This window comes from Camelus dromedarius, chromosome 22, assembly GCF_036321535.1.
Source record: "Camelus dromedarius isolate mCamDro1 chromosome 22, mCamDro1.pat, whole genome shotgun sequence".
NCBI lineage: Eukaryota > Metazoa > Chordata > Mammalia > Artiodactyla > Camelidae > Camelus > Camelus dromedarius.
Window position 1 is genome coordinate 11017946 of NC_087457.1, and position 70722 is coordinate 11088667.

The 70722-nt window shown below is 50.6% G+C and overlaps 1 protein-coding gene across 1 annotated transcript; it reads left to right on the plus strand.

Annotated features, from left to right (window-relative positions):
- The first annotated feature begins 17787 nt into the window (after window positions 1-17787).
- SFRP1 (secreted frizzled related protein 1) lies at window positions 17788-53251 on the plus strand. Its single transcript, XM_010976928.3, has 3 exons — window positions 17788-18498; window positions 23062-23139; window positions 49699-53251. Exons 1-3 carry the CDS (start codon window positions 17973-17975, stop codon window positions 50019-50021), a joined length of 927 nt encoding a protein of 308 aa, XP_010975230.1. The 5' UTR covers window positions 17788-17972; the 3' UTR covers window positions 50022-53251.
- The last annotated feature ends 17471 nt before the right edge of the window (window positions 53252-70722 follow it).

Sequence of the window (70722 nt, forward strand, 5' to 3'; positions counted from 1 at the left end):
GCAATCCCGCAAAGAAGAAGCATCTCTAATGTTTAGCGGGTGGTGAGGACTGTTTGACCAGCATCGTTCTGCTTCTAAACGCACTATCTCCTTTAAAGGCATGAATACACCCTGATAAGACAGCTACTAGGATCATCGCTGTTTCAGATTGGAGACGCATGCTCAGAAATACATATACATAGTATTAAAAATCAAGCAAAGGAGCGCTGGGAGGCGGGCGGGGTTTGGAGAAGGGCTGGGTGCAGACTTAGCCAGACTCCAGTGTCCACGTTATAACTGCGGGGTTATGAGATGGGAAGGCCATTCGAAAACCCTACCCCAGGAGTGAGGTCAGGACGAGAAAATGCAGTCAGACCCGAGGGCAGAACAAAGCAGATGGGAGTCAGGGAGGACCCTGAGGGTGGGCTAGGGTGGGCTGGGGTGGGCGGCACCCCCAGACCCCGGGCTGCTTGGCGCAGGCGCATCACTCCGTCAGGGCTGGCGGGATTTGCTCTTTTTCTCTCGTCAGTTAATCCACGGAACAGGCCTCAAAGGCGCAAAGGCCGAGGTCTACCAAATTGGTGGGGTTAACTCATCAGACGGAGCCTGGGGTTCCTCCCCCTGGGACCTGCCAGCCCTGGAAGATGCTAGAAGGTCGATCTAATTCCGCCACTCGGACGGCATGGTAAATTCTGCGGCAGCCCAGACACAGCGCTGGGAATACAAGCCTCTCCTGGTGGATTCTGGGAGGATGCGTGCGTGCGTACGTCCGTGCGTGCTCACGCAGTGCGTCCTTGCGTGCTCACGCACGTGCGTGCACTCAACCGAGCTCTCCCAGCCCCTTGCCAAGCCGCCGGGCTCCCCTTCGCTGGAAGTCGTTGACAGCCTCCCATTCACAAGTGAGAGAAAGGGCATTAATCTTCTTGACACGGCGGTGGTGGGGGCGGGGGCTGGGGCCGGAATCCCTCCCAGGGGACATCCCTGAGAGCCGAGAGACCCTTGTCTTCTTGGGCTGTGTGAATCAGCTTTGGTTCGTAAGCCCAGGACACAGAAAAGTCAGGGGTGGGAGTTGGGGGGGCGCTGGAGAAAAATCAAGTAGCCTTGCAAAAAGGGAACATCACCGCTCCCTTTTTCTCTTACTGCTTTTTTGGCGGTTGGGGTGGGGCAGACACGGAGGGGACTCTGCTCCCGTGGAAGCATTTTGAAGTGTTTTCTGGGAACAGATACCCATGGTCTCGGCGGGAGGGACAGCGAGGGCAGGCCTGGTGAAGTCTAAACTTGTGTGCAGAACATAATTCCTATGGCCAACGGCTTTTACAAAATTCTGGCAAGCTGGTGAGGCCTCCGCCTTTCTTGTGTGGAGTCCTCCTTTACCTGGATGTGCCTACCTGCCCTATTCTGTTTCTCCCCAACTCTGCAGCCACAGCAGGGAACCAGGTAGACCCCAGGGGTCCTTCCTCCAGGATGGGGTCCCATTCATCTGGAATGACAAAGGCAGGATGGGGAGAGGGGGAGGTGGTCAGATGCCCGGACCCACTGGTTACAGAGACTCAGGACAAAGAGGCAGTGGCTATCACATACCGAGTCTGTCACCTCCTGACCCATGGCAGGCAGTGTTCTTTCTGTCCTGGGCTCTATCTTCAGTCCTCCCTCACCTGGAACGCCCCGCAACCTTTTCTCCCACTGGCCTTCATGTAACCCAGAGTCGGTTCTGCCTCTTTCTTGAAACCTCCAGCCAAGTCCAGCTAAGTGCCAGTCCCACCCATCATCATGCCTGCTAGGCACTCATTGTTCCACACATGACAGTCCCAGCCCTGAGGACTTTCACTCTTGCTGGGGAGTTAGAACTGCTCTCCAGGGAGACGGCACTTCTTCAGAGAAGCCTTCCTGATCTAAGCCCTTCGGACTGAATCACCCTGTTTGGGTTTTTCCCCATAGCACATCCCACATTCTCAACATCTTGTTCACTTGTGTGTTCTTTTCTCGTCTCGCTGCACTGTGAAGTAAGGCAAGGAGGCTACTGGCTTGCTTTGTTCACTAGGGTGGCCCCAGTGCCTAGAATGGTGATGCCTGTTTGCCAACAGATTAGAAGCGCTCCTTGCAGCCAGGAGCCGTGCAGAACGGGCCAGGGGCAGGACTGCAGCTTGGGTTGCTCACCTCCACACCATGGGTGACTCCAGGCAGATCCATCAGCCTCCCCGGGGTTGGGTGACGGCAGCTTGTCTTCCTGGGACTCCAGAGCTCTGGAGGTGGGAGCGTTTAGGGCTCTCTGGCTTGGCCAACGGACCTGCCTTGGCAGCCGGTGCCCCGCACGCAGGGGAGGTGCTGGGTGCGCCCGGGGGGGCTGCCAGGCTCTTTATGGAGTCATTGGAGCAAGCTTCGTTAGTGAGGAGAGGAAGGAGGAACAAAGAGCAACCTTCCCAATTATTAATAAGGCAGCAACCCCATCCATCTTAATGAGACAGGGCGGAAAATACCGGCAACCAAGCAGCCAGCACACAATGGGACACAATGGAGACCTTGCTTGCTTTTTCAAAAGGAGGAAAGAAAGAGAGACAGAAAGGAAAAAGGCGCACAGACTGGAAAGCCGCTCCAAACGTCCACCTCCGCGCCCCCCGTGGAAGGCGCACCACGACCACAGCTGTGGGAGGAGCGCTGGGGGTGCCCTGGTCCTCTGCTGGGCGGGCCGGGTGGGGTGACTTCTCCGGCAGGTGGGGGTTGGGGCGGCGCCCAGCCTAGCCAGAGCCTTTGATTCCTGAGCGCATGTGGCCCGGCTCGAGCATGAAGACGCCTAACCTAGTGATACAGGACCTCATACCCAAATCAGGGCCCCAAAAGATTTGTCAGCCTTTCCAGTGAGTAGCTCCCCTTCTCCACCCCAATCCCGCCCCAGCCACCACGTTGTCAAAAGATTTTCCCAGCCCTGGAGGTACTTCTACTTGTCAGCTGAGTGACCTGGGGCAAGTTGCTTAACACTGCACCCTCAACATCTTCAGAACTAACTTACCTCCCAGACTTGCTGAGGTTCTGTTACGCTCATCTACAGATAGACGGCTGTCAGAGTATCAGCCACAAAGAGGGCATTCAGCAAATCTTAACAGCATCTGATCTCAGCTGATGAGGTCTCCAGGAGGCTGGACTGCCTTGAGACTGGATCTCCCTCGAGTTTGCCCTGATTGCTCCCCACCCTACCCTCTGGGGGCCCAGCCCAGAATCAGTGACCGAAAGGCCAGATCAAGTGTTGGTCATTCCCTGGAAGGTGGGGAATTGTCCTTCCTTCCGGAGAATGTTCCCCAGAGCACCGGAGGCCCCACCAGCCCTGGGGTTCCTCCCCTCCCCTACAGCAGGTCCCCTACTCTGCTGGCCAGGCTGATGCCCTTCTGGTGAAAATTCTCCATCTGTAGGGAGGAATAAGGGAAAGAGCACACTGGGCTCAGGTCTTCTCATCAGAACCCTGACAGGTGGGCGGCACAGAGACTAGGCTGGAGCCCACAGCACTGGGGGCAGGTGGAAGCGGGGGTCTGGTTCCTCTGGTCCTGGCTCTATACCTGGGAGACATGGAAAGCATTTTGATGTGGGGGAAGTGGAGGGAAGAGAAGAAACTGGTTGGGGAGGCTGGGGACATACTACAGAGTGTCCCAGGTCTGTGCTAGACGTGGGGCCTAGCAGGCGGGGCAGGAAGTTTCTGGGGAGGATGGGTGGGCCCCAGCACTCGCACGCTGCCGGCCTCTGGAGGAGCCAAGGCTGAGTCCCAATTAGAGCAAGAATTCCTGCCAGTGGTTGCTGCCGGCTGCCAGCACCCTCATTAGCTTGGCAGGAAATCCGTGCAGCCTCGCTGGGTCCCGCCACATGCCCAGACACACGCCCTGATGTCCGAACCCCCAGCCCTCCACCTCCCCTCTCTTGTTGGTGACACCTGGCTGGTCCAGCATTTCTGCAGAGCAAACATCCCTGGGCCCCTTTGGGGAAACCCAGGTACCCTCCGTGACTCTCAGGGAAGTATTCTCACCTCTCCCATCCTGGGATGAGGTCCAGTCCAAACGGGAAAGGTGTGTTCTGTGTGGCAAGTTATTACAGGATGAATTCCTGCAGCTTGGGAAGGGCGGCTGCCAAGCGCTCTCCTGCATACAGCCTTCCACAGCTCCCCTCACCGTGGCCATCCCAGGGGTGGGTCACCTCTGGCTGTGCTTGTGCCACACCCAGTAGGGCCAGGAGGTTGGAGGGCCTGGAGGCGAGTCTGCTGGGAGGCTTTTAGAGGCCTGGCATCCCCCAGTGACCACTGTGTGACCTCTGAGCCTGTTTCAAACCCTCCTGGTTTGCAGACTCCGCCCAGAGTCAGAGCAGGTGGAAGAAACTCAGTAGCTTCCTTAGGGGATGCATGACCCGATGCACAGATGCCCAGGCTGAGCCTGGGATGCCCTGGGAGGGCAGGGAGCCCACACAGAGCAGACGGGGTGGTGAGAGGTCAAGGGTGGGGTGGGGAGCGAGGAAGCTGCATGCACAAGGGCAAGTGAGGACGCATAGCAAGTACAGAACCTTGCACATAGTAGGAGCTCATTAAATACTTGTTGACTGATGGCTGGCCCAAGAGTTCTCGCTCCAGACTTTCCTTCTGTGTGGTCTGGAAGACAGATGCAGATAGGATTCTGTACGCATCGTGAACCGGACAATGGGGGCAATTATCCAGAAACTGTGAGCCATCACTCACCCCCTCCCACACGAGGTCTTTTGCAATCATTACCTGACATTTAAAATGAAGCAGGATTTTTAAGAACCTATGTAATTAGGGCTGATACTAAAAACTCAACTTGTTCCTTTTGCTGAGAAAAATAGTTACGCTGTTTTCTTTGCTGATCCTTGTTTCTTTAAAATTAACATTTATACTTTTATCTTTTTTTCCCCTCAGAAGTGATGTATGGTCATTGCAGAAATTTTAGAAAATGCAGAAAAGCCAAAAGAAGATCGTTTAAACCACCTATGGTTTCAACAACTAGAAACAATAAACATTTCAGTGCACTTATTTTCAGTTTTTTAGCTGTCTTTTTTCCTTTTCTCCTTCCTTCATTTTTTTTTTTTAAATTGAAGTATGGTTGATTTCCAATATTGTGTTAATTTCAGGTGTCCAGCAAAGTGATTCTTTTTTTTTTCAGGTTATTACAAAATACTGGGTAGAAGTCCCTGTGCTATACAACAGACTTTTGTTACTTGTCTGTTTTACGTATATAGTTTGTATCATACCCTCCTTTTTCTTCCTTCTATTCTTTCAGCAAACTTTGAATCATGCTACATATATGTCTGTATCCTCTGTTCTCTGTATGACATTCCTTCCTTCCTTCGTTTGTTCATTCAGCAAGCTTTTGTATCTTGAATGTGTCCTAGGGAACATGACTCTATTCTGTGGGTTGAAGTTGTGAACAAAAACGATACAAATCTTTGTCCTTGGGAAGCCTTGGTAGTGATGTAGGGGGAGACAGACAATAAAATAAATGTGGAAAACATGTAGTGTGTTAGATCATTAGAGGTAAGTAGGAAAAAGAAAAGAGAACAGGAAAGGGGGCGGGGTAGCGGTGGAGAGGCGGGGTGCAATTTTAAATAGAAAAATCCTTCTCGCTCAGGTGATATCTAGGCTGAACTGGCTGGACGCTATTCCCTCCTGAGATGCTCTGTCTTCAATACCTAGACTTTGGGTGCTTGAAATGACTTTCTCAGGTGCACAAAATATCTAGACAAAATTCTTGTGTCTGCCCTATTGATCATGCAAGAGCTAAGAAGAAAATTGCAAAGCAAAATGCTAAAAGCTTAGGACTGGGGTGATCGGAGCACGTCCAAGGCAGAGAAGAGAATGACAGGGGAGAAGGCGGGGGCGGGGGTTCAGGGCAACATGGTAGCACCTGCCCCTTATGGCTAAGCCAGTGACATGGCTCCTTCATTTCTCCACTTTGTTACAGGAATTTTTTTAAAAATCACATCAGAACAGCTGTATTTTTGGTGGTGGCTTCGCTTTTTTCACCCTGATCTTTGCCAAAGCTCATAATTATCACTAACACTTGCCCTGGGCTTTTGAGTTTTCCAAGTCCTGGTGTTTTCGGAGTTCCTAACGCAGCGTGAGACGTAAAGAGACATGGCCAGAGTTTCCTTTTCACATAAAATGTCAAGATTGGAAGGGGTCGAGAGCGTAAGGAGCTCAACTTCCTCACACATTAAGGCCCTGAGGCTCAGAGAGGTGAAAAGAGGTGCCACTAGATTTCCTCAGGATGGAAAACTAAACTCTTAACGTCGCACAGTTCGTGTTATTCCAGATCTGTTCCCTTTCAGCAGCCAGGTGGGTCCTTTCTAAGTAAAACTCCAAATCTTAAAGGTTGTTCTGGAGGGAAGCTGGCACCAGGCCTCTCAGGTTAAGGGAGAAATCTGTCTTGCCTGTGTCCGGGGTAGCAGCGTGGTGGCCTGTCTCAGGACCGGCCTGGCTCTGATCGGGATGGGGATGGGCTTGGGTGGCTGGGCTGGGCCTCTGGGCTCTTTCCCGGGCGTCAGGATGCTTTGAGTGCAGGTCCCAGGAAGTAGCCTGTGCTGATGCCTCAGTGCCCATGGGCCTACCCCTCTGCAGCCCTGAATATGGACTTTGTCTGGTTTCTGCTCCGAATGGACTGAAGCCAGTCATTTGGCAAAAATCAGCTCAGTTGCCGCCATTGTTCTTAAAGAGGCAGAGCCAAAAGGGCTGTGGGACTAATGCATTCTATTGTGCCCCTCGGGCTGGCCTCTGAGCCTGGGGAGGGGGCTGCATTCCGCAGACGCTCCCTCCCCCAGCGCTGGATCGCTGGCCCCAGAGGGGAGCTGCTCAGCCAGCCTTTGGGGGGTGATGGGTGCCTCACCCCCCCAGGGAGAGCCCCTGGAAATCAGCGTGGGGAGGCACCCTGTCTGGAACCCCTTGAGGGAGGGAAGGAAGGATCTTGAGAGTGGCCAGGAGCCCAGTAAGAGAGCCAGGAATGGGAGTGGCACCAGGCACATCACCCCGGTGTTCCTGTCCCGCCCCCCCGCTCCCCCCTCCCCCGCAGGGCACATTCAGAAGGGGCAAGCAGCCCCTTCTCCTCTGCAATCCACTTCCCATCAGGAACATTCCATCTCCGAGGACAAGAGAGGTCACAGGATTTGTTCTGAGCAGCCCGCAGATCTCTGTGGCCGGGGTCAGTTATGCCTGGACCGAGAGAAATATGATGTGTGAAAGATAAGAGGAGAGGGGCTTGCAGACCGAGAGCCGGGGCTTACGCATTTATCATAGACACCCTTTTAAGCCCAAAGAAGGGGTTTGTGTGAGTCTTGGGAGACGCCCTCCGGTTCCTTGTGTTTTGTAGGGCTGAGCCTCCATGTAGGACTTCCCCTCACCTTGGGGTGCTGGAGGGGACCCCAGCCAGGGGGGGAAGGAGGGAAGGCAGGGTGTTGTGGCCCACTGGTTGAGATGTCTTTCCTAACAAGACAAAGGTTTGGAAGTTCGATTTCCTTTGGACTTTAGCACTGCCTGGCCCTTCCTCCCTGCCACCCCCTCTAATCTGCTACCAATGTACTTACTCTGATGACAACAACTACCCAAACTTTGGGAGCAGTGTCAGAAGGCTGAGAGCCTACTTGCTCAGGATAGTTCAGGTGGGGTGGGGAGAGGGTGGACAAAATGATGGGGAGAGAGAGCTAGTTGTCTCCCAACCTGCCAGAATGTGGGACCTGAGGAAATGGGGTCTCTGTGTGCCCAACGCCACAGTGGGGGTCAGGGAGGGTCCTAGGGGGCTTATGCTGGGGTCAAGTTCCTAGCATGTTTGTTGGTTTCCCTGAGTTGCTGGACAGTGGGTGGATAGATGCATCTCCAACTGAAGCACGTTGTCCCTACTGACTGACAGCTTGTCACCCACGCTCTTCCCGCCTCCACACTGTCCCCTCGGTCATCTCTGATGTGTGTTTTTCTTTTCCTTCTCTACAGCCTCTAGGGGACTGCAAATACATCTTAGATGTCCTCTCTTCCCCACAGGACCTGGCTTATGTCAGGAGAAGAGTGAGAACGGAATGAAGCCCCGATCTGAAATCCTCACTGATTACGAGAAGGCAGTTTCCTTGCAGTGCAGGTGGAAACAAAACCCCAAATCTGGGGATGTGGGGATTAAAATCATGCATAAAGCAGAGCATTTCATCCTCCAGAAAGAATATTTTATTCTCCTGTCAAAGCCTCAATGATAATGGCAAATGAAAAAAAACCCACAAGTGATGGTAGTAAGGGTTATTTTGTAGCAATTCTGGAAGTGGTCAGTTATATATACATTTTTTTTAACATTTTAATTTCATTTATTCAACAGAACTCCTTTACTCTCAAAACCAATTTATGTGTTATCTTGGCTACTTTTTTTTCCTTCTTCAAGATACTGTATTGAAGTGTAATTGATTTACAATGTTAGTTTCAGGTGTACAGAAAAGCAATTCAGTTATATATACACATACATATATATTTAGATTATTTTCCATTAAATATTGTTATTAGAAATTCAATATAGTTCCTTGTGCTATACAGTAGGTCCTTGAGTGGGCAGTTACATACTGAGGGACTGAAATGGCTGGAAAACTTTTCACGCCGGAGGAGTTCAGGCAGACCTTGGAAAGCACTCCAAGGCTGAGAGGCATTACTGGGGAAGTTGATATTAATGGTGCTTATACTGTGTATTAAGCAATTTGGTTAATAGACTGCAGTTAAAAATAAAGAACAAAAGGGTTGGATGGACAAATGATTCTTTCCTGTGTTTAAGGATTATGGCTTTCTTGTAACACTGTAAACGTTAGAAGGACCCATAAAAGGCAATGCTTGTCTAGTGACATATTAAATATGATAAAACCAAGAACTGCTGGAAGATCCCAGAAGCCTCCAGATACACAGCTGTTTACATTGCAGCATGTGGGTAAGCAAGCATGGTCTGTTTGCCCCTGGCTGCTGCAGTCAGTCTCGGAGGGGCCACGGGGCAGCCCTTCTGTGTTCCCTGCTCTTGGCTTGCTAGCACCCCTGAAGCGCCGTCTCCTTAAGAAAAGAGAGCTGCCTGTCCACCCTCTCAGCCTGTGAACTTGATTTCATGGTCAAAAAAGCATCTGAATGCTCTGTACCTGGGATGGCATATGAACCTCTCAGTGATTTAGCGTCCCCATCTGAAAAGTAGGGATCTGTAAGATTCTCCCAGTGGATTGCTAAAGCGAGGGATACAGAGCAATGTGGGTGCCCATGTATGACAAATCCACTGACACCTAGAAATAGGGTGTTTTGTAGCCAGAGGGACCAAAAAGGAGAAAGACACACAAATTTCCAAGCATGTGAAAGAATTTCTCAGGATGGTGCCTCTCAGCCTGAACTATGCAGGAGATTCACCTACAAATCTTTTTACAATGCAGATTCTGACTGAATATTCTGAATCTCAGGGTGGGGCCTGAGATTCTGCATTTCTGACAAGATCCCAGAAGATACTGATGTTGATGGTCTGGGGACCACACTTTGAATAGTAAAGTCTTAGGGAACAGTAAAAATTAAAACTTTCAGCCTTTGGGTTTCCTGTCTGCTGTGAGAGTCTCTAAACTAGAGACCTGTGTCACTTAGGTTTGTTTCCAGCTGGATTTCAACCCAAGTGGATTTCCACATGTGAGGCAGAGAGACTGCAGGTCCCGCCCGACAAGAATTCCAGGGTCAGCTGCTCAGGTCATTGCTTCTGCCTCAGCCTCTTTCCATCTTTCTGTCCCTCCACTCTAGTGTGTGGTCATTTATCTGCATGTTTGCGGTCTCATGGTTGCAAGATAGCTGCTGAGCCTCCTGGTAACACATCTGAATTCCAGGCAGGCAGAAGCAGGAGAGGGCCAAGGCACATGCCTTCTAAGGCTATCTGTTTCAAAATGCTTTCCAGGTTGCCCCACTTAACCTGCACTTACTTCTCACTGCTCGGGGCTGGGTCTTGGGACTTGTCTCATTCAGTGATCCCATGTTGATTAACCCGGCAGGCTAAGCATTGAAGACACAAGGACAAAAAGGATATAGCGTCTGTCCTCACAAAGCTTCTAGAGAAGCCCCAGACATGTAAACAAGCAAAGAGTATTTGAGGAGGGGTGCTGATATAGCTGTGGTGTCCACGGGCAAACAGGGGACTGTCCTGGCCACTTCTAGCAGGGAGACCCTGGGGAGTGGCCAGTTAAGAGAAGGCAGGGAGCTGAGTCTTGGGTATGGGCTGGGAGGACAGCCAGTCTGCGGGGACAGCATGAGATCAAGAGGAGGCGGGAGGCAGCTTGGTGCATTCTGGGAACAGCACATCCTCTCCCACCTCTGTTGGAACTGCTCCAATGCTGGGATGCCACCGGCACACCTGTAGGGCTGCACAGGTGGTTTTTGTCTGGCATACAATCTGATTGGTTGTGCCATACTGGGTTTTAAGTATTCTTAATATCACCCCTGGGAAGACCAGGGCGCTCTCAAAATGTTCAGGCCCCGGAGAGGACCATAGACCTCCTGCCTTACACCCTGGACCAGTGCAGGGAGCCCTCCCCTCTGCATGGCTCAGTCTTTTCTCCACTGGAGCCCTTCCTCTGGGCATCCACACGATGGCAGGTCGATGACACATGGTTTGGGGGCAGCTGCCTGCACAGAGCACTGTGTTCTCCCTGGCAACCCAGGAAAGGCCAGGTCACCCTTCCTTGCTGCAATCTCAAAGCCCCCTCACTTCAGACCCCCTGCAGGCCCTCGCTACTCCATCCTACTCTTCTTTGGTCCCAGGACCTACAGGAAGACACCTCAGGCACTTGCCCATGTCCAGACCTATCTCTCCATCCCTCCCTCTTTGAAAACCATCTTTTCCTGCTAGCTGGCCTCTTGGAAGGGTCTGATCAATGGACTTGTGATGATGTTGATAACTGCCAAAGGCTCTCTGGGTTTCTGTCAATTAATCCCAATGCAGAGTCAAAAGGATTGGAATCCAAAGCTGGGTGTTCCTGACCCAAGTCTGTCCTGCAGCGGAGCACAGTGGTGGCAAGACTGCTGGTGAGGGTCCCACCACTCAGAGCTTCCGGGTCTTCTGTAAAATGGGAATAATGAACTTCTCTGCCAGCTCAGAGGCTTTTTGTAAGGCCCAAATGCGATACCACGGGGTAGAGTGCAAACTGCGGAAGACCGCAGGGAGGCAGCTCATGACTGGGGAGGAGAGGACAGTGTGCCTGAACCCAGATGGGCAGGGCCTCTCAGACAGGATGCGTTATTCAGGCAGAGGGACTCTGAGGTAGGGGGGTCTCCCCACTGTGGATGGAGACCATGGAGGTGGCCGCCTTCCCAGCACAGGTGTGGTCACCAGACCTGCCGGGCATGCTCCCATCCTTCCCCAGCTCCTCATTTATATCAAACCCATGAGGAGGTGGTGGGGCCATCTGGCTCGCCTGCATCCCTGGGAGGGTTAGGTAAATAAGCACACAGCTCCTTGGGGAACGTGTCCCCTCTGGCTGCACCCCCGCCCCGCCCCTCCCTGTAGGCATCCCCGCAGATTTATGGACCTCCTGTCACCGAAGTATGTGCCACTTCACTTTTACCGCCCAGATCGCCAGAGGGGAGGGCTTCCTAAAGGCCCATTTTCCCTACTCTTTGGTGTCCCAGCGAAGCCTGGAGCTCTGAAGCCGGCCCTGGCACGAGGTCTCACTCTGCAGAGCCCCTTCTAGCTTCTCTAGCCCCTCGTTCCCTCCCCGGTGCTGTCAGAGGCTCCCAGGAACCCCCACCTTCTGGGTACCAGACCGTTTTAAACAAGGTTGCGTTAGCATCTGGGGGTCAGTGTCCACACAGGATTTACAGGAGGTTCTATTTTCCAGGAATCTGCCAGTATCTTCACCAGCTCACCCGCCGCCCATCCGTTGCTGAGCGGCCTACTTGGTGCAGGCCCTGGGGGAGAGGTGATCTGGACCGGTATCTCTCCACGAGGTAGGCTCTGAGAATCAGAGGGATGCGGAGAGAAAGGCTCAACCTGCCATGACTGGCTCTGAAGATGGAGGAGGGGGCCACGAGCCAAGGAATGTGGGTGCCTCCAGAAGCTGGAAAAAGCAGAAAAAAATCCTAGAGCCTCTGGAAGGAACACAGTCTTGCCAACATCTTGATTGTAGCCCAGAGAGAAGTCGGACTTCCCAGACGGTAAGATGATAATACATCTTAACAGAAGTCCCACGCCCCGTTTGCCATTGTTGTATATAAGTAGCTGACCCTCAGTTCCCTTAGGATTCAGATCTAGGAAAGATGATCCTTTCCTACAAAGAGAACTATGTGAGTTATTCATGCGTACTTCTTGCCCTGGTTCTCAGGAAATGCAACGCAAAATCAATGCTCAAGCATTGTACCACTTTTCACCTGGGTTTTTCACAGATCTGCCTCCTTTTACTACATATTTATGCATTTAGTTGGGTGGAGGGTCTTAATGAGCACTTTCTGGATGCCTGGCCCCATGCTTGGTCGTGGGGTTGCAGAGATAACTGAGACAAAATAAGACACGACGTTGGCCCTCCAAGAGCTCCTAGTCATGCAGTAGGCACTCCAAAGCAGCAGTTACAAAACATCAGCACAAGTGTGGTAATGAAGGACGTTCTGGATGCAGGGAAGAGAGAGCGGTTAATCTGACTAGGGGTAGAAGAGAGAGATGATGGGCCAAGAGGGGGTCAGGCAAGGCTGCTGGGAGGAGGCCATGCTTGCAGGATGGGTTTGCCAGGTAGAATACAGGACACCCATTTCGACTTAAATTTCAGATAAACGAGGAACAATGTACAGTATAGGTATCTCCTTTGCGATATTTGGCACATACTTGTACTAAAAAAAAATTTCTTGCTCATCTGAAATTCAAATTTTACCGGGCACCCTCTATTTCCATTTGCTAATCTGGGAACTCTGGGACTTGGAGTTTGTTCAAAGGTGACGGAGGGTGTTACGGAGAAAAAAGCATGTGCAAACAGCACGTGCAAAGGATGGGAAGCAAGAAGCGGGCTGTTGAGTTGGGAAATTGGAGGGTGAGAAGAGGTAGGGGCAGGAGGTGAGGCTGGAGAGACACTGGAGGGCAAGATTTTTTTTCATTTTTTAAAATTGAAGTATGGTTCATTTACAATGTTTCAGGTGTACAGCAAAGTGATTCAGTTATACATATATATACATACATATATATATATTTTTTTCAGATTCTTCCCCATTATAGATTGTTACAAAATATTGAATATAGTTCCCTGTGCTATACAATAGGTCTTTGTTTATTATCTATTTTATATATGGTAATCCCAAACTTCTAATTTATCCCACCTACCCTTTTCCCCTTTGCTAATCATAAGTTTGTTTTCTATGTCTGTAAGACTATTTCTGCTTTGTAAATAAGTTCATTGTATCCTTTTTAAAAAGATGCCACATATAAATGATATCATATGATATTCGTCTTTCTCTGTCTGCCTTACTTCACTTAGTGTGATCATCTCCAAGTCCATCCATGTTGTTGCTGAATGGCATTATTTTATTCTTTTTTATGGCCGAATAACATTCCATTGTATATATGTACCACATCTTCTTTATCCAACAGTCTGTCGATGGGCATTCAGGTTGGTTCCACGTTGGAGGGCAAGGTCCTGATGTTTTCCTGGAGTCTGGACTTTTTCCTGTAGACAGTCTAAAAGTCTGCAAGGATTTTAATCAGAGAAACAGCCCGTTCGTTTGAAATGTTATGTTAAAAGTATGTGTTTTTAGTTCTCTCTTTTCTGGAAGGTGATATAACGATGCTACAATTTATATATTTATAAATATGTTAGTAGTTTCATAAATGAATACAGATTGCCAAGCCCAGTTTGGCAAAGCCTTGTCTGGGGAGTAAGAGGGCAGGTCTATCTGAGCGATGGGACAGGGGCTGTGTGACTGTGGCCTTGAGTTTCAGGGCATGGCTGACAGCACTTCCCCAAGTCCACTGCTGGTGGATTAGGGTGGGCACTGATGCTCGGGTGGCCCAGGGAGGAGAAATTACAGGGAGTAGAGTCTCCCTTCAGGAAAGGAAGAACTTTCCACTGACGTTGCCTGAGCCTGGCGGCTGGGTCCCAAAGACGTGAAAGGGTCCAGTGCTGGTGGCAGGTGCTCAGCCAGCCCCCATCGAGAAAGGGGCAGAAGTTCAACAATCCTGTCTTGTCCACTTAAGAATCTGTGAGGAGGGTGGCTCTCATGGTAAGTGTTCTTAACCCAATTAAAAAAAAAAAAACACAAATAAAAAGATGCAGAGGGGTGCTTGCCCTGGGAGGAGGAGGGGCTGGACTATGCCTTTGACTTCAAATTTTTATGATCCTTCCAGGATATTCCCAAATCCCAGACAGCAAGTCAGGCCAGCACTTGAGTCAGAGGGGCTTGGGAGCCACAGTGTGCCCGTGGTATTAGCACCTCCACAGAAGCGGGGTGTAAGAGAAGTCTGTCCAAGCCAGAACATTACTGTGCCTCGTGGTGTCTTGTACAGATCACCCCTTTAAATGCTTCAGACTACAAGAGCCTAACTGTGTGCCTCACTGACACAGGATGTTGAGAATCCACATATTTTATTTCCTGAGGCAGCGGGACTGGCATTAATAGCTCCGACTTACAGATGAGAACTCAGCCCAGTGAGGCAAGTGGGAGTCACCCAGCCCATAAGGAGCAGAACTGAGACGGTACCCTGTATTTCCTGACTCTGGGTCAGAATGCTTTTTTCCATGTTGCATCAGACCCACCCCCACCCAGCCACAGAAGAAGACCCTCCTGCCCTGCTGTACCGTTCCTGGCTGATGGAGAGGATGCTGGAGTGTCCTGAGAGAGGGTCATAAAAATCACTGATGATCTGATAATGAAATGGAATAGGAGAAACAGACCAGAAAGTTCCCCCCACCCCCGCCTTGTTTTTCTAGAAGAAGGCAGACAGCAGCTCAGGGTGTGGGAAGAGCCACCAGGCAGGCACCGGGGGACCCTGCTTGGCCTAACAGTCAGCTTTGGGTGATGGAGAGACAGAAGAATGCCTCCTTAAGCTGGGGTGATGTAGCAAGAGGAAACACACTTCCAATTTTTATGTATAGGCATCTGGCACAGTGAGAAAATCAGAACTTTTTTGAAATGGAAAACTCAAGTTTAAAGTTGTATTTTGCCCCCATTCATTCAAGGAGGAAAGATGTTTCTCCTGGCTCACAGCTCCCGGGATACCTGGAGATCCCTGGTTTCTGGGAGCTCTGTCATGCCTATAACATGCTTAAAGAAACTTTGTTCGAGAACTTTCTCCTCTACATGCACATTCTTGCCATTAGGGGAAGGGATAGTGGGCTTCAAAGGGCAAAGTTTTGATCATATGGAAAAGAACAAAAGAAGAAATTTACCATTGCATGCACCCCTAAAATACAAAGTCTGCCTGGCTCTGTTCTACAGTACATGGACTGAACAGAGATGGGCAGTCATTCTCCCAAATCCCAGCTGTGGGTTAAAATTGGTCAGTGAGACTGAGACTTGAGCTCTTCCTTTCCAGCGGGGCCTTGGGAGGAGCCAGAAATGCACTGGGTTTAGGATGCTGGGGTCTTCCACCCACACTCCCCTTATGTCCTTGGGACAATCATGTCCCCTGGCATGCCCCAAGGGGCCTCTCACTAAAGCAGTAAGGCCATTTGGGGATGATAATCAATGGGGAATGACCAGCCCTAGGCTAGACCTTCCCATGAACGGATTTGTGAGATTTCCTCCTAACTCGAGACCCCCAGATCTGGTGGAGATGTAGTCAACTGGATTAATTTCCAGAATTTTAACAGTGGGCAGACCCAAGTCCTCCTAGCATTTAGGGAAATTGTGCAAACACGAGCAAGAGGTGGGTTAAGCTTGGATCCAGAGGGGAGAGGATGTTACCTGCTACCGCAACTCTTGGCAATGAGTGAGGAAACAGACACATTTGCCTTGGGATGGAGGGCCTGGCTGGAGGAGAGAAAAGGACCCACACCAAACAGCATTTTTCTCTAACTGCCCCTTGAACTGAGACACAGTTGCCTGGTCTCCTGCGGTCTATTCTGTGTCTGTGAGGAATGTCTTCCCCAGCTTCTCAGGGCTGAGCATTACCAATTGTTTAGGGATTAACCCTTTGCCATCCAAAGTCTTGCTCTCTCTGCATTTCTTTCCCTCCACACTGCCCCTCTGGCTCTAAGGCCCCTTTCATCAGCTTAGAAATGACAGAGAAGCGGGCCATCTGCAGATGGCTCCTGTGTGCCCGGTGGAGCCCCCCTCTCTGTAGAGGCACGAGCGCTTTAAGAAACGAGGCTCACTTCTTTAAAAACTCTAGCCATTTTCCTTGGAATCTGTCCATCAAGAAATTTGGTCTGCAGAGTCGAAAGCAAGCTTCCCCAGAGTTTTACAAACAAGCGGGCCCAGCAAGACAGCACCTCCTCCGGTGTCTGCCTTGAGCTCTGAGCTCTGAGGCCCATTTGCCCCCTGGGGTGATGCCACATTGCGCAGATTCAGTTTTCAGTCTTCCCGGCCTCTCTCCGCCCCACGTGTCAGGACACAAGCAGGGTGGAGACCCCGCGAACCTCAAGAACAGCTTGTGGCTGTCTCCTGTCCCTGGGGTCAGTCTAGCTTTCAGGAACTTGCCCCTCCCTCTCAGGGATCCGTTTGAAACATACAAAGAATCGCCAGGAACTCTGAGGTGGAGGGTGGCAAGAGGACTTCTGTTCCTGGGGGGCTGGACGAAAAGGTGGGGCTGGGTTTCTGCTAATAGTCTCCTCTAGCCTTAACGAGGAGCCTTGGTTGCTGACTTGAGGTTTGTCGGCCAGCTCTGAATGTAGCATGTGTGCCTGAGTAATGGACTTGATATTTACACAAGCCACTCTGATAAGTGCACATGTGTTTTTAATGTTTTGGCTTTCAATACCACAAACATGTCAACGTGCATATGCGTGCACACGCAGACGTGCTGTCGGGCTGGGCCTTGAGTAGAGGTGGTTTTTTTTTTTTCTCTCTTTTCTTTCCTTCTTTTTAAAAACTGCCCCCCCACCCCCACCCCAAAGCTAACACCTTTGTGAACACTCTTTCCCGCCACACTTGCCTCCCGGCTGTCTGTCGGAGGGCCATCATCCGGTTGCCCCACCTGGAAAGGCGTGCATTTTTAAGGCAACAAACAGCCGGACTCCACCTTCCCCTGGTCTTTGCGGGACCCCAGCCCAACGGGCTGGGGATTTAAAAGCGGACCTCCCTCGCCGCAGCCTTTCTGAGCCTGGGTTTGTCTGAAACGGGCCCATCTTCGTACCGTAGCCACAGAAAACAAAACCGAGGAGGTGGGCTGCTGGGCTGCGGCGTAAAGTTAGGGAAAAGTGTTTTTAAAAAAAAACACAACTCTTCATTATCTCCTGGACAGGCAAGGACTGTTAAGGTTCCTTACTTTCCTGCCATCCGAGTCAAGTTAATCGCAGCGTTGAACATCGTCTTTATCCACTGCACACTTCTATCCGTCCCCTCTCTTCTTTCCTCCCCCACCTCTCTTCTTCTCTCCCCGCACCCTTCTTCCTTGCTTTATTTATTTTTTGGGTTTTGTTTTTTAAGGGGTGTTGACCTGCGCTGAGTTCTAGGGGAGCCGACCCCTCCTGCCCGCCCGGCGATTGGCTGGCGGCGCGGGTGACTGACGGGCGGGCCGAGTGCGCTCGCGGCGGCGGCCGCTGATTGGCTGGCGCGGGCTCGGAGGGCTCGGCCGCGGGAGCGCCGGGCACTCGGGTCCCGCCGCCTCGGGAGCCGGGCCGCACTCGGGCCGCGCGCTCGCCTCCCCGCGCGAGCTTCCCCAGGGCCGCCCCCGCCAGCGCCGGGCAGGAGCGCGCGGCCGCCGAGCCGGGCGCGGGTGCGGACGGCGCCTTTTGTCCCGTCCCCCCGGGGGGGTGGAGGGGGATTCCTGGAAGTTCGCGGCGGGACGCGCGCGGGGAGGCGGCCGAGGACGCCCCACGTCGCGGGGGCCGGGGCGCCGAGCATGGGCGGCGGGCGCTGGGCCGCGGCGGGCGTGCTGCTGGCGCTGGCCGCCGGGCTCCTGGCCGCGGGCTCGGCCAGCGAGTACGACTACGTGAGCTTCCAGTCGGACATCGGCGCGTACCAGAGCGGGCGCTTCTACACCAAGCCGCCGCAGTGCGTGGACATCCCGGTGGACCTGCGGCTGTGCCACAACGTGGGCTACAAGAAGATGGTGCTGCCCAACCTGCTGGAGCACGAGACCATGGCCGAGGTGAAGCAGCAGGCCAGCAGCTGGGTGCCCCTGCTCAACAAGAACTGCCACATCGGCACCCAGGTCTTCCTCTGCTCGCTCTTCGCGCCCGTCTGCCTGGACCGGCCCATCTACCCGTGCCGCTGGCTCTGCGAGGCCGTGCGCGACTCGTGCGAGCCGGTCATGCAGTTCTTCGGCTTCTACTGGCCCGAGATGCTCAAGTGTGACAAGTTCCCCGAGGGCGACGTCTGCATCGCCATGACCCCGCCCAACGCCACCGAGGCCTCCAAGCCCCAAGGTGAGGCGGGGGCACCCCCGGGGCTGGCCGCGCCGCGCCGCGCCCTGGAGCGGGGACTTGCTCCGGAGAGGTTGCTCTCAGCCGCGCGGAGCGGCCCCAGGAGCTTCCAGCCGGTCCGGGGCGGTGCGCGCACCCGGTCCCGGTCCTGGAGCCGCTGTCCCGGGGTCCAGTCTCGCTCTGTCGGTACCTGAAACAAAGCCTTAGCTCCGAGTCCGAGGAGAGCGAGCTCTTCTCTCCTCTGGGAGGGAACCCAGTCCCCATCGGAGTTTTCAGCCCTTCAGATGGGATGCCCCGGGGGAGAAACACCCAAACCCCAAATCTGGAAAGCTCAGAAGGGCCAAGAAAATGCTAAGGCGCAGCTTTATTTTCTTAGGTTCGAGGAGGATTTCTTTCTTTCTTTTTTTTTAAAACGCTTTCCTTAGCTAGTCGTTCCGCTAAGTAGATGCAGGACTGGTGCAGAACTGGCCGGAGGAAAAAAAGTTCAGCAACTGTAGGGCTTTCTGTTTCTCCACCCCTTCCAGGTAACAGCTCTAGAGGCTTGGGGGATGGAAAGTCCCTTCTCACTCTTTCCTGCATACCCCCTGCTTCTCTCATTTACACAAATCCGCAGGTAATTAGAAAGATAAAATTGTTATTAGCTCATTGTTCTGGTCTCCTCGGGGAGCGGGGCTCTGCAAATTGGAGACTTTCCTAACAGCCTCCCCGACGGGAGCGAGGTTCCTCTCAGAACCCCCCTCCCACTTAAAGGGCAGTTCTTCAGGGAGAGGGGGAAAATCATCCCGGGGAGGCAACAAAACAAAGTGGAACAAAACAAGTTAACAAGCAAGCAAAACAAAACAAAAAACCCAAAAAACCCAAAACCCAAAACCCAAAACCAAAAACCAAACAAACAAAAACAAGCCAGCACGGTGAATTCCGCCAGGAATTCGGCGGAAGCAGAGTTGAGGCTCAAAGATGTGGAGGTTGTCAGGGACAGGGAGCCGGACTCTGGGTGCGGGGCACAGGTTCCAAGGGCTTTTTTAGGGAAGAGCTTAGGATGGGGGGACCCGCTGCTTGCTGGCTTAGCTTATCTTCAAGTGATGCCAAGGCAAACTGTCCACCGAGGGGTGTGCTCCACGGAGTGAGGGTGGGGTGGTCTGGGGAAAGGGCACCCTCAACTTTGAATGCCCCGGCTTATTCCAGAGAAGGGGGAGATGGGTCCAGAGTGGCCGACGTGGGGTGGCAGGCCACGAGGGTGGGAAAGACAGCAGCCTGCCCGCAGTGGCCAGGTCCGGGCACCGCTGCTGTCCCCTCCTGAGGGTCTGCACAGGGTTAACCTTGGGGAGGTGCAGCCCTCTGAGGAGAGCTGAGCCGAGCCGTTACCTGGAGCAAACAAAGCACTTTGTGTTCTGTCCGTGTGCGACGCACGGGGCTTGCCTTCTCCCCTTCCTTGCCGCTGGCTGCTGGCCGGGAGATTAGCCCAGAGAGGCCGCGGCCAGCTCTGCTGGGGCTGAGTGCATTCCCAACTGTCTGTTTCTGGCGCAGTCAGTGTCAGAAACTTTCCAGGTGGATTGCCTTTCAACAGGAAGGTAGAAGGACTGGCAGGGGTGCCTATACTTTTGAAGGAACAAGAATCCTCCCAAATCCCCCCCCCCCCCGGAACGTCAGGGATCGTGGGACAGAAACCAAAGAACTGCTGTCTTCTTGAAGCCTTTTACTCCTGACCTTTGCACCATCTCCTCCGTCCTTTCCCTCCATCCCAGGAGTGTGCAGATAGTCACCTTCCCGAGCCAAGCTGCAAACAGAACAGCAGTGATGGGACCAGGGACCAGACAGGTGGGGGACTTGGGACCTGGTTTTCTCCCTGCCGTGTTTTTGGTGCGAGGCTCTGCCCTGAGAGGGCACCGCTGCTCCCCAGGACTGGAGCCCCTCGGTGGGAGGGAGCCCCCCAGGACTTGCTCTGGCCACCGGCTGTCAGCACAGAAGTGGGAGGGCTGCGCGCCCAGGTTGAGACAGACACAACTGCTGGTCCTCGTAACCTTGCGGCTGGCGGCTCTGGAGTAAGAACTGGTACTTTTGGCTGAGACTGCGTGCACCTGCACGACTGTCATCCTTTCTTCTTTTTATTCTGTAAGATTAAAACTGAATTTTCCAAGCAGCGGCATATCTCTGCATGCCGTAGGCTGGATTCTGTTCACATACTTGGGCAAGTGCCGTTGGGGATGTTGGGCAGGACTTTATGGCCACATGTTATTAAAGATAAACTTGATCCTGAGAAATGAGTCAAAGGACACTGCCCCACCCCCTGCCACTGCCAAAGGCTGAAGCCCAGGCTCATCAGCGTCTGTTATGGGAGAGGCAGTTTTGTGTGCGTGTGTGTGTTTGAGGGATGTGCCATGTACATACATCTGCGCTGATTTTTTTTTTAATTCACTTAATCCTGATTCCAGTGTTGGACTTTCTACTCTCCTCCCCGTTTTAGTTTTTGGTTCTTTGGTTTTAAATATTATTTGAAATACATCTTAAAATAGCGATTTAGTTCTGCCTCCAATGGATGACTGGGTGAGTTTCTCCTGCTAAGGCCCCAAAGGATGATCCGGAGAGGGCACAGATGAACTTGCCCCACACAGTGTGTAGCTGCTCCAGAGTGGGCTGCGAGAAAAGTTGAGGTAGGGAAAAGCCACGCTAACCCACGGAGCTCACCCCGGCCAGCTCCTGCCCCCCTGGGAGACCCTGAAGGCCAAATGTAGCAGATGGGACTGAGAAAAATGCCCGTGTGGTGGCCAGAGCTGTCGGCCACCAGTCGGATCGGGGACCTCAGGGTGTCCAGGCAAGATGATGTGAGTGAGCGGAGGGCAGGGAGACCCGGTGTTTATATCCTGGTAGTCCTGTCCTGCTACTTGTGGGCGAGGTTATTATATGCATAGAACTTTGCAGCGTGATGACTTCCACTTAAAAAAAAAAAGTAATCCAAACCAGGAAAGCCCCAAAGCACAGTTCACCCTCCTGATGTAGGGACCGTGGTCCTTCCCATATTATGGGACTTCCTTTCCTTGTTTTTCTTCTCACGGAAGCAAGAACCACAATGCTGGGTAAGTTTTTCCCTTTTGTCGGAAACACGACCTCTGGAATCCAGTCTGAAGTTCTGGCTGAAAAGCAATTTTCCAACATCTGAGCCAAAAGATAGCCCCACAGTCTTCTGCTTGGAGCGTGGCTGTGGTTCTTACTGCAGAAAGAATCTGGACTGTGTTTGGCCCCGGGAACAGAGTTAAAGGTGGGAGAGGAATCTGTCCATAAAGAGTAAGGCACGGGCGGTCTCTGCCAGGCCTCGCAGGAACCCTACATGGAAGTGGGGGGTGGTCGCTCGGGACCAGCTGTGTCCCGGGGGCCCACTGGCTGGAGAGAGCTGTGCAGCTCCCTCCTCATCCACCATGGGAGGCTCTGCTCACATGTCTGAACCGTAGGAGGTCTGGAAGCCCAAGAGGATCCTGCCATAGGAGCCATGGGGAGGGAAGGGGAGGAGGGGGACAGAGAGCCTTATGTCAGAGCTGAAGTTGCTCAGCACAGTATCCTCCCCTGGGGTGACTCTCCTGCAGCTCCAGCCTGGCGTGGCCTCCAGTGCTGTGCTGCGGGTGGCGAGCTCTTAGAAGGAAGGTTTTCTTCCTAGACCATGGGTTCAGCTCCAGGTGGTCTGATAGATGATGAGGGTGATGGTGAGATGGTGGCGGCGGCGACAGCTGCCTCACCTTCTGGGGATGCCACTGGGCTGCCTCCTCCCTGTCCTTCCATGGAGCCCCTTTACCTCCTGGGGTTCCCTCCAGCACCAGCAGCATTTGGCTTGGAGGAGCCGCTGGCCCTGGCCTCTGCGAAGCCTCCTCCCCCGGGCGCAGCCGCCTCCAGTGGCCCCCACGCCTGCGGCACACACACCTCTTCTTCAAAGCACTTCACAGTGTGAAAACACCTCCAGAGGGTCTCTCCTGTCTGGTCCCGCAGTGTCCTCCCATTTGGCTGCACGGCTGGTGCCGACCCCAGCCCTCGCCCCGTAGGATCTCCCAGCAATAGGCCTTCTGGAGAGAAGGGCTCAGGGCCTGGGGTTGGAGTTTGTGAGTCCTGCTGAGTTTCTTTCTTGGCTCCCAGAGAGCTGGCTGGATGGATCTGCTGTCTGGTGGGGAGTTTGGGAACCAGCAGGGGGCAGGAATGGGGTGGGTGTATGTCAAGGAAAGGGGAGAAAGAACAGAACACAAACACCGGGTAGACGTGGCTTGGTTACAAGCTAGCTTTTCCTAGAGGCTCACCACACCTGGTCAAGCCATGATTCATAGGACCTGCCCCATTCAGCCCCAGATATGTTGGTCTTAATCACTATCATATTCAGCAGCTTCTAGTCCCCCAATTTTCAAGAAACTCTGTGTCTGTTTATGGCCTCCAGGACTCTTTTTGTCTCAGGCTGCCCTTGAGAAATTCCAGAAGACCTTTAACTCCTTTCAGCCTGGTCCCAGGGCTGATCTCTGCCCCAGGGGTGGTTCCTCCCTGCGGCCCCACGCCTGTAACTCACAGCTCCTGTTCTCCCCTTTCCCTCCCCAGGCACGCCGGTGTGTCCTCCGTGTGACAACGAGTTGAAATCTGAAGCCATAATTGAGCATCTCTGTGCCAGCGAGTTTGGTAAGAAAGCACCCCTGGCTCTTCCCGGTCCGCATCCCTGGTGCACAGAGCCTGTTGGAACATCTTTCTGTATGTTCTCTACCTCCATCTGCCCTTGGGTGTGTGGGATCACTGGACAGGTTTGGGGGGACCTTCTGTAGGCGTGGAGGAAGGCAGGCTTGGGGAGAGTTGGAGAGGAACTGGGGGAAACCAGGAGGTACCGCGGGCGACTCTGGCTGGCCTCTCCACACGGCTCTTTTTCCATCCACCCCTAGGTGTCAGCACCACTCTGCCCAGGACCTGGGAGGGGAGCATCCAGGCTTAGGGCATTCAGAGCTGGGGGCAGCTGTCAGGTCTTTCTAGGCAAGGAAGCTGACAGCCCCACCATGGGGAGATTTCCCTTCCTTCTTCCCAAATCAGTCCGGGTTAAAAAGGAATTTCTGATCAGTGCTTGCAGCCCCAGGAGAAGGCTGGATGTGGCCCCGCAGGGCTGATCTCAGGGGGCCTTGCAGAGACAGTCTGCAGAGTCCCACAGCCCCACACTGCCTGAGTGACATGCTTTTTTTCCACAAACTGGGTTGAGATTCCTTCCCAAAGACACACAAGGGCATCAAGAAAAAAGGATGTAAATAAAATCTCTCAGAAATCCTGGTGAGAAGTCTTTTGCTGCATGGGGGTGGGGGCGAGGGCGGGGCAGGGGTGGGAGAGCAGGAAGAGTCTTCCCCGTTGGGGCTGTGGTCCCGAAGGATCTTGACAGGAGACGACACTCAAGGGCCGCTGTTAGATTTCACTGACCCTCTTCGTATGTCGTAAATCACCACACTCGTGTTGAGAAGTCGGCTCCCTGACATGTCAGCAAATCCCGGGAATCATGTTAGAATAACTCTGAAAGGTAGTATATTAGCTGATGTTTTATGCTCAGATGACTTCTGTCCGGCTCAGCCCCTGTGGGAAGCGTGGTGGGAAACCTGGGACTGAGTGTGTGGGGGCGGGTCCTGCCTTCACTGGGGGATCAAATTCCTGCTGTCCAATCATTCCTTGATCCACATGTCTAGTCATTCAACGTTTCTGGTTTTTTTTTTTTAAACTGGGTCTTTTTTTTTATTGAAGTATAATCAGTTTACAGTGTTGTGTTAATTTCTGGTGTACAACATAGTGATTCATTTATACATATATATTCCTTTTCATATTCTTTTTCATTATCAGCTATTAGAAGGCATTGAATATAGTTCCCTGTGCTATACAGTAGGACCTTGCTGTTTGTCTATTTTATATATAGTAGTGTGTATCTGTAAATCCCAAACTCCCAATTTATCCTTCCCCACCCCCTTTCCCTGCTGGTAACCATAAGTCTGTGAGTCTGTCTTTGTTTTGTAAGTAAGTTCATTTGTGTCTTTTTTTTTTTTTTTCAGATTTCACATATAAATGAAATCATATGATATTTTTTCTTTCTCTGTCTGACTTACTTCACTTAGAATGACAATCTCCACATCCATCCATGTTGCTGTAAATGGCATTATTTTATTCTTTTTTATGGCTGAGTAGTATTCCATTGTATAAATATACCATAACTTCTTTATCCAGTCATCTTCAATGGACATTTAGGTGGCTTCCATGTCTTGGCTGTTGCAAATAGTGCTGCTGTAAACATTGGGGTGCATGTGTCTTTTTTTTTTTTTTTGAGTGCAGAACGCTGTGCTAAATACTGTGTCCAAAAATACTGACCTAGAATAGAATAGATTAAATTTTCATTTCAAAAGTTTCTTAACCCCGACCAAACACGAATCAGTGCTTTCCTAGAGAATCGTGGGGTCATTTTATAAGTCACCGGCTGTGGGACTCAAGGCAAAGTTCATGTTCCGGAGCTGTGAGAAGAGAATCCACGTCTTCATGCTCAGAAGTTTTGTCTGGAACTTACTAACCCGGATTCACTGGGGGTTTTGTGGCAGCTAGTTGAACAAGAGCCATTCCCTAGACACGGGCTGATGAGACAAACCTTGGGAAAGAATTTGAATGTGAAGATTGCCATTTTGGTGAAGGGTAACAGTCTAGAGGGTGCTCAGGTGACCCCCTTGGGGATGGACATCCTCTCCCCACCACAGTGGACGCCTACTCAGTCAGCAAGTCCCCAGCTCCCTGCGTGCGGCGCCAGGAATGTATCTCATTTTAAGCACACAGGGCTTAGCGAATCTGAGTGATTAGCAGTTTGGGCCTGTGTTCCATTCGCTCTGAGATTATCTTCTTGAGTTCCTGGGACTTTTGAGTTCTTCTGGATCCTCCAGGTCATCTTATCAAGTCCACTTATTTCATAAATAAAGCATCTGACTTTCCCCGCTGGAATTCTTTTGCTCTGTCATGCTGCCTTCTCCACTTAAGATGAGCAGCCGCTGGGCTTGGTCCTAGAGGCATGTGTCTCCTCTGCACGGATGTGCTGGACACCAGACGTCTTTTTCTGGGTGCAGGAGAGATTTTTCTGGGTTTTTCGTTTGTCATGTTCTCATCGAGCAATAAATAGGATTTTTTTTTCTATCTCTTTCTCTGCAGAGGCTGAGCTCAGCTCTGCCCTTCTCAGCATCCCAGAGAATGCAGCCTTGTTGAGAAACTTGTTTCCTAGCTCAGTTCACTTCAAGTAAGCGAGGCAGTCAGCCACGCTGATGGGATTCGGTTAGGAAACAAAGAAATTCAGCAATGCCAGCTGACACACAACGGAGAAGAGAAAGAATGTTTTAGTCCCCACTCCAGGGATCAGACTTTGCATTAAGTAGCCCTGACATCCCCGGTGTGATGACATCAGGTTGTCGGAGGGCCCTCTGGGAGCTCCAGGAACAAGGGTGCATTCCTTCTGGGTCAGCACGCACTCGCCCTCTGCCTGTGCAGCCTCAGCGTCCTGCCGCCGCCGCCGAGGAGCTGGACTTGCCCAACCCATTACCGCCTCCCCCAGGCGGCGTGCATTTTGAACTCCCCGGCGGGTCTGCTTGGCCACCAGTCTCTCCACCCCTGCACTGTACCTCCTGAGTTCAGAGCACTTTTTCCCCCCAACAGGGAAAAGCATCAGTAGAAACACCTGCGTGCTGATGTTCAGGAATGCAGCTGGATCAGCCTGGATCAGGCACCAGATGTGTGGAAGCCAGAAGTTAGATGATGCAAAGTCTCTGAATTCAACATGGCAGCCTTCCTGCCCACTGGGCATCAATTAGGAGGCCCAGCCCCGCGTTTTGTTCTCGCTCGGCTTTTCCTGCTGTCTGACAACAGGGGGTTGCTCTTTTCTCTTCGACAGGTCAATATATTATTTGCAAGCTGGCACAGTAATAATCCTGCTGTTCACAGCTCGCTGCCCATGACCGTCTTGCCTTCAGCTTAGCTTATCCCACGGATGGGAAGATCTGATTTAGCGTGGCTGGGAGGTTAGGACCCCGCCTCTGGCCACTCTCTCTAGTTTCTCCAAGATCTGTAAACACCCTTAAGCATTTCTGGTAGAAATGTGCAGGGTAATATTCTCCTAAGATAGTTCAGAGCTTCCGTTTGTATTGGCTTCTGCTTTGCTTTGTTTTGTTTTGTTTTGGAGAGTTCAGGGGACAACTTCCTGAGGTCAGTATTTCCTTGCTGGTGGAAAAAGATTTCTTGGCCCCCAGAAACTTTCCCTGCCTTCTGGAAGCATTTTTCACCCCCTAGTTTATATGTTTCCTCATAAAGGGTAAAACTGTACGTTGCAACACTAAAATGAGTCAAATAGGAGAGAGGAAAAAAAAAATCGGCTCTCGCTATTAGTATTTGGGACTATTTCCTAGAAGAAACATTCTCAGCTTCCTGCACCTTCAGTAATTTGGTCTCACTCTGCCTCACTCTTCCTTCAAGGTGTCTTGGCTGCGCTGCCGTTGGGAGGCCCAGTGTTTTACTTCTGAAGGGGCAGTCTGACTTCTTGCAAAAAGTAGGCTCAGCCTTTCCAAGCTAAACCTTGGGTTTCCTCCCGCAGAGGAGGAGGAGAAGTGGCTGCCAGCGCAGTCATTGCAACGTCTGTCGGGGCTGCCTGAGAGCAGGGGTCTGTCTCTGGTACCGTATTCCACCTAGTGTAAGACACCGCTTTGTGGCGAGATGCGCTGTTCATCACACGGGAGATGCACCGCCGACGAAGGAAGCACACTTCACGGTAAAATGCGCGGAGGGTCTGTGTGCTAGAGTGAACAAAACAAGGCCTGTTTGGGCTTAAATTGTCCTTGGCACGGCGTCTTACGCACGGTCGGCATAAAACAAAAATTGGTCAGACACGTGTACAAAGGACGAGGAAGAGCAGGGAGGTGGTTTGGACTCCTGTTTTGGAAGAAGAGAAAGTGCCTTCCCAAATGAATGTGTAAAACTTGTTGACGTTCCAGGAAAACTACATGCGCTGTTTTGGGTGACTGAGTGTGTATGTAAAAAAAAAAAAAGCCTTAATGTCCAGGAATCTAAGTAAAATTCAGTAGGCACGGAGGAGGGAACCGTAACCCCGAGGTAGGGAGTTGGCAGCTGAAAACAACTGGTTTTTATTGTCACTGAAGATCTCGAGAATGCACATCCCGTGCGCAGATCTGTCAATAGTTGGAAGGAATCGTACGGCACCTGATGTTCGGGGAAACGTGGGGCCGACGCACCCTGCAAGTGCAACTCGCGGCTCGAGGCCCGCAGCCGCTCCTGAGTACCCCTCCCACGATGGGGGCGGCTTCTTCCAGGCAGAAACCACGGCTGGGCCAGGCTTTGGGAGCCTTCGAATTGGCCGGGTGGGTTGTGACGGCCCGGCCACAGTCCCCGAGTGGAGAGTTCCTTAGCAGGCTGGACCTGGGGGTCTGGCAGGAGGAATCAGGTCCTGGGCAGTTCGGGCTGAGGTTCCTCAGGGACCACCTTGCACTGTGAAACTACATCGAGGAACCGTGAGGAAAAGCAGGGTTAAAAGAGCGAGATTTTCCCCTGTGGTGAGCAGGGTGCACCCTCTCTCCACATCAAATTCTCTCCTGAGTGTAACTAGCAGGAAGATACTAAGATAAGGCAAATGTCAACGAAAAACATTTTCTTTGGCCTTTTCGAACCTATGAAAAGTGGACCGAAGCATGGGAAAGGGTACAGAAACCCAGGACCCACAGATGGCGCCATACTGCCGGGAGCTGGGTTCAGGTCTCCCCCTGCCACTCTCTGGACGCCCTGCAGCACAGGGCCACCTCCTGACCTCTCCAGGCCCCAGTTTCTGTATGAAATTGCAGTGAGTATCCAGGACGGGTTTTGATGAGGAGCAGGTGAGCTAGGGTGAGGGGCCCAGCACAGGGGCCAGACTCAGTGTTTGTCCTGGTGGTCTTGTCAGGGGCAGAGTATGAGGTCTCCTTCCATGCTTGTCACCAAAGAAGTGGGGGCGCAGCTCAGAGACTCGGTCCTCGGCTCTGCTCTCAGCGGGTCCGTGGGACTCTCCTGTTTCCAGCCCTGCTCTGTCTCGCATCCTGCTGGAATGATCGCTCTCTTTGACTTGAGACCTTTGGGTGTGGGCACAATGGGTTGGGGACTGGGTGACACATGGCTTCTCCCTCTTGGCGGATGAGTACGCCTCCAACCAGGTGATTCCTTGGGACAGTCAGTGGCCACCTGTGAGGTGTGTGTGTCCTTTGAAGTGCCCTCCAGCCTGCAATTCTGGGACTCTCCCACCCTCCCTATCTTTAAAAAAAAATGTATTGTGGACAAATACAGAGAACCTGAAATTGACCATTTTCATCATGTTTAAGTGTGCAGTTTAGTGGCATTATGTGCGTTCCCACTGTGGTGCTTCCATTGTCACCATCCATCTTTGGCTATTTTTCCATCCCAAGCTGAAAACTCTGTGCCCATCACCAGCTCCCCATCCCCCCACAGTTCCCGGCAGCCACCAGGCCACTTTGTGTCTCTGGGAATCTGACTACTCCAGGGACCGCGTGTAAGTGGAATCCTACAGCATTTGTCCTTTTGTGTCTGGCTTATTTCACTGAGCAAAATGTCCTCCTTATCATTTGATGTATATATAAGCGGTCCCGGGGATGGAGATCACGGGAAGGGTTTACCCTCAAATTCACCCCTGTCCCCTGCAGCTTTTCCAGGGGTGGGCAGAGGAGGAGGGGGCGAGGGATGAGCTGCGATCGGGGCCGGGGTGGGGGTGCTGTCAGCTCCTCAGTACCCCTTTGGCGTTCTCAAGATCTGTTGAGCTGGATGGGAGGGACCTCAAAGATTAGCCAGTTCAGGGCCCTCACCTTACAGACCGAGGAAAACAAAACTCAGGTAAAGGAGTTAGTCATCAGATTGCCCAAGGCCGCTCCCCTGGCATCCCGTCCAGTTTTTGTTCCCAGCATCTCTCCGCTGGGTCGCCAGTCCAGATTCCACACCCTTCCTCCTTCGTGTCCTCTCATGCTCATCACTCTCCCCGCCTGCCAGGAACTGTGCAGGACGCTCTCTGGGAAGGGGCGTTGGGTGCCCTGGCGCTGTTTTCAGTTTGTGGGATATAAACAGACTGCTGTCTGCGCTAACACGGGGGAAGAGCTCGGGGGTCGTTGCTCTCTTTCTCTGTGGGGAGGCAGACGGTGAGTCGAAAGAACGCAGGCTTTGGGCCAGACACACTTGAATTCAATCCCAACCTCATAAGCTGTGTGACCACCGGAAAGTTTCTTAACCTTCCTGAGCCTGTCCCTTCAGTTGCAAAATGTAGATGGTGATTCCTCTGGGACTGTGTTGGGAGGAGAATTGGGTCAATCAAATGTGTTCAGTCCCTGGAACATGCTGGCTGCTCAATCCATAATCATTACTATTTTTAAATTTCCTATTTAAAAATATTTAATTTATTTAGTTTGTTTGGGGGGGGGGCGGAGTAATTAGGTGTATTTATTTATTTATTTATTTATTTATTTATTTATTTATTTAGAGGATCTCGTGCATGCTGAGCACATACGCTACTACACCCTCCACGCTCCCCGTCCCCATAAGCATCATTATTGCTTCTTATTGGAAAAAAATTGTTTCAGGATGGAAATTGGCCTAGGTAGGATGATTTGAGCACTAATGGAGTTAGCTTGCTTGGCAAAAAAATTTTAGGAAATGGAATGGAATGTCCTGATTAATTCTCTGGTTTGCAGGAGGATTGAACTGGAACAACCTCTTAAAAAAAAAAACAAAACCCATTTGAGAAAACTTTAACAGTTTTCTGTGGCTTCAAGGTGTTGGAGTTAACCAAACCAAAACAAACCCAAACCAAACGAAACCAGAAACAACCCTGTAAATACGAGAAGTGAGGCGGTCTGGACTTCCGTTAAATGACGCCCTTAGGTCACTGTAAAAATGGAAGCCGTCAGACAGTTACACCATGTGGAGCTTGGACCAAGTATTTACTGAGTCCAGGGTGCGCCTGCTGAAGGTTGTTCTTCTGAGTGTTTGTGTGATGTTTAGAAATCTTATTCCTGATATGAGCTTTTCTGCTCATAATTGCTTGGGTCTAAGAGAGCCCTGAGAGCCCTGGGATGTTCTCAGCTTTTCTCAAGCACTGTCTCTGGGACGCTGTTCACTTTTTTTCCAACAGCTGCCTTGTAACATTTGTGAGATGCACGCCTGTTAGCCAAAACATAGGCTATATTCAGAAGCACGCGAGCATTTACATATTGGCAGATTTCGTCCAGTTTCGCAGAAACGAGCCAGGAGCTCCAATCCGTATTTATTTTTCAAAGGATAGCAAATGGCCAAAGAGATCAGGGCCTCGCCCTGCCCCAGCCTGCTCGGAGCAGCCAATTAAGCATGCATTAGCTTAGGAAGGCTTCTCAAAGGCCTATAGATTGCACTTGAAATCTTTGTTTAGTCTTTCAGGAACACTGTCACACGGATGATTTATCAAAGAAAGTTGTTTATCTGGCAGTAAAATAAACTCCGGGCCTGTTCAGACTAAGATTTCTTGTGAATTTCTACCAAGGTAAACACTGGTAACTGGCAGGTTGCAGATTCCGTGTGAAAGCCAGACACATACAATAAATATTGGAGCGACAGCTTCGCTATGTCAGAGGCCAGGCCTGTCACCAGCGCTGTCACTCCCGCCCGGCCCCAGGGGACATGGCACTGCCGCCAGGCCGGCGGGGCCACCAGATGCAGGACTGGGCCTGGGCCGGTGGGTACTGGAGCCGCCCCTGCGGTGCAGGGCTCCCTGGGCTCGAGGGCCGCTTAGTGCTGGCACCGGGGACTTCCTGGTTCAGAGGGGGCAGGTCTCAGGGTGGTGTCCGCCAGCTCACCCCGACGGGCCGTGAAGAGTGATGAGGGAAGAGAACCAGAAGCCGCCAGCTTACGTTTCTTTGCCAGTAGACGTGGGCGGAAGCAAATTGGCAGGGGCCTGGGACGTGTGGAAGGATTTGGACCCCGGGGCCGGGTGCGGTGGTGGGTGGGGGTGACATCGCTGGTGGATTCTGCCCAGCATGAAGGGTGGTGGCAGAGGGCGCTCAGATGCTTGCCCGGGGTCTCTGGCTTTGCTTGTTGGGGGCTGGGAGAGTGCCGTTTGGGAACAAAGAGGGCAGATCCAGGCCTGTGAGTGGCACCTGTGAGAAGGAGGGCGGGACTGAGGGAACCAGTGAAGGAGCTGAGCCTCCCAGGTCCTTCCGAGGGAGACATTGAGGCCACTCTCTATTGTGGCTCTTCGGGGAGGGGCTGCTGAGTTATAAACTGCTTCTTCCCAGGCAGAAGCCTCGGGGTCACCCCAGCCCTGATCGGGGTCCTTACAGCAGGACGGAGGTTGAAGGTGTTGGCAGGTACCTCCCGCGACTTAGGCCCCATCCTTGGTCCTTCCCATCCTGACTTCCTCGGCGGGTCAGGGAGGGGAAGTGAGGACCCTGAGAAAAGATGATGTTTGTGTCACCTGTGAGGATTGTGGGGTGGGGGTTTGGGTTGCCGTTTGAGAATGAGCGGGGTCGGTCTCCCATGGTTGGAGGGGCTGGTGTGTGAGGCCAGACAGCTCTTTAGGGATTGCTGTGCGGGTTGTAGATGCTCACCGGCCTGCAGGTATTTGGGGGAATAAAGGAGTATTTCTTAGGGCAGGAATGAAGGGAGAGCTCTCACAGCAAATTCTGAAAGGCTGTCTGTGAGTCGTAAAGAGATGCCAAAAGTGTGCTTTGGCTTCGGGGAACCATTAGGACCCAGCTTCCCTCAACTCTGCTCTCTCTCGTTCAGGCGGGGTTACGAGAGGGGATTTCTATCTTTCTCCTCTCTCTCTCTCTCATTTTCTCTGGACATTTCCTGCTGGGAGCCCCTCAGATGTGTTCTCTGCTCTCTGTGCACCCTTTGAAAATGAGTTCCCTCTGCTGTGTCTTCCACAGCAAATCTGGCCAGCTTCGGATATGGCTTTGTGACTGGGTGAGATCCCTGCCTCCGTGGCTGTGGCAGCGGGGCCAGAAACGGAGCCTGGAATAAACCTGTTGAACCCTCAGCCCGAACGTAGCTCTCACCTGTGCACATCAGTGCAGACAGGGGAGGTCCACGTCCATCCTTTCTCCTGCAGCCTTTCGGGCTGGATTCTCAGTGAGAAGGCCCGCTCTGAGCCACCCTGACGCTCATGCCTGGGTCAGACCGGTCAGCTGGGGAGCGCTGGAGGGGGAGGTGGTGTGTCTCTGGTGAGTTCATAGGAGGACCAGGGCCCCTCCCCCTGCCTGTTCCCAGGGCCAGCTTGAGGCCAAGGGGCTTCTGTCCTGCCTCTCAGGCCTTCGCACCCTACACTTCTGTGCTAGTCCGTGGGGCGTTTTCTGCCCTTGAGGGGGAAGCACTTCAACGAACCAGTCAGGCGCTGGCCTTAGAGTGGTAGCAGGTGCCCCTGAACTGAATGGAGGCTGCGTCACATCGCATGCGGACTCACAGGCTGGTGCACCCAAGGGCGGTGGTGCAGGGCGGCTGGTCGGGGGTGGTTCCTGCCCTCTGACAGCTTACCGTGGAGACGGGATGGAGAGGCGAAAACAGACAAACAGAACCCCGTGTCGTGTCGTCAGACGCCGAAATCTCTGTGGTGGGTCAGCGCTGGGGCTGCGGGAGCGCAGACGAGGGAGCCGTTTTCTGGGGACAGGTCGGGGGAAGCGCCCGAGGGGAGACGCCTGGTGGTGTCCTCCAAGGGGTTGGTTGGAGTTTGTCAGGCTGAAAATGTGGGCGGAGGAAGAGTATTCTCAGCCGAGGAGCCCGCAGAGAACCGGACTCGGAGGCTGACGCCACCTGTGTGTTGGGGACTGGGGACTCTCTTCGTGATTGTCTTCTAAGGCGCACGGGGGGGGGGGGAAAGCAGCTGGAAACGAGATTGACAGAGTCGGCAGAAGTCAGCGCAGGACCTTGAATGCCACGCTGAAGAAAGGGGCATTCGTCTCGTTGGCAATGAGAGGCATCAGGAGAGTATTTTTAAAAATGTTACTGTCACTCACATCTTAAAAGAGGGCCTTGGGTGGGGAGCTGGGGGAGGAGGAGGGAAGGAGGGGAAGATGGGGAGGGGAGGAGGGGGAGGAGGGGAGGAGACCTGGAGAGGTGCTCATTCATCCAAAGTGATGCCACGTACAGCCTGAGGCCTTGGGGTGAGATGTTTGGGACAGGAGAGCCGGCAGGCTCAGGGCAGTGCTGGCCGGGCCCAGACCAGCTATGGGCCACCCACTAGAAGGTGTCCCTGTAGGCTGTTCTGATGAGGCCAGCCCGTGGCCCAGCCACCTGGGGAAGGGCCATCTGCTGTGGTCAGGGACCCTGGGAGACCTTTGCTAGGGATGCACGGAGCAGGAGCCAAAGCCTGTAATCAGCTCACACGCGGGGCACCGCAGAGCTGGGCATTACCGAGGGCGGTGGCCATTAGGAGCTGTCATAAAGTCCCCGACTTCTCTCCAGACCTTGTTAGCAGCCCAGGCAGGTGGCGCACACAGCCAGCCAGCCCCGCGGTCGGTGGTCTGGTGACGGCAGATCTGGGGCCCGAGGAGCTTAGGCAGCCCGGGTGTCTGGGGCCTCCTGGAGAAGGGAGGTGAGAGGAGCTGCAGCCATGGAAGGCCCTAGGGGGAGGCCTGGGATGGGGAGCGGGTGTGGTTTGTGTGTGTGTGTCCACATCTGAGTGTGCGTGGGTGAGTCAGGTGCGGGTGTAGACGCGAGCCATGTGCATGTACATGTGCTGGTCTGCACACAGAGGATCTGCCTGGCCAGTGTGGGTGCCAGTCACCTCTCCGAGATGCCCTGGCCTCTTTCAGGAGCTTAGTCTGCACAGATCAGGTCAGACGCTTTCTTCTCTCCCCGTGGTTTCAGAGAGAGGCCTTCCAGAACATGCCACAGGCTGATTCCTCTGACTCGGGAAGGCTTTAGAACCCCAGACGGACTTCTCCGCAGGGTGCCTCCGTGCGCGCCCAGGGCCACCTTGGCCGGTTGGGGAACCCTCCTGTGACCTCAGTGTCTTGTTTATTCCCCCAAATGCCAGCTGGGCCTGTTCTGTTAGTTTCCAGTGCTTGCGGCAAGTCCCTGTAGAACTGCTGGCTCTCTGGGCTGGAGCCACTTCACAGCGGATTCCAGCGGTCAGCAGGGATTGTCTTAAGTCGCGTGACGTAATCCCTGGGATATAAAAATTGTATCGGGAAGAACAGGCATGGCCTTAGGTGTCACATGGACCTGAGTTCAAGGCCTGGTTCTGCCACCCACAGTGTCAGCTCAGGCAAGCCCCGTGACTCAGTTTACCCGCCTGTCAAACACCAAAAATACAGACTTCTGTGTGAGGAGATAACGTGAGACCTGAGAGACAGTCACACCAATCCTGGAGTCCTGGGATCTGATCCGGCGATACCACAATCAGCTTCGTGACTCGGCCAGTCAGGAAGTCCCTGAGCCCATTTCCTTAAGCAAATTGAAGGGGCCACCCTCCGTGACCTCTAAGGCTCTTTCCAGCCCTGAAATCGCACGGTTTCGTTCCGCGAAGCTCTGTGACTTGGTTTCTCCGTAAACATCTCTGTGGGCTCCTCCCTGCTCCCCAGGAGCGCTCTCTGGGGACATGGGGCTTCATCTCAGGCACACGTGGAAAAGAGCTGCTGTGCAGAGGAGTGCGACACCCCGGGGCCCCCAGCGACACGGGATGCCGCCCTCAAGTCCCCGACCTCATGCCTGGGCCCGCTTCTCGGGAGGGAGGTGCCGGCCCCGGTGGTGCAAAGTAGAACCTCAAAGCCATTCCGAGCTGCGTGTCTTTGCGGCGAAGACCAGGTGGCTTGGAGCTCCTGATTCCTGGGGAGCAGTCCTGTCTTCCAGTTGCCAGAGAGGAGGCCCAGCAGATCTGGAATAAAGCACAGACCCCAGGTGGGCCTCCATCCCCTGCCCTTTCCTGCACGCAGGCAGGGCCATCTGCTCCACCTCTGCTCCTGGCATCAGCTTTCCCGGTGACTTCGCCTTCCCAGTTGTGTAACTGTGTGTGTGTGTGTGTGTGTGTGTATGCGCATGTGTGCATGTGCTGGGGGGGCTGGTGGGAAGGCAGAGTGCAGAGGCGGCTTCTCTGGGAAGGAGGGGCGTCTGTAGCCTGGGTTGATTTCCGGGTGACTGACAGCTCCTCGTCTCCACCCTTCTTCCCTTACAGACTTAATGTGTCTTCTGGCAGGTTTCCTCCCTTTGCATGATTACTTGGAGGAGGAACAGGCAGGCCCAGCAGGGAACAGCGTTCGCCTTTCCTTTGGCTCCTCATCCCAGCCCTGGCCCCCCTTCCCGACACTCTGGGGGCTCTTGGGGAGTCAGGGGGTTGGCGGGTGGGTGGAATCCGGTCTGGACCAGCTGAGAACTCTCTGTGCGCCTGCCTGGCCCCAGGGGCCTTAGAACGAGAAACCCAAGCTGGAGCCAAACCCAAGCTTGTTCCTCTCTGGGAGGCCCCACAAAATAACCTCCAGCACAGGGCGCTGGCACACGGCTACTTGTGAAGCAGCCTGCGGGGTCACTGGCATCACCCTGGCTCTGGTTGTCTCGTGGGGTGAGATTGAACCCTGGCTCTCTGTCACTTACTAGCTGGCGTCTTGTGGAAAATTATCCTCTTGTCTTAAAAGGTGAATATTGGTAGTACCGGCTTCACCAGGTCACAGTAAAGAACGCTAAGGCCCTTAGGACGGCACCTGGCCCTTGACGGTCAGTACCAGGGGTCCCTGAGGCAGACTGGGGAGGAGGCAGCAGAGGCCAGCGGTCGTCAGGGCACAGTGGACTCAAGCAGACACAGAAAGCCAGCTTCCCGCAGCGGGGACTGATGCACGAGTCGTGGAAGGGATTTCCAAGGGGGAAGGTGCTGTCGGTCTGTAGTACCTGGCAAGGCAGAGGACATTCTGGACATGAGGTGGTCACCCCCTAGGGCTGCACGTCACATACCGCAGGGCCTGGCTCCTGGTGGCCACTGGGAGGCAGGGGGCATCTCCCAATAGAGCCAGTGGCTCTGTTGTTTCGCTGCTGGGGATGAGGGTGTTACAGGATCAGTTCCTGACATCACAGGTGTGCCGGTGAACAGAGCGGCAGAAAGCTGGGAGCTGGGAGGGGCACAGTCTACACACCTGGGATGAGAGGGATCTGCCCTCTGCCAAACCAGGAAAAGTCAGATGTAGACACGGAGGAAGGTCAGCTCCCAAAGGCACCCCCAGGAACCAGGTTCTAAAGGGCGGTGAACAGGGACCCCAAGCACTCCGGGGACTCCAGCACATTGATGAATTTCCCTAGCAGCTCGTTTTAAGCTCTTCGGAAAAAGAAGGACCTTTACAAACCTGTTTATTTACTGAACATTAGGCACAAAATGTGCATCCACTGGAGGGAGGTTCTCTGGCGAAATCGAGATCAGGGGAGCGCAGGGCACCAGAACACAGCCAGCAGCATGGCACAGGGGTCCTGGGGCCACATCTTTCCTGACTTGCCCCGTAAATGCAATCCTTCATACATAGGCTGTGTCAGGCCCTCCGGCTACTGCTTACAGTTGGTGACACGTGGACCCATGTCAAGGATGCTTTCATAGCAAATCCTCAATTTACGACAGATCTGCAGGGCGCTGGGGTTTGCACAGCACCTGATGGCTGACATGGTGCCTTCCCACTTCCCAGCTGATCTTCAGTGGCCGCGGGGAGGCCGCGAGCATTTTGTGTCCTGAAGTGGCCGTGCTGGTATCGTAGCTCCAGTCTCAGGCCAGGTGATCCCCGGCTCCTGCCTTCCCCTGCCTGCCACTGTGACATCAGTCCTCTGATGCTGGGAGAGTGAGCCGTCTGTGACCTCCATTCTCTAGCAGATCCTGGAGGGACCCGCCCAGCATCCTGACTTCTCCCGCTTTGTCCTGGTGCGAACTTGCTCGTGAGGCTTGCGTGGTGGGTGTGACCAGTACCCTCTGGCGCGGTACCCGGAGGCCTGGGACAGGAGGTGCAGGAGGAAGACCTCTCTCTTGTGCTCCCTGGGTCAGGCAGGAGCCCATGGACGGGACGGAGCACTCAGCAGGGGGCACGGGAGCCGGGGAAGGGACCTGGGGAGACCAAGTGTGTCTGCCCTGAGGGTCAGCCCTCCAGACCTCTGCTAGTAAAGGGCAAACATGCTGGGGAGCTGGATGCTGCCAGGCCTGAGCCAGAGCCATCGCCCCGAACCCCCGCGATCCTGACCGTCTTCAGTGGGAAGGATGCAACACACATGGAATGTACTGGGCCCATTAAAGGAAATCAGTTGGTTCTGGAGCCAGGAACTTGGTAAACACTCCAAAAGCCCTTGCCTCCTGAATGGTAGGCGTGCATTTGGGAGTTGGGGGCCCTGCCCCAGCACGTGGTCAGACACTTGTTGCCTGGGAGGCTCCATCTCTGTGGGGCCAAGTCCTTGCCCACCCACACAACTTCCGGTGGCGGGTGGGCAGTGGCTCCCATAGCCATGGGGAAGTTTGTTTGTTGATTGATTGATTGATTTAAATTTAATTTTTATTTATCTTTTGCCGGTATTCTCATTTTCTTTTTTTTTAAATCAAAGTATAGTCAGTTTACAATGTTGTGTCTATTTCATATATGTATTTATTTTTGTTTTTATCTCTTTTGAATAAGTGGCTTTCCTGGAGAATCAGAAAGGAGCCCCAAGTGAGGGTGACCCATCCCATAATCTGTCTCCCCCACACCAAGGTTCCCCCAGGCTCCCAGGACCCAGATCCGCCCCGTTACCTGTGTGTGCGGCTCCAGGTGGATGGAGAGAAAGAAAAGAGACTTAGTGACGGTCAGGGGTCAGGACATCCAGCTCAGGGCCGATACCGCTGGCCACCCTGCGTGCCCGCCGCCTGGGCTCAGCAGAAGGGGAAACCCTAGACTGTAGAGAGAAGGCCAGCTTTCAATTTATTTCATTTATTTTTTATATGATTTTGAAAGGTTACTTACCATTTACAGTTATTACACAGTAATGGCTATGTTCCCTGTGTTGTACAGAACATCCTTTCATTTGTACCTCCCACTCCCTCACCCTTGTACTGCCCCTGCCCCCCTCCCTACTAGTAACCACTAGTTTGTTCTCTATATCTGTGAGTCTGCTGCTGCTTTGTTATATTCACTACTTTGTTCTAATTTTTAGATTCCACATATGAGTGATATCACACAGTATTTGTCTTTCTTTATCTGACTTGTTTCATTTAGCCTAATACCCTCCAAGTCCACCCATGTTGCTGGAAATGGCAAAATTCTGTTCTTTTTCATGGCCAAGTAGTATTCCTGTGTGTGTGTGTGTGTGTGTGTGTGTGTGTGTGTGTGTGTACCCTGTCTTCTTTATCTAGTCATCTGTTGATGGACACTTGGGTTGTTTCCATGTCTTGCTATTGTAAATAGTGCTGCTATGAACATTGGGGTGCGTGTATCTTTTTGAATTAGTGTTTTGGAGGGGTTTTTTTTGGATAAATATCTAGGAGTGGAAATGCTGGTAGCTCTATTTTTAGTTTTTTAAGGAACCTCCATACTGTTTTCCACAGTGGCTGCACCAATTTACATTCCCACCAACAGTGTCAGAGGGTTCGCTTTTGGAGAGGAGGCCAGCTCTGAGTGAGGACTGGGTACTGACTCCCATTAACTTTTAGACTCTTGGCTTCATCCAAACCTACCTGAGGCCACGGCAAACTTGACCTTGGGAGACCAGGATTCCTCTCCATCCTGTTGGGTGTATGTTGCAGTTTGTCTCCAGTGGGGCTGCGCCAGGTGGGCGACAGGGGAGCCACACGTGCCTCTGCCCCTCCCTGGGGCTTTGTGGCGAAGCCGGGCGCCGCCCCATCTGATGGATGGGAAGGCGTGCCCAGTGGGCTCAGGCTAGACCTCAGCGCCTACCAGGGTCTTCCAAGCCTCCCTGAACTTTACGCAAAGCCTGGAAAGGCTGGAAAAAAAGAACCAGAAAAATGAAAGTACAGGACGTAGCGCCGGGGGTGGGGTAGGGTGGGCTCAGATCTAGGACCAGCCTTCTGTTTCTGCCTCAGAGCAAATCCCGTGATGGTTAGAAGGAAGGATTCTGGACGTCGGGTTATTTTTTGAGCTTCTTCAGCTCGGGGCTTAAGAGAAATCCGCGACGAATTGGAGATGTGCCCCTCTCTCTGAATCCTTTTATACCCGGAGCTCCCTTGGGAGGGAAAGGGGGACAGTGAGTCCTGAGTGAGGACGTTCTCTGCCCCTGGCACCTAAAAAGTTAGTGCTGGCGTCCCAACCAGAAGCTGGAGTCGGCCGATTCCAGACGTAAAGTCCTTTCCTCTGAAATGTGCGACCTCTTGCTATCAAAGCCTTTGTTTTGCTTTTCCTGACGCTGCAAGATTCCACCTCTGCCCCCCAGACCTCAGCGATTCTGAAAATGGCACTACACCAGCTTACCCAGGGTCAGCTGGGTCTTGGACATGCCCATGTTTGTCTTGCTGACTTCAGCCCGAGCTTTAATGAGTTTGGAGGGCTGCCCTGGGCCTCCAGGAAGTTTAAATGACATCCAAGAGTCCTCAGAAGGCACCACTGTGAATAACCCAGGTGGCAGACCAAATAGCCCACCCCATCCCCGCCCTCAAACCCCGTGAACCAGTGGTTCTCAGGTGTGGTCCCGAGACCAGCAGCCTCAACGGTACCGGGAAACAGGTTAGAAATGCAGATTCCCAGGCCCCATCCCATTGCCACCGAGTCAGAAGCTCTGAGGGCCTAGAAATCTGCATTTTAACAAGCCATCCGGGAGATTCTGAGGACCCCTCTCTGATGCAGCTCTCAGAGCCGGGGGTAGCTCATGGCTTTTCCTATTCATTGGTTTTTGAAACCCACTCCCCATCTTTTTCCTGCCAAAAGACCATTCTTCACTCCGACGTGCCATGTGGGCGAACCCCGGGGGGTGGGACGGAGGGGAATGGAAAACCGGTGACCCCGAGGCAGGAAGACTGTTTGCCTTGGCGGGTTGGCCTGGACTTGGAGCCAAGATTCAGTCAATCCTGGTGATTGACGTTCTGTAAGCGAGTCTCCTATTCTCCTCCGCTGCCTGTTTGGGAACGCGGGGAGGAGGGGTCCAATCCTTACTGGGAAGGAGAGGGGCCAAAACTCCTCTTTGTCCCCCTCTGCGGCCCAAGCCCCCTGCTGCCAGGGCCGCTGGTGCACACGCCTTCCCGAATAAAGCCACTCCAGGCAGCCCTTTGCTCTCAAAGCCGGGTTTCCATTTTGCACCATTAGCTTCAATCAGTGGGGATTGAACACAATCCATGAAATCAAGCAATTAGGCAGCGGGATTCCGGATGGCAGACGGTGGACATCGACGCTGCCATGCTGCGTGTGTGAGTGCTTGTGAGTGTGTTGAGGGCGGGGGCATAAAGTTGCAGATTCCACTCTCCTGCCTGGACCGCCCTGCCCCCCCCCCACCTCCTTGAGATGTCCAGGGCTCAGAAAACAGGACAGTTTCAATTAAATAATTTGCCCCAAATAAGTCATTCAGGAGCATTTTCTGCATCTGCTGGTTTTGGGGGGTTGTTTTGTTTTGCTTTGTAAACGAGAGAAAAAGAAAAGCTGCTTTCAATCTTCTTTCTTTCTTTATTTTTTTGGTTTTGTTTTTGCTTTTTTTTTTTTTTTTGTAGCATCTGTCCTGTAGTCAGTAGATACATGTAAGTATGCGGCATGTGGTTTGTGGTCGGGGAGAGAGTCTGAGTTACTGTGACCAAGTGTGAGCCCCTTTCTTTGCTAAAGGAATTAATGATGCCAACACCGGCCCCTGCTGGGAACGGAAGTCTGTGGAGCTGCCTTGGCAGGGCCTTGGTCAGCGGGACTCATTTGGACCCTAAATGCCTGCAAGCCAGCAGCCTGCGCGGTGCCCAGACCCTCTGTGTTGGAAGGAGGCTGCGGCCTCTCCCAGCCCCGCCCTTACCCAGGGCTGTTACCAAATCTCATTTGCACAGTTGGCTTTGGGGGTGGCGGGCTCTCTGCCTCAGGGTTGCCCACCCAAGAGATTTGTGAAAACGGGGCCAGGAAGGAGGAAATCGGGTCCTCTGTGTCTTACTGCTTAGCGAGGGCTGTGCTATGTGAAACAGGCTTTTTCATGGCGAGGCTCTGAGGGAGCCCAAGGGGCCGATGCTCTCAGGGGCTCGTCTGCAGGCCCCTCCTGGTCCTGGGGACTGGTGACAGGCTCCTCGGTAAAGAGTTTGCCAGACTTGCCCCCCTGCTGCTCCATTTGGGAACTTCAGCCCTCTGTGCAAGAGAAATTTAGGAAAGAAAGCTAGTCACTGGGAGTCAGGCTGTGTGATTGAGCTCTGGTCCCAGGCGGACTTTTCACCACTGCTGTTGGAGACAGTGTCTCTGCCTGCTTGTCCTGTTGTCCCAGAATCTGCAAGGACCCCATGTTTCCAGCTCCTTGCTCCAAGGAACTGTGGCCTAAAGCCCCGAGCTCTGGGCCGACAGGCAGGGAGCTGGTTATCGGCAGAGCTGTGGCCACAGCTGAACTAGGTTTAACGTCCCATCCCGTTCAAAGTAAATAATCTGAAGTCTAACCTAATTGATTTCTATCTAAAAAATGATCAGGTTGACAAGCTCTCTAGGCCACCCCCTCCTCCCAAATAAACGGTTGAAAAAGCAGAAATCTTACTCAAGCAAAACCCTTACTAAGAAGTGCTAATTAACACCACGCTAATTAATTGAATGGGGAGTGGAGAGCCTGGAAATGTAATCTTTGTGTCTTTTAAGAGCTCCCATTTTGTGATTCACTGACATTTCATATATATTTCAGTTCTTTACTAGGCAACTGCTTTTTTAAAAATGAAAGTTTTTTTTTTTGCTCCAGAATAAATGCAATTTAAAAAGTCAAATAATGTTAAAAGGCTGTTAACAAAAGACTTCAGTCCTCTGCCCCACTAATTCCCACAATCCAGAGGTAATGATTTTCAAGTATTTCAGCTATTTCTTATGATAATTAGCAAAATGGAATAAGTAAATAGCATACTTAATTTTAATTTTTAACTTTTAGACATGACTTACTGATTTTTCATTATTGAAGGCAAAGGTTTATCTGCCTTACTTTTACTTCTTAATTTTAATTTTTAGACACTTAATTTTTAATTAAATTCTTAATTTTAACTTTTAGACACTACTGATTGATTTTCTATTATTGATAATAAAGATTTACTCTGTCTCATACTATATCCCCACTTCTCCCCATTCTTTCTAGTATGGTTATATCGCACTTTTGGCTAAATTAATATTCAGTGTTTAAATTATGATAGTTACGTAAATATTATTTGCAGCTGAGCCATGTAGTGTACCGCGTTTATATTTCCTTTCCTGTACTACTATTTCCCTTGAAATAGTAGTTGCCTCATTTTATTTTCCTAGTTCCTTATGTTTGTGTGATGAATGCAGCCCCAAACCTTCCTGCAGGTATATATCCAATCTGCCTGAGCCCTCTTCCCTCCTGTTTCAGTCTGGACTGGTTGAGACTTTAAGCCTGCCACACAGTTGTTGTGGAAAAACCATGTTAAGACTCCCATTGCTCTTATCTAATGTTAGATCTTCAGTTTCCCCATCCTGGGTCTTGTTCTGCATTTTTGTAGAGCACATCATGGAGCAGTTTTCTAAGAAAAAAATACATGGAAGATCATATTTTTTTTAAACCATTGAATATCTGAAGATGTCTTTAATCTCCTCTCACACATTGATTGATAGCTTGGCTCAGTATTGAATTTGGGAATTGTCAAGACATCGATCCATTATCTTTCAGCTTCTAGTGTTGCTGTCGATGAACTCGGGGCCGTTCTGATGCCTGGTCCTTTGCAGTTGATCCATCCTCTCTTTGTCTCTAGTGGATTCTCTTTATCCCTGCTGTTTCCACACGTCATGATTCACCGAGCTGGCCACTGTTTAATCCGAGAACGCATGTTCTCATTTCTGGAAATTTTTCTTGTATTATTTCTTTGGTATTTTTCTCCCGTTTGTTTTCTTGGTTCTCTCGTGTTCAGATATTGAAACTCCTGGGTTGACCCTTTATCTTTCTTTCTCCTGTTTCCCGTCTCTGTCACTTTGTTCAGCTTTCCAGGCAATTTTTTCAGCCTTCTCTTGAAGCACTTGTATTGCATCCTTTACTTCTGTGCTCACCTTTGAAAATTTCACACATTCTTTCTATTCTCTGAACATCCCCGTTAACAGCTTTCCATTCTGGTTTCACGAATACAGTATCTTATATTATCTTTGTAAACAGTTTTGCAGTGCGCTCTACCTTGTCTCTTATCTCCGCTTTCTTTTTTTCTGTGTATTGGGTATGTTTTAGTCTGTTGTTCACAGTTAGAGGCTTTCCTTAAACGCCTGCTGATCCTTGGCTGGCCACTGGAGTTTTAAGAGGCAAGCACTGGACTGGAGCTCTTTGTGTGTCTGTGTGGCCTGTGATTTGTGGGCCTCAGTTTAGAGTTCTTCTGGGGGAAGCTGTAGGTCTTCTCTTTAGGGTCACTTGTTTCTTTAGCTGAAAACCCTGCAATCCTCTGATCGGGGATACAGCTGTAGTGTCCTGAGACCGGAGGGTCTCACTCTTTACTGTGCAGACTTTCATTCAACCCCTTTGATGTCAGTGCAGCTCCTTCCCACCCTGTCCTCCTGTGTGTCCTGTGTCCACAGGCCCAGTCTGTCTGGTTCAAACCTGTACAGAATAAACCTCTCGGCTGCTGCTGGACTTGGTGAGGGGCTGTCATCTGGCTTTATGGCCGGGCTCGTGGACCTGAGTGTGCTTGTGCAGACTTGTCAAGCCCCATATTTAAGACAGTCCCTGTGATTGCATTCAGAAGCACCTGGTGGCCCCAGATCCCGAGCAGTTCTGGGTCCTGCCGGGTGGATCTCGGCAGCTGACTTCCAGCTTTTCTTCTCCATTTGCTTTCTGTCACACTGAATGTGGTGTTCTCGTTTCTCTTCCCGTTTTCTTCCAAGTGTTTGTAATTTTTTTTAAAGTATCATTTTACAGGCGTGGAAATGATTGTGTGCTCAGTCTAGCATGTTGGGCTACACGTGGTCAGTAGTAACGTTTCACGAACATTCTAGACGCTTGGGGGTTGCAGGGAGGGAAAACCTTTTCTCTCCATTCCCGATTGGCTTTTAGCTCTCTGGGATTCACCCTCGCCCCCTCGGGTCCTGGCTCCCGCAGGTCATTAGTGACCCTGCCAGCTAAAAACTGTCACCATCTGCCTCCACAAGGATTAGGTCACTGGCCACTGCACTCGCTGACCTCCAACACACCCTGAAAGGAGGTCAGGGTAGAGACTGGGAATGAGGCGCTCTGTGCTCTGGGAAAAACTGGCAGAACAGGCCTTCAGAGAGTCAGATATTTTCAGAAGATTTTATGAGCCCAAGTTCTTGCATCTCCTCATATCTAGAAAAGCACTGAAATCACTAATGGGGACATCTGCTCCTTGTGACCAGCAGCAGCCTCTGCCAAAACGTGTGCTTGACTGCACGACCCCCCTTCACCAGAATCTCACGTGTACTGACCTCCCCACCTCTTCAGGGCCGCTCCTCAGAGCTGTCCGACAGGCTGCCTCCCTGGCTACAGTCCTCATTTTGCCCCAAAGAAAACTTAACTCACAGCTCTCACGTTGTGCTTTTTTTTTTCAGTCGACACTCCCTATCGCCATGGTGAGCCATCTGGCCTCACACTCAGCCTTAAACTGTGCCGCATTTGGGATTCAGGGACCTCCCTTCCATATGAAGCGCCTCTTGCCGGTGCTCTCGGGGACGGTGGGCCTCCTGGTTTTCCATCTGTGCCTCATGACTCTGCAAGGACCCTTCGTCCTCTCACCCTGGCCACGGTCCCTCATTCGTGCCTTTCCTCTGTACTTGACTCTGTGACCGTTACCTGTAATTGCTTGTCTCACAAAGCTGGTTTCTGACTCAGCCCCCTTCCAGCTTTCCCATCGGACCCTTCCCTCATTCCTGCAGCAAGTCCACAGTGTCGGTTGTATAAATGGCCTTTGGCCAGTGGCTGCCTCAGGTCCCGCACCCTTTCTGGGCCACGGGAAACATGGGGACACCATTAGCATAAGCAGGTCAGAGAAAGAGATGGCTTTGCAGGGCATGTGGGTTTGAGGTGAATGTCTTGAATTTCCTGTTTTCATTTCAGCCTCAGCAGTGTGGCCGGGCCTTGTGGGGAGGTTCCCAAGGAAGTCAAATTTGTGAGCAAAAAATATGGTTTCAGTGACTGAAAACTATGGAAGGGACCTTTAAGGGTCTACCTGAATATAAGGGGTTATTTATTTTAAGGTTGCAGAGAAAGACCCCGACAGCCCCTAACTGCAACCTGACGTTTTGGGTTTTCAAAGGTTCTGAATTCTTGCTGGCAGTGACCAGCAAGGTGAGAGGTGGGAATTATATTTCACTGTTGGAGGATGTTAAGTTGTTGCTAAAAATTAAACCCCCAAAGCAGTGTTTAGTTTGTGTTTTGTTTTGTTTAGCTCGGGGTCCAGTAGTTACAGGTAGTTGAGATCAAGGGCCTGAGACGGTTGTAAAATTATCATGAGTGTGAGACCAGCACGTGGGGAAGGAGGGAAGGATGCAGACAGGGTGGTGGACGGTGCTGGAGGTGAGCTTTGCTGCCTCCCAGGATGGCCCAACACAGCCCTCTGGATGGTCAACCTGCCAGGTTAGCAGGCAGACCGACTGCACTCTGCGTTTTACAGATGGGAAATGCAGACTCTGGGAGCTCAGATCCAGCCTTTGTGGGCACGCAGTTAGAACCCAGGACCTGGTACTCTATCCAGCACACCAGCTGTGGGCCCAGCTGCTGCCTCCTCTTCCCTGCCCACCACGCCCATTTGCACCACAAGCAGTGAACACAGTCCATGGGGCCAAATCCCTGGGGCCTGGGCACTGTCGGCATGGTGGAGGCTGGGTGAGGGGAGAGGAGGTGATGATCAGTGCCCCCCTTACCGTCCCAGCAGCCCCTGGATGTGGCGTGGTGGTGGGGGAGGTCGCACACAGACCCACAAGGCACGGAGAAATCAACCTTGGACGGCTAATCGCCTATCCAAACAGTTGGTAATCTGCAATCCCTAAAATAAACCCTTGAAAGATGGAAAGATGTTAGTAATTTCTGGCCATATGTGCCTCCTCTCCCCACCTCCAAAAAGAAAAGTGAGCCAAATGGCAAGACATAAAGCGTCTAATGCAGAACACATTTTCACCATTGGCTTTCCCCCCTCCCCGCGGTCCCCTCACCCATTTGAACGAAATTCCTTTACACGGTCATGGCAGAGGGACATTAATTTTTGATTTGCGTCGTGATTAAAAGCAACACAATCAAAAGAGGAAAATAGTTTCCACTGAAGCAGTATCATTTGAAACCCCATCCTGGGAGAGTAAGGAACACCGCGTGGTCTTTGGGGTGAGGCGTGGGTTCTAGTCCCACTCCCCTTCTTAGAAACTGTGGCCTCCTGCTGTCATTATTTACCCTGAGTCCAGCCCCTGATTATAATCAGGAATAGAGATGGTGGCTGTGAGCAGTGAGTCAGGAGCCACCCCGGGAGCGCCTGTCCTGTAAGCGGAGCCCGGCCCGCGGTGGGGGCGCGCCCCTCTTGCAGGAGCGAGGGTGCCTCCCTCCCTCCTGGTGATGTAAGCCAGCCTCCTACGGCAGCGGTGGGTCCCCAGTCTCAGACCTTAGGAAGTGGCTCAGGCCTCACCTGACCCATCAGGGCACCTCTTGGACGGCCATGGGAAAGAAGCAGATCTGTCCTTGCCGCCTGCCTCCTTTTGGTCAGTGGTTTCCCGCGGTGCAGAGGGTGGGCGGAGATGGAGCCCTGACTCCCCCCGGGCCTGGCCAGTGAGTGTCCTCTGGCTGGCCCCTCACTCAGCCCCACGGAGAGCTTTCTTGTTCAGCGAGCCACAGACTCACACGGGTGAAATCATTTCTCAAGGGACCCACCAGGTACGAGGATTGTAAACCAAGGGGAGCTGAACCAGGGGTGGGCCTGTTTGGGCAGATCTGGGGGGAGCTCCGGGAGGGGTGGTGCCAGCTGCTTCCTAATCTCTGCTCTCCCACCTGCTGGTCTCCCTGCCTCCATCCACGGGGTGGGGGATGGACACGGGAGGATTCAAGCAAAGTCAGAAGTATTGGGTGGTGGCTGGTTCGGTGTGCGGAGGCCTGGGCCAGCCTGGGAGGTCGGCACTAACCTCAGGGAGCGCCTTCTGCTGCTCGGGCCAGTCCCCAGAACCCCTGCCACCCTCGGGGGCGAGGCCTTTCTTAAGGGCCGCAGGCCTGGGGTGTTACATGGGGCTCAGTGTCTGCAACATTTCGAACTCTCTGTGTAAGAAAGAGAAAGTTGTGGAGACCAGTTTCGTTTCCTGGTTTTGACACACTCACTAAAGGTTTGCTCCTAGGATTCCTCCCTCCTCCTTGTTCTCGGGTTAGCCAGAGTGTGCTTTGTAATCAACTAACTATTAAATAACAAAGCCTTCACAAATGCAGTCTTTTTCTTTGCCAGAGCTGCCCCTTTCGCCCGCCCGGGAGAAACTCTTACCAATTTGTAAGTAAAGTCATTTTGAAATGTGGATGAAACAGGGACAAGAGTCTGAGCCCTTTCCCCTTATTTTCTTGGTCTGTTTAATGAGCGCTCTCAATTTCAGATTCGTTATAAGGAGGTTTGTGACTAGAGAGTCAGCCTGAATAGCCCAGTGGTTGAAAGTGCTTGTTCAGCCCATGGGTTTAAACTTAGGGTTAGTGACTTTGGGCAGGTAAATGTAACCCTTACGCCTCAGTTTTCTCATCTGTGAAGTGGGGGAAATAATCGCACCTTCCTCGTGGAGTTGTTAGGTTGAACAGAGGAAAGGCTTGGGGGAAACAGCTCCCTTCCTGGCATCCGTATGCTTTCATCATTGGCTCCTGTTATGTGGTTCCGGTCTTTCCTCGTGGAGTGTAGGTGGAAGCGAGTGATTAAAAAGAGGGGGCTTGGTGATTCTGGATTCAGAGGAATTCAGAGGAGATGGACAGATCATCTGGTGGCTAGCGTCTAGAAATGATTTTCATCTCCTTTATAACTATCAGGGGCTGGGCATTCTTTGCGGGGAGTTGATTGTCATGGGGACGCCATGTTTGTGTTTTGGGTGCATTTACAAGGTACAGAGCACCTCCACGCTAATGCATCATCACTAGCTGACCCTGTGCAGCCAGCACTGAAGCGTGTGGTCCACACCCTGACACTGAAATATGTTGACTCAGGCTGTAGAGACCAAAAGATGCGAAGGTGGGGTTGGCAGAAGGGCCGGTTTTCCCTTTCTGTGGGGGACTGCGCTAAGGACAGAAGCAGCGCACGCACCGTGTTGGGTGGGAGGGGCCATCAGCTGGATTTATCCACCAGGACTTGCTCAAATGGGTCAAGAGGTGGAAGTCGAGTTTGGGTCTGTAGGTTTGCACGGTGGACAGGCTAGCACATTAGTGGCACCGGTACTGGTTGACTAGTGAACAGCCCATCAGCAGTCCCTGCCGTTTGAACTCCCTGGAGGCACAGTGGTACCAACTCTGGTTTCTCCGATGCTGAGCTTGGACACTGATATCTGATGCAGTCAAGCATGACAGTTTGAAGCTCCCTTTAGCTTCCCAGTGCTGAATGTGAGCACAGAGGTTCTGTCTTGTCCTGTGTCTAGGACCCAACTTGCAAGGCATTTGAGGTCCTTTGAATGTTAAAAGAACTAAACCAGTAACTTTCTCCTTTGAAAAAAACTAGGGGTAAGTTTTCTCTTTGAGTGCTGAGGTCTGTAGCGTTAGATTATGTGGATCTTATCAGATTAAATGATCCCTACTTCTCATAAGGCATTGTGTGATGTTCCAAGTCACTGAGTTATAAAAAAAAAAAAAGAGAGAGAGAGAGAAATATGATTTGGTTTTGAGCATTTATTTGGGAATCTCAGGCATCCGGTGGCAACGATTGAGATATTGTTAGAGGCAAAACAGGGGCAGAATCAGTGCATGGAGATGAGCTGGGACCTTGGTCCTTCTCTAGAAAACTGCCTGCCTCTTTGTTTACATGCCCTTTGGCTCGTATTTCTCCAGCTCACCAGCCCTCAGCTTGGGTGGTTGTTGGAGGTGAAAAACCGGGTTCTAAACTGCTCTCTCCCCTGTCTCTCTCCCCTCTCCCTCTCCCTCTCCCCCGCCCCCACCCTTCTCTAGCCCTAAGGATGAAAATCAAAGAAGTGAAAAAAGAAAACGGCGACAAGAAGATTGTCCCCAAGAAGAAGAAGCCCCTGAAGCTGGGGCCCATCAAGAAGAAGGAACTGAAGAGGCTGGTCCTGTACTTGAAGAACGGGGCCGACTGTCCCTGTCACCAGCTGGACAACCTCAGCCACCACTTCCTCATCCTGGGCCGGAAGGTGAAGGGCCAGTACTTGCTGACGGCCATCCACAAGTGGGACAAGAAGAACAAGGAGTTCAAGAACTTCATGAAGAAGATGAAGACCCACGAATGTCCCACTTTTCAGTCGGTTTTTAAGTGATTCTCAGTGGGCGGGTTGGGGAGGGGCGTGGCTTGGGGCGTGGCTTAGGAGGGGTGGGGCCAAGCGGACACACCCGGGGGTCACACCACCCCTGCTCCTGCTGCTGGGGAGGGCTTTGTAATCCAGTAGCTTTGCCCTCGCAGCATCCTTCTCCCTCCCTGCCTCCCTCCCACCTTTCCCCCAGCACCGCCCTCCAGACCCCACTATAGCCGATATTTAAAGCCGCACGCCCAGGTCAGGAAACCCATTTAGATTAGGAAGCTTTTGAAGACCGACAGTGTGGAGCAGCAGGCCACCGGGGAAAGGGAGGGTCAGGGACCATCTCAACCAGAGACGCAGTCCCTCCAAAAGAAAACGCTGCCAGTGAGGAAAGGGGATTGGCGGCCAGTGGGAGGCGGCAGCGGACGACGTTAGGTGCTGCCACTTTCTTCGTGACCTGCAAACTGCTCGTGGAGCGATCAGCTAATCTCTGCCTTTGGAACTAGAAAATTCTCACTGCTGATAAGACGCGTGGCGTTTCTCTTTGTGTTTTTGGCAGAAACAGACACCCACACCACCCTTACCACTTAAGAGCAATTCCAGAGTGTGGCAGGTCCAGGAGGGGCTTGAGAAACAGTGAAAACCAAGGGAGGGGCCCGCCCCCACCCGACCCCCTCCCGGCCACGTGCGTCTTTGATCTGAATATCGGCCAGTTTCAGATGCCCTGGAGATGTTACCATCTACCCTGGGCATGGTCACTTCTCCTGACACTTGGAGGGCAGCAGGTGCCTGCATTCAGGTGGGGAAAAGGAAACTTCGTGGGCACCAAACCTATGGCCTGACAGAGATGATGCTGTGTAGACTGAGAAGGCAACTGTTACTGGTTTTCAAGCAACATAGTTAAAGGGGAAAAACAAAAGAATTTAGAGCAGCCCAGCAAATTGCTAGTGTGGGGTGGATGGTCGTGGGGTGAGGAGCTGAGTATTCTCATGCATCTGTTTGTTCATTTCACACTGTTTTAAAGAACAACAACAAAAACCCATTTACTTTTCAAGGTTGAAAAAAAAGTCTTTGTTGAGCATCTGGAAGGTGTGCTAAGACCAGTGTCTCTTGGTGCATCTGAGGCAACTTTCTAGCTGAGTGGAGGTCTCACTGAGCATTTTCATGGGAGGTGGGTTCTGCCAGTAGCGTAGCCGGTGGACCCTCCTTCCTGAGGAGTTCTGGGTGGCTCTGGACCCAACACAACCTAATCAAATCTCACAATGCTCCCATTCTTGTCTTTCCTGTGAAAAAATTAATTCCTATAAACTTGGTTGCCTACAGATCAAAGAAATTCAGAATGGCCTGCCTGCCTGTCCTGCACATCAAAAAATTGTTTTGTTGTTGTGTGATTTTTTTTTTTCCATTTCTGCAGAGGGAAAGTTAAGTTCCAAGGGTCCTCATCCAAGGAGAGCGTTTCAAAAGCAAAGCATCTTTAGTTTTTCCCAGGGGCCCTAAGGTAATTCTCAAAGCCATTGTGTTTAACAAGCGGCATACATAAACCCATCCACTTCTTCAGCAACTTGACCCCTCTTGTACAATGTATAGGAAGCAGTTCTGCCAGTCATGTTAATTTCTTCCTCAAGCCTGATCCGTAATTCTCTGTGGCACTTTGAGGACTTTAGTGGTTGTCCCTCTGGATGAATATTTATCCCCGATCCGATGTTGCAGTGAGGCTGGGAATCATCACCCCTAGGGCTCTGTCTGCCCTGACACCAAAATAACGGAGGATTCTGTTAACTTCTGAGGACTCCACTCCGCAAGCCAGCCTGCCAACTTCATTACCTACCTGAGGGTTATCCTGATCAAATGAACCCCTCACAACTAGTGATGCTTCATTTCATACGTTCTTTGGGGTTCCCTCTGACCTTTAATCATAAAGCGTTGGGGAGCTTACGTGATCCGCCTGTAATTTTGGATGGGTTTTTTTTTTTTTTAATGTGTATATATATTAGTCCATTAGGAATATTCCACTTTCCTATTGTCAACTGAAATGCAGAGCAATTTCATGAGTGCATGGATCCGGGTCTAAGTTTTGGTTGATTAACTCAATCGTTCAGTGTTTATGTGTATCTGCTTGTTTGGACAGAGCATGTCATGCAACAAGGCCTCTGTCCTGGGCACGGGTCTTTGGAGAGGGCTGTATGTGGGGCAGAGGGGTTGCTGTAGAAAGATTAGGAATGAATAGGTGGCCACGCTGCGCAACTCTCTCAGTGGGGATTCTCAGGTAGGAAGCAGTGTTTCAGAAAGAGTTCAAAATAAATTGGAAATGTGAAACACAACAGCAAGTTTTACACCAGCTACAGGGTCCCAGGACCGTGGACTCGGGACAGCCCTGTCTACCACACATCAGCAACTTAAGGGCAAAGGGAGGCTTTGAGCCCGAAGCTGCATTTTATCACAAACTTTTGTCTTTTTCAACAAAGGATATAGCAGAACCAATGTGCAGACTCATTGACTTGGTCATTGGTTTTCAAAAGGGGTCTGTCTGTGATTCGGTAATTATTGCTAGTGCAAAGGTCCTATTTGTCAAGGTTTAAAATAATCATTCTGGGTGGAATCCTCTGAGGCCATTGGCCAAAATCAGCTAAATCTTTGGAAGAATATCAGTGTTTATCTTAGAAGATAGAAAATGAGATGAGAATTCCAAGAACTTTATTTTTAGGGTACCCGGCATCACTCCTGGTTCTCGGTGCCAGTGAGTTAGCACCGAGGGCTTCTCAAGGCAGAAGCCAATCAGAACTCCAGTTTTCATCTGGTCTGTAAATTACAGAAAATCCCCTCCCTGAACCTAGAAGCTGTTTTTCTCATCAGACTCCAAGTCCCTAGTTGCTGTAATTCCACAGACATGCTGGGCTCAGCTGCTCTGTGGTGGACGTGCACCTTCGGAAACGCCCCTGGAATGATGTCCTGGCCCTTCTGACCTGTCACCAGCAGAAACATAGGACACAGACGAAATTCCTTTTCCCTCTAGTCCTTTCACATAGCACCCTTCTTATAGAGTCTCAATCTTTTACAAAAGCTTCGAATACTGTGAAGATGTTTTACATTCCATTTCATTTGTGTGGTTTTTTTTTTTGAACTGCATATTACCAGATGTTTTGATGTTATCACTTATGTTAATAGTAATTCCCTTGTGTGTTCATTTTATTTTCATGCTTTTTCTGCCATGTATCAATATTCACTCGACTAAAATTCACTCACTTAATCAACGGTTATGTGCATTGTGACTTTTTCACCTCCCGGAATACACCACACAACCTCTTCCACTGCACACCCCTCCTCTCTTGAGTGTGTTCAGAGATATTTTCCAGTCCTGGTTTAACGGGTTTCAAATGGTAACAGGGCATGGTGGGCTGGAGGAGAAACTGGGAGGCATTGCAGGCATCCTCACCTGCGCCCCATGTATACCACCTGCTCCAATGAATGAATTACCGAAGTGTTTCTCCTGGCTGTTTGGCTGTGTGTGTTTCAGATCAGAGAGAAGGTTAAATACTTGCTCTCCAAGAATGTATTTTCCAACCCTGCCTGATTTTCTTCTCCATGTTTTTTCGGTTTCAGATTATCTTTCCCCTCCAGCCAACTCAATGTTGAAATTCCAACTCAACCTGGAAAACTCTGGTATCTGGAGTTTTAGACCCACATGAACCTTAGAGGTGACCCACATCTGCCCCTTTAATTTACAGATGAGAAGCTATAATGTGGGTTGGTTAGAATTTCCCGAGGAGTTTGGGGCTTCCAGGTCACTGGCGTGGCTGGCACCAGAACCAAGGGCTTCCAAGTCCCTGTCCTGTGGGTCTGAATCACCACTGAGCCTCTCCTGGGACCCAGACTGGCACTGGCCGAGCCCAAGTGGTCTCATATTGGACTCTGTGCTTCTTGCCTAAGGAGATCTTTGGTGTAACTTTTAATTCTGTAAGCAGTGACAGTGACAACTTTGGTTTGTGTCATTCCCTGATTCACAAAGCACTTCCAAACCTTGGACAGCTGGCAGTTTTACCCAGAAGTGAGCAAATACTCTCAAGTCACCCCCAAACCACACCTGGGCACAAAGACACCATTTTTAAGGCGTGGTATGAGGACTTGTAAAAATTCCACAAAGTCGTGCTCTAAAGTCAAAAGATTTTCCCATCCTAGTGTACCTGAGACCTGACAATGCCAGCCCAGCCAAGGAAAGTGTCAGCATTTCTTTTTAGTTCCCCTGTGGTTAAATAAGAAGGAAAATGTCTTTCAGGCTGTGTGTGGATATCATTGTCACCTTATTGGACCCCCACTACCATGACTTACCCATAATTTTTTTAAAAATTCAAAACAGCAAGAAGAAATCAAATCGCCAAGAAGATGATGAAGTATTCAAAGAGGCATCAAGCCTTCAGCTGCTGGTGTCACCTTGGAATTTGGGGTGTCCAAGGGTCAGAGTGGCGTGAGCCTCGTGCCTAAGAGATGCCCCCAACACCAAGAACAGCAGACTTGCCCACACCCCCCTTCAAGGAATTGTACAGACACTCTCCTACCCAGGGGCAGAAAGAGACTGAGGATCATAACGTTGTCCAAGTTCGGTGGATCTTGCTTCTTAGACAACAAACCCAGAAGCGCTACAATTCCCTTTCTCTCCTGGGGAAGGGAAATCCGAACCAACCATCCAGCAGTACTCAAAGGAAGCAGGGAGAATCATTCTTAAATGTTAGCATGTGTCACGAAGGGGAGCTTGTTAACATGCATTTTCTGGCTTCCACCCCCGGAAATGCAGATTTGGAAGTTTGCCGTGGGGCCCTAGATCTCAACTTTGAGCCAGTGCTCTAAGTTTTCCAGATGCTAGCGGTCCGCTGGATCTTTCTTTGCATCACCTCCTGGTAGGACATTAAGTGGCTTGGGGATGAGAGGCCGGAGATGACTTTGGGATCTCCTTTCCCCTACTCACTTCTTATTGCTGCAGCGCTTTCTGAAGTTCTGTATTATTTTTCCTAAGTATTAATTAAAAGCGGTAAGTTAGATACACGAGGGAGGGGATAAACCTAACTCTTTCATTGCCGGGTCCATCTGGCTCTCCAAGGAGTGCTTTTCAAGTCTAATATGCATATGAGTCACCTGGAAACCGAGTTAAAATGCAGGTTCTGATTGGATAGATCTGAGGCGGGGCTGAGGTTCTGCATTTCTGATTGGCTCCCGGGTGAGGGGCGGGGCTGGCACTGCTGGTCCACAGAGGCTCTAAGGGGGCACGTGGAAAGGCTTCCCGCTGGCTCAGCAGAATCCTGGCTCCCTGCGGTAGTAATGCCACCTCCGGGGTCCCCAGACAGAGCTCATCTCCCCAGGACTCGAAGTATTAACCATGCTTTGAGGCAGAAAGCAAATCCAACTGTGGGAGAGTCGCAGTTAGAAACCCAAAGCTGGGGACCCATCCTCTCCATCTGTTCATTAGAATTCACTCTTGTCCCGGCTCTCCGGGTTTGATTCTTTTTCCTCAGACTCCACTTAATCCGGAAAATACAGATCTCTTTCTTTCTTTCCTTTTCTTTTTTTCCCCTTCCTCCGCAAACTTAGCCATCCAGCCTCTTCCGCCTACCGACCTCCCCCAGCCCGGCCTCCTCCCACTGGGGTGGGGGAAGGGTCTTTGGAGTTCACCAACTGATGGTGTTTCCTTCGGCCGCCAAACAATATCAGAATCTGACAGCACAACGGGGACGTTTCACGTTCCATTTGTGCACATCTGGGCAGCTTCAAGCTCAGGTTATGGGAGAGGCCACAAGAAGTCGAGGGGATTGGGGATGAAGTATTTGCAGGGGAAATCCCACCTCTTTGATAGATTGCGGACAGCCTGCCGAGCTGGGCTGATTTACTGGGGGCACAGGCGTGAGGAATTTCTGTCAGCCAAGGCCGAGGAAGGCTGCTCTTTGCGGGCTGGGAGAAGACGGGTACCAGGACAAGCTCCAAATAGGAGCCGAAAGCTTCTGTGTCTTTATACATCTGTGGACTATTTAGATAAGTAGGAGCTGTACTTAATCACGGAGAGAGTTGTTTGCTTAAAGGAAGGGAGGGAAAGTTGTGTGTGTGTGTTTAAGGAGGGTTGGAGGAGGTGGGAGGAAGGAGAAAAGATCCAGCAATTTTCCACAGCCGAAACCCCACCACGTGCTTTTAATTAGGATGACCTCCCCATCACCGCAGCGCCAGAGTTGGTGGGTGGGGCGGGGGTGAAGGACTCAGTTCTTGGGATCCTGTCCTCAGGATTTCGGATAAGCTATGAACTGCAGGGGAAGGTCTGACCTCTCTTCCTTGGAGTTCCTGAGTCCTGGGCCTGGGACCTGTGTACGCTCAGGAAGCCTGTTCATCGACTTAGCCAGATGGGATTCTCTGCTAGGGTTTCTCTGAGATTCTTAAGCTGTCAGAACTTAAATAAAGCCATCAAAACCCAGGATGGTACATTAGACTTCTTTTCAAAAAAAAAAAAAAAAAAAGAGTAAATAAAAGAGAATTAGAAAGAAAAGGAGACCCCGATGAGATGTTTCTTTCATGATCCCATCTCTGCAGGACTTTTTAATAATCCACACCAGTTTCACTGCCATTCTTTGTACCTTGTGATGGATTGGGGGTGGGAGATGGTTGAAGGGCCTTAGTTTCCGTTTCTGCTGTCTAGTTAGTTCTTTGGAGAGTGCACGCAGAGCTGGGTAATTTTGCCTCTTTGCCTTGAAGATTTAGCCCATAATCTGAAGGACTAAAGCCGTTGCCTGCCCAAACCCAAGTGCCTATTTCACAATGTGGCCCAGAGACAGCCAGGGTGGGTTCCAAAGAATTAACTGGATTCATCTGGGGTCAGCACTCCCTCCCAAGGTTGGCAGCAGAGGCCACTGGGAATCTGAATCTGGCTGCCCGACTTGGCAGGTTCCTCAATGACTTCTAGCAGCAGTGTGTTGTCCCCTCTGGCATGGCAGATGGGGCCCTGATCCAAGCCAGGCCTGGGGGAGGCCCCAAGGCTCCTGCAGAGGAGGAAGAGGAGGAAGAGGTAGCTTGGAGTCGGCTAGAGGAAAAAAATGAGCCCCAGCCTGTAAACTGCAATTAATGTCAGCAGGAAGCCTTCCCAGCTCTGCCCCTGACTTGCCAAGTCCGTGCCCTCTCATAATTCTCCCAAGCTGCCTCCTTCCTTTCAGATGCCTCCTCTCTGCAGGCTGTTGAAGATGTGAAGCTTGGAGATGGTGCCTCCTTAGTCTCTGTCGTGGGATGCGGAAGCATCCCACGACAGAGACTAAGTGGGGACTGTTCTGATGAACATCAGGATCCAGAGACTTGCTTGTATTTCCATTTGACAAATTGGAAGGAAAGAACTCATCTTTAAAACCCTAGGAACTTGCCTGATTCTGCTGTGAATCTTGATGGGGAAAAAAAAAAAAAAAAAAAAAAAGAACGGACAGCTGGTGGTCTTAATCAGCTCCTAGCCAAATATTTGCATCCTAGACCCTCCTAGCTATGATCCAACGTCCAGCACAGCTCTGCACTGGGGTCTGTCCTTCTCTGGGTCTGAACACATCCCATCAGGGCTCCACTGAACCCACAGCAGGTCCAGAGAAAATCCTCCCCTCCTCTCTGACTCACTATTTCCTCCCCTCCTGGTGGATGGAAATGTGAAGCGGTTTGGTTTCAACTGCTGGAGAAAGATATCCAGATTTAAATCAAGTCAAATCAAAGTCATGTGTTTCAAAAGGCCCTCACACATACGCGCATGTGCGCGCGCGCACACACACACACACAGAGTCACACATGTGCCCGAGGAGGGTCTGAGCTCTGCACCATCAGGACTCATTTTCCCCAAGTGCAAACAGCTCCGGGTCTAAATTTGTTGCTATCGTTCTTCTAATCACTGTTATGTGTTGGGATGATTGTGAGTGGCGTTGGGAATGTTTGCTCTCATGTAATTGCTTGTTTCCTACTGAAATTTCCATGTCAGACCCTTTCATTGTTCTCATTATCGCTGGCCTCCCAATCTGCCCGCCTGCCTGCCCACCCGCCCGCTGGGGAGGCCATGCTGGCGCTGTTGGTATTGTTGGTGTGGGTCATGGAGTCAGGGGTGGGTCCCCCCACCCCACGCAGGCCGTCAGGCGGCTGTCACCCATCGGCCAGCAGGAATTCAGGGCTGTGAGCTCCCGCTCTGTCCTGAACATCCGGGCTTCCTGGGCCAAACACGGGAACAAGGGAGACCAGACAACAGCCTGGCCTGCCTCCCAGTTTAGAATTAGGCTAAATGCACCCCCACCCCAAGTATTTCAGAGGAAATGTGACCCCTGTGTTTCTTAATGTGTACTTAACTCATTAAAATGTTGATTTACAAGGGGTGGGTGATGTCCAAACAAACCTCAGGGCCTCTAGTCCCAGCTGGTTTTTTTTTCCCCTTAGGAGTTTCCATGAGTAGTGTAGGTGGGGTGAAGGAATCGAAGATCTTGATTTTGAACCTCGAAGTGACATTCCATCAGGAATGAAACTTGGACCGAGAAGCTGGGAATGCTGACCTTTGGAAGCGACCTGTTCTCTAGACAAGTCGTGCATTTCTAGACCTAATCAGGACCACCTGGACTTGCTCACAGCCGAGTCACTGTCCAGGCAGCACAAGGCATTTGAACTTGACCTGTGCGGAAAATGATCCAGAGTCCATGAAAAGAGAGGCCAGTGTCCGCTCACAGGAATAAACACTCAACCGCAGGCACACTGGGAATTCCGGGATGAACATTTACTCCTTCGGAGAGCCCAGCCCTTCCAGGAATTTAGGGTGCATTGTCTTCCCGGGTTCAAGTAAAACCCGTTTAGAATGGGGCGAAAGGCTGATGAGTGATGGTGAATTCAGCCCAGAGTTCCCACTTGGACCCCCCGACTTCTTTACGAAGCCATGAGCTTTTGTTCATTTCTCATTTCTTTTAGCAGAGGTACCTAAAAATCCTGATCCCCAAACTGGTGTGCTGAGAACACACATTTCAGGGTGTGGATGTCTATGGATGGATGTGCGTGCACACGTGTGTGTATGTCCGAGCATATAGGAGCTGATGTCGGGGTGTGTGTGCTTATGTTGGTGTCTGTGTGTGAAACGTGGCTCCAATACCAGCCCACTGGGATGTCCCCCTCCACTGGGCCCCTCTTCTGCCAGTGCCCACCATCCTTAATGTACAATGGAGTGTTAAGTTGTGTGCTGCGGCCAAGTCTGTCTCCTATTGGCCACTTCTGTTTCTGGGATGTCTTTTGAGCCCTTCAACCCATTTGTAGGCTGATGAGCGTAATACTAGTGTAATATACATTACACCATACGTGACGCATGGTATTCCGTTATCCTCACATTATATCTGTGTGATACTGGTTCGGGGCTGCCCTCCTCCACTGCATTCCCCTCAGTGTATGGGGCTTGTGCTCGGGTAACTTGTATTGATGGCTAAGAAAAAAGAGCGATGGGTGCAAACAGCTGGACTTCCGCATCTGCAGGTGTGGAGCCTCCCAGGAGAAAGGAAAGTGACTGGAGAGGTTGGGCAGCGTCCCAGTGGCTTTGCTGTCCCTGCCTAGGAGATTTCCCTCACCTCCTGTTGGCTCCAGTGGGTGGAAGGTGTCTTCAATTAAACTAGCTTTGTTTTCTTCCATTAGGAGAGGAAGATGGTGAAAACATGCCAGTAGATCTGAATGTATTAAAGATTGGTGTGGCTTCACAGACGGTGTCCATCAGCTGCTGACATACCAAGGAAATGAGAGGAGAGCTGGCTTTCCAGTATTATTTTGGCAGGGGACCTAGCAACCGACACTGATCAGAATTAAGGCTTATAAAGCACAGAGCCAGGACCTGAACACTGAGCTCTTTCTTGTAAGATGTTTTCAGCTCCTTATCTCTCAGAACTGTTAACTGCCTGCATTTGGCTCTCTCCCCTGGGGAACCCTTTATTGATTTTTTTTAGGATGATCCTGTCTGATACAAGCCATGAAGATCTGAGCTGGCCAGAAAACCTGGGATATTTTCTCCTAAGTAAGTGGATCTTTTCTGTGAAGTTAATTCTTCAAGATTCCTTGCTGTATGACTTGAAAATGCACACTCAGAAGACGGCGAGGGGGCAGGGGGGAGAACCACCAGTATCAACATTAAACCCAACCAGCAACAACAAAATTAAGAAGTCAGGAAACAAACCTCTGAGTTTAGCATAGATCTGCAAAAGAGAGAGAGAGAGAGAAAAAAAAAAAGGATTTCTGAAAACTTGATAGAGACTCTGACTCCGAAAGTAACAAAAGGGAAGGTTAGCTCCTATCCAGGTCCACATGTGCTCGTTGGGATACTCTGAGATCCAGGACACATATCATCAGCTCAGGGTGCTATCTTGTTCTCTCACTTAAAGGCATCTTGAGAAGAATCATGGCATTGAAATCGGCTTAAAATACTGCTCCTTACATGAAGCAGAAGGAAAAAAAAAAAAACTGGATGAATTAGATTACGTCAAAATTAAAAATGTCTGTGCATCAAAAAACACAATCAGCAGAGTGAAAAGGCAGCCCACGTAAGGGGAAAATTTGCAAATCATCCGTATGATAAGGGGTTAATACCCCTAATATATAAAGAACCCTCTCCAACTCAACAACAACAGAATGAACAACGTGAGTAAGAAATGGACAAGAGATGTGAATAGGCGTTATCCCCGAAGAAGATGCACAAATAAGCACATGAGAAGGTTCTCGGCATCACCGGTCAGGAGGGAAATGCAAAACAAAACCAGAATGAGATACCGCCTCACATTTATTAGAATAGCTACTATTAAAACACAAACGCGTGTCGGCAAGGATGTGGAGAATTTGGAACCCTCTGGCACTGCTAGTAGGAACACACAATGGCACGGCTGCTGTGGGAAATAACGTGGCAGTCCCTCAAAAAATGAAAAATAGAATTACCACATGATCCATGCAGTTCCACTACTGGGTAGGTTCTCAAAAGGATGGAAGGTGAGGTCTTGTGGGGATTTGTACACCCATGTTCATAGCAGCGTTATCCACAATAGCCAAAAGGGAGATGAGTGGGTAAACAAAGCATGGTATGTGCGTACGATGGAATATTATTCAGCCTTACAAAGGAAGGCCATCCTGACACATGATACAGCAACGTAGATGAAACTTGAGGATGTTCTGTGACGTGAAATAAGCCAGTCACAAAAAGACAAACACTGTATGATTCCACTTATAGGAGGTCCCTAGAAGAGTGAAGTTCATAGAGACAGAAAGTAGAATGGTGGTTGCCAGGGGTGGGGGTGCAGGGGGAAGTGGAGAGTTGTTTAGTGAGTATAGAATTTCAAGTTTTTTCCACCTCCTTGCACTCACCGCACTGGGGCTTACAAGAGGAAAACAGCTCCGCCCAGAGCAAAAGTAATCGGGCCTTGCAGTGGTGAGATTTTCCAACCTTGGTGGGCAAGCTCCTCCTCTCTGGTTCCACACAGACACGCACACTCATTCATGCACACACACGCACATGCAACACATGAACACAGTCACAGAACACGTACATACACGCTTTTCCAGCCAGCTCAGCAGTTGCCCTCTGTGAGATGACGCTGGTTCCCAGCCCTCCTGCTGGGCTGGAATGGATCCCTGAACTCACCTCCCTGGGCCCCCAGCCCCGGGACTTGTGCTGGGAGGAGGAAGAGGGCGGGACTGCCTTGGGCATCACTGAGAAGCTCACAGCTTCACCCGCGGGGCCCTGCTCCTCCCTGGTGGGAGAAGAGGGAGCTTGGACCAGGGGCCCCACCTTGGAGGGGACATGTAACCAAGCAACAGTATCCATCAATCCACGAGGCTCTCCAAAACTGTTACCACAAATGTTACTTCGGATATACCATCTCTACCCCCCAGCTTTTAAGATTTCTTTATTTCCCTTTTTTGTCTACTCATTTTTTCCCTGTCTTTTCTCTTTTCCACTTTTTTTTTTTCTTTTAATCACCTTCCATTTTTGCAAGTTTGGCTTTTTTAGATTCAGCATTTCAGTGATAACACAGCCTTCGTCTCTCTGTGTGATTCACCTCACTTGGCACAATGCTCTCACCGTCCGTGCCTGCTGTGTGTGTTGGGGGAGATAGGACAGAGGTTTAAGGGCACAAATTTGCAGTGAGCTTTGGGTACAAACTTAGAATGAGTTCTAAGCTCTAGAGACTTAATGCACAGTATAGTGAATATAGACAAAAATGTTGTATTATAATCATCAAGCACACCGAAAGGCTAGATCTTAATTATTCCACCCATCATAGAGAAATTATGTGACATGATTGAGGTGCTGATTATTGCTGAAATGGCAATCATATCACGACACATAAATATATCAAGTCAACATGTCACACACCTGAAATTTACACAGCGGTCTAATATATTTCAATGTCAAATATATTTCAATGAAAGAAATTCAAAGGCAAAACAAAAATCATCTTCCTTCCTGGCTCTCCCTCTGGCTCCTCCCACGCCAACGCTCAGTCTTCCTGTCTTTTCCAAGCTCTCTCCTTGTCTTCCTTGCTTTCTCAGCATCCCTTCATAGCCAGATACAACCTTTGGCTCAGGGACTCTGGCTTTGAGGTGCGATGCAGCAGGGACCCTCCTACAGGCTGGGCCACACTTGGGGAACCTGTCCCCACTGTAGAAGGTCAGTCAACCTCCTTTACACTGGCGAAGCCCTCCTCCTCATGTTTCTCAGTTGCCCCGTTCAGCCTGCCTTTGACTTGAGGGTACCCAAGCCTGATGTGCTGATGTTTGGCTGGGCCACTGCAGCAGCGCTGGAGGAACGGCAGCCTCTTCCAGGGACAGGGGGATGTGGGCTGTTCCCGTAGGTGTAAAATGTAGCATGTTCCGCCTGCCCCCCCTGCCCCCCAGTCCTGGTTCATCCTTGGATGCAGGAACAAAAACCAGCCACAATTGTTTTCCAGCCTGGGCGGCACATTCCTTCCACAGCTCATCACCCTGTAATCAAGCCTGGTGCCCGCCACGCACACGAGACTCTAAACAAAAGTGCTTCCTTTCACACACAGCAGACGCATCCTCTGTCTGTCCCTTCCCCAGCTTGGGACTACTGGCCTTGGGCTGTGAAATCCTGCTGGGCAGGGAGAGGCCTGAGGGAAATGAAAGAAACGTTCTGCCTGACTGAGGCAGAGGATAGCTGGTGGCCTCATTTTCCGAAGAGCTTCGAGAGGCACAGAGCCCTTCCAAAGGGTCCCCTTCCCTGTCAACTGCTTTCCTTAGTACTATGGGGATTTCCCTGGCCAGGGGGCATTGGGGTCTGGAACTTACTGGCACTCAAGGTGGGAAGAACAGACAAACAGCCATTTCTCTCTGCCCAGCCTGCTCCATCCGACGGAGGGAGAGGGTTCTGTTGTTCTTAGTCACTTGTCAAAGCCAACTTTGTTGGGTTACCACTGGCCCCCCTATTATGAAGGTGGCAAAGATAAGGCAGAATTGAATCCTGTCCCCAGGTACCTTACAGACTCATAGGGAAGGGAAGACATGGATGTCAGCGACCACAGAGATGGGTAGGACTTACAGTGTGAAATCAGAGAAGCACGAATGAGCTCCCCTGAGAGCAGTGCTATCCAGGAGGGTGGCAAAGGGAGGGCAGGGGGCACTGAAGTCGGGTCCCAGAGAATGTGGAGAATGGGATGTGCAGAGTCAGGAAGAGGGGTCTGGGCAGAGAACACTGGGAGAACCAGGGCTTGGAGCTGATGCTGCAGGAGCCACGGAAGACTGATGCTCCAGAGACAGATCTCATCAGAAGTTGCTTCAAGGAGCCCCAAGAGCCCAGAAGGGAGAAGGAAAGACACAGCCTGGCTCTGTCCAGTGCTGTGCGTCTTAATGACCGGCTGCTTGAGGAGTGAGTGGTGGCCACCGCTGAACTGACCTGGCTAGTGCTACTCAGAGCACGATCCGGGGAGTGCTGTCCCTGGACACGTGAAATAGGTGTAGACATTGCAATTCGATGGGGTGATGTAATGTCTGTTGAATCTCATAAGACAAATTTTGAGCTTGCATTTCGCATGCTTTGCTTTTATTCACTTTTTTTTTCTGACAACTCATCTTTATTGTATTCTACAAAATAGGGAGTTCCTCGCCAGACTGGAAAGAAAAACCCCATTAGGTCTTTGATGACGGATAGTTGGAGCAGCACCACCCTGGCTTACGCCTGCCCTTCTTCCTGAAATAAACCCCATTCTCCCTCCGGCACACGAGTTTTGAAGCCCAGTCTGTCTCCTCTCTCCAGATGGACCACATGTGGTGTCTGCGCAGCCATGCTGGAGGCATACAGTGGGTCAGGACCTGAATCAAAGGTGTCCAGGTTGGCAGGGGCTGATGTTTTGGGCCCCAGCCCCGTGATGGGCACCCTGGGTGGTGAGGCAGGTCTGGACCTGAGTTTGGCCACCAGCATGGATTCAGGGGAGACCCCTCTGCAGGTGCGCTTTATCTTTGACCTTTGGAGTCCTGTCTCTTTTCTTAGAAACTACGTTCACCTGTTTAGTATTTTTTTTAATTTATTTGGTATTGAAGTATAATTGCTTTACAATGTTGTGTCAATTTGTGATGCACAGCATAGCAATTCAGTTGTATACATATATTATATTTTCCTTTTCATATTCTTTTTCACTCTAGGCTATTACAAGGTATTGAACATAGTTCCCTGTGCTGGACAGTAGGGCCTTGTTGTTTATCTATTTTATATACAGTAGTGTGTATCTGCAAAATCCCGAACTCCCAGTTTATCCCTAGTATTTGTAACTGGTTTACGGAATCAGCTGGACTTAGGCTGCCATAAGGAAATAATTCTCTTCCCCACTGTTGCCTTTCCCATCTGCTCAGTTGGCTCCTGTTCCCAAGAACTCATGCAGCTTCCAGAGCTTTCTGGTCCCTTCCAGGGACTAAGGAGCAATCTTGTTTTCAGGTACCAAAGAGTCCAGGCTGTCCAAAGATGCTCAGTTCTTATTCAAGTTAAACTCCCCCGCCCCCATGGCCTCTGAAACCTACAGGGGAGAAAGGGCAGGCGGTCCTGTCCCCCGGTCCTGCCTCCTCCCCACTGGGACCCCCAGATGGGATATGTTCTCCCCCTTCTAGTGCACAGTGGTCTGGAATGGGGGTCCTCATATTTGAATGGTGCCCCAAACTAGGCTCTTCCTCTCATGGGGATTTTTAAGAATTATTGGAAATCCTCCCTGCTCCTCATTGAGATTGCTCATCTGCCAGCTGACAAGCCACCCGCTCAGGTCCTGCTTAGGGGAGTATAGCCCAGAGCTGTCTGTCAGGGTCACCCGCTCCTGGAGGGAGCTCTCAGGATGTAGCTCTTTAGATGGGCTTCTCCCCGCCACCATTTCTGGCCCAGAGGAAACCCTGGCATGATGGCCCTGTCAGGCCCTGGAAGGCCACTCTCTAGAGGACAGCCCTCCCATCATGCCACCTTCCCAAATAGCAACCACCCTCTGCCCTCAGAGGTCTCCTGTCAAGACCCAGACCTCAGGACATCCCAGCTCCAGGGGACACTTTTTATGCAACTTCGGAACTTCCGCACCACCTCTGCTCTAGTCCGAGAGCCCTTTTGCTTGAGGTGGGGAGACAGAGGAGGGAAGGGGTCCTTCTGTATCTACTTGGATGAAGCCACCAACCATCTTCAAGAAATTCATTATCAAAGGGGAGGGTATAGCTCCGTGGTAGAGCACATGCTTAGTTAGCATGCACAAAGTCCTGGGTTCAATCCCCAGTACCTCCATTAAAAAAAAAAATTAAAATAAATAAACCCAATTACCTCTCCCCAAATAAAAAAAATTTTTTAATTGTTAAAAAAAAAAAGAAATGCATTATCAATAAACAACAAGGTTCTACCGTCTAGCACAGGGAACTATGGTCAATATCCCACAGTAACCTATAATGAAAAAGAATATGAAAATATATATATGCGTGTTCATGTATGACTGAAACATTACGCTGTCCACCAGAAATGGACGCAACGTTGTAAACTGACTATACTTCACTTAAAAAAAATTACTAACTTAAAAAAAAAAGAAATGTGGTCACCAGCCCCTCCCTCCACATCTTTTCCTATCATTTTAAACTGGAGGAAGGTGATCTGTCCCAGCAGGAGACAGAAAACACTATACTTTGATGTAGAGAATATAAGATAAATAATTAGTGATGGTACAATTTTACCAAAAAGGCAAAACCAGGGACTAAGGTATTATGAAAGTTGCAACTCAAGTATGTAGCTACCCTCGGTAGCCAGCCGCCCTGGGTGTGTCTTTGTAACAGCCCTTCCCAGAGGGTCCTCCCCGAAGCAGAATTTATCTTCCCTGAGTGGATGTTTTGAGTTTTCAAAGTTATGGCTGTGGCCTGCTGCTCCTGGGGGCTGAGCCAGCAAGGGACCAGGGCGTCGGGAATTAACGATGTTTAAGGAAGACAGGCGCGGGTACTTGATTCTGTCCGGCGAGAGGCGAGCGCGCGTCGTAACTCTCCCGGGTCCTTCCCCGCCCGGAGCTCGCCCTCGCACCCCTGCCTGCAGGGGCTGTGTGTCAAGTTCTGGCTGGGTTGCTAGTCGGACGAGTTCCCCAGTGCAGATGTCGGCACGCTTCTTCAGAAAGTATTTGCTGTACGAACTGCCGCGTGAATGGTTGTCACAACTAATTTGCGAGCTCTTTGGGGGCAAGGGAACGCGCCCTCCGTTTTTGCCGAACTTGGCTCTGCTGCAGGGCGAGACCCAGAGCAGGAGTCCCTGCTTTCTTGTCCTGTGTTCCTTGTTCTTTTCAGGGACACCCCAGCCTTCTGGTCCCCCAGATGCAAAACCCTACTTTCCTACGTGAGGCTGTCCCTCCCCTCCCCTACCAAGACCTTGCACCTTTAACCAGCTTTGTGCTTGCCCACCCCCACCCCTGTGACCTCTAGCTCCCCACCCTCCTCTTCATTCCCTGGTTAGCTGCCAGCTGGACTGCCCAGAAACAAGCTCTTCTGCCTCAGGCTAGGAAACAAGGGTGCAAGTGACAATGGGGGCTTCTGTGTGTCTGGTCCTGAGCCATCCGGAGTGCCTAGAGCAGGGCCTGACACCTAATGGTCACTCGATGAACATGGAATGAAAACCTCCATCCCTCAATACACAGTGATGCTCGACACATAAAATACATTTATCATATAATTTGGCCCCAAATTATGTGACCTCTGACCTGAATTTGATGTTTCTCAATTTCATACTATTTTATTTTATTTTTATGTTTTTATTAAAGTGTAGTCAGTTACAATGTGTCAATTTCTGGTGTACAGCATCATTTCCCAGTTTTATATATATATACATACAGATACACATACAGATATATTCATTTTCATATTCTTTTTCATTAAAGGTTATTACAAACGTTATACTATTTTATATATATATATTTCTACATAGTATTATGCATAACCATGTATTATAACCATAATAGCATGATTTTGCATTTTTCAAATTTTATTTAAATGGCATCCCATATATGTATGTATATGTCGCTTTCCAAATGTTCAAAGCTGAACCTTGTGTGATTATCCATGTTGACACGTGCATGGAGAAAGTCCACGGATTAGCGCATGTTAGGCTGTGTATTCAAACTATGTACTTTATTACATTCATGAGCATAATTTATTGATAAGTACTCCTGTTTTTTTTTTAATTTAAGTCTAGTTTATAACATTGTGTTAGCTTCTGATGTACAGCATAGTAATTCAGTTATACATATATATATTCCTTTTCATAGTCTTTTTCATTATAGGCTATTACAAAGTACTGAATATAGTTTCCTGTGCTGTACAGTAGGACCTTGTTGTTTATCTGTTTTATATATGGTAGTTAGTATTTGCAAATCCCGAACTCCCAGTTTATCCCCACCACCACCACACGCCTTTCCCTGCGGTAACCATAAGTTTGTTTTCCATGTCTGTGAATCTGTTTCCGTTTTGTAAATAAGTTCATTTGTGTCATTTTTAAAGATTCCACATATAAGTGATGTCATATGATGGATAAATACTCCTATTGATGGATAAAGAATTTGCTTCTATTTTCCAAAGAAATCTAAGCAGTCTCTCTTGGCACTGTTTTCCTTCTCAACTATTTTCTGATCTTTAAAATAAAAGCCCAGAAGTTGAACTCTGAGGGAAGGTGGGAGTCTCCCCAGCAGGTAAAAAGATGGGAGAGACGCTGAGTACTTGTCTGTAAGTATGTTTTCCCTTATACATCCACCATACTTACTGGGTATCTTCCCAGCTGTGCACCCCGGTCCCTGCTAGGCACTCGGTGTGCCACTGCGCATGAAATAAAGAGCCTGGACTCTGCCCTTATGAAGTTCACTGGCCAGTGGGAGATCCTGGCATGGGGGAAGGGCAGAATGGATGATGTCCCGTAAGGCACAGGAATTCCTCAGGATGGAAAGGTGTTCTTCAGTTCAGTCCAATAGCACTACCTCAGGCCACTAACGTGGACCTCCTGAAGACCTGCCCCTGGACTGACCTCAGGCTGGGACCTCAGAGATTGGACAGCACCCATGGAGTCTTGGGCAATGTGGTTGTTGCCCAGGGGGGAGACGTGCAGCCAGGTATTGGCTCCTGCTCAGATGTGTAAGGGGATTTAAGAGCAGTGAATCCTCAAGGGCTGGCTGGGGCTGGACACCGAGATGGAGAGCTGTGTACCATCATCCCTCGGTGTCCACAGGGAATTGGTTCCAGGACTCCCACGGCCACCCAAATCCCAGGGTGCTCAAGTGCCTTATGTGAAATGTCACCTGGTTGAATCTGTGATGTGGACTCCAAGGATAAGGAGGGCTAGGTGTATGCTGAACCAGACAAGGACGAGCGCAAGAACTAGAGAATGAGACCCTCAGAGCAGCCAGGATGCTTGAGGCCAGCAGGTCTGGACACTAGTCATTTAGGTGTCAGCTCCAGCTGACTTTATGGGAATGTAGACACGTTCTCTTATTACAATAACAATAAAAATGAACCATGAGCCAGCCCCCATTCTAAGTGTTTTGTTTGTGCTAACTCAGTGAATCTCCATGACAACCTGACCGGCTGGTCCAGATGGAGAAACAGGCACTGAGAGGTGATTTCACTTGATCAAGCTGACATAGCAAGGAAATGGAAGACCTCGAATTTGCACTTGATCTCCTGGTTTCTGAGGGACAGTGTGGTTTAACAGCCTAGGGCCTGGTTTGCCTAATCAAATTGCAGACCCCAGATTTACTTTATTATATATTTTTTTATTGAAGTACAGTCAGTTACAATGTGTCAATTTCTGGTGTACAACACAATGTCCCAGTCATGCATATACATACATATATTCATTTTCATATTCTTTTTCACTAAAAGTTATTACAAGATACTGAATATAGTTCTCTGTGCTGTACAGAAGAAACTTCTTTTTTAAATCTATTTTTATATATAGTGGCTAATATTTGCACATCTCGAACTCCCAAATTTATCCCTTTCCCCTGGTAACCATAAGACGGTGTGGTTTAACAGCCTAGGGCCTGGTTTGTTTAGTCAAATTGCAAACCCTAGCTTTAAAACACGCACCTATTCAATGACCCTGCAATTCCACTTCCAAGTGAAACAAAATCATGTGTATAAACAGATATTTCTACGAGAATATTCATATTAGCCTTTTTCCTAATAGCCCCAAACTGGAAACGACTCGAATGTCAATAAACAGGAGAATGGAAAAACCTACTATATTTACATAAGATATTCATAGAATAGATTGTTTGTCTATTCATAGCATTTTCAGCAACAGAAAAGAATGAACTACTCAGAAACCAAACAACATGATTGAATCTCAAACATTTTAGCTAAGTGAGCAAAAAGAGTCACAGAAAAGTATGATTCCTCTTTTTATAAAAATCCAAATGTAATCTTATAGTGAAAGATGTCAGTAGGTGCTGATGGTGGTGGACATACTCTGTATCTTGGTTTGGGTGGTAGTTACAAGAGTGTATACAGTTGTCAAAACATAGCAAATTGAATACCTAAGACTTGGTGAACTTTCCTGTGTGTTAATTACACTCTAATCGGAAATAAAATCTTGGCTTTGCTAACACACTGGCTGTGTGATCTGGTTTTTGAGTTAGTTTACCTCCAAAGCTTGAGTTTTCTCATCTATAAAATGAACACAGAGTTTTTCAGTTCTTATACGTTGTGATTTTACACATCTTCTTAATTATCTAAAAGAAACTACAGGAGAACATTTACCTGATCTTAGGATGGGGAGAGCTTTAGAAGCATAAAGCCATGGATAAATTGCAAAGGAAACGGGTATTAGATTTAACTACATAAGACAAACCCCAAACAGTTTGTATTTTTGAAATCCCACTATAATAAAAATTAAAAGTGAAATGAAAAAAATGGCAATAATATTTGCAATAAATATGACAAAGAATAAGAGCCTTAATTATATCAAGTCAATAAAAAGATACTAATACCCTAACTGGAAAATGACCAAAGAAAATGAACAAGCAATTAATAGAAAAAAATCCAAATGGCCCACAAACCTAAGAATTGGTCAATAGGACCATGAATCAAAGAAATAGCAATCAAAATAATGAGAGATCATTTCCTCTTAATAATCTGAAAAACATTGTAAAGTACTGGCTTGTTTTTACAGTGTTTTGCACTAACACATTGCTGTTAGGACTTCAAATTGGTGCAACATTCTTGGAAACAATTT

Coding starts and splice junctions, on each gene's coding strand:
- SFRP1 (XM_010976928.3), top strand. CDS start 17,973: ATGGGCGGCGGGCGCTGGGCCGCGGCGGGCGTGCTGCTGGCGCTGGCC. Junction 18,499..23,061: donor CGAGGCCTCCAAGCCCCAAG/GTGAGGCGGGGG, acceptor TTCCCTCCCCAG/GCACGCCGGTGTGTCCTCCG. Junction 23,140..49,698: donor TCTCTGTGCCAGCGAGTTTG/GTAAGAAAGCAC, acceptor ACCCTTCTCTAG/CCCTAAGGATGAAAATCAAA.